General features: G+C 39.5%; 1 protein-coding gene and 1 long non-coding RNA gene across 2 annotated transcripts; both read left to right on the forward strand.

The window, feature by feature from the left end:
• The first annotated feature begins 668 nt into the window (after positions 1 to 668).
• Positions 669 to 14864, forward strand: LOC121356903. Its single transcript, XR_005955653.1, has 3 exons — positions 669 to 714; positions 4607 to 4719; positions 14739 to 14864. It is a non-coding gene; the product is annotated as an uncharacterized LOC121356903 (long non-coding RNA).
• A 13874-nt stretch (positions 14865 to 28738) lies between these two features.
• Positions 28739 to 33884, forward strand: SNAI2 (snail family transcriptional repressor 2). Its single transcript, XM_041473792.1, has 4 exons — positions 28739 to 28825; positions 29958 to 30498; positions 31066 to 31611; positions 32588 to 33884. Exons 1-4 carry the CDS (start codon positions 28820 to 28822, stop codon positions 32767 to 32769), a joined length of 1275 nt encoding a protein of 424 aa, XP_041329726.1. The 5' UTR covers positions 28739 to 28819; the 3' UTR covers positions 32770 to 33884.
• The last annotated feature ends 38205 nt before the right edge of the window (positions 33885 to 72089 follow it).

A 72089-nucleotide genomic window follows, 5' to 3' on the forward strand; every position in this document is an offset into this window, starting at 1 on the left:
ATTAGGAAAAATTTCTTCACCAAACATGTTGTCAAGCATTGGAACAGTTTGCCCAGGGAAGTGATTGAGTCACCAGCCCTGAAGGTATTTAAAAGACATGTGGACCTGGGCCTTAGGGACATGGTTTAGTGGCAGACCTGGAGGTGTTGGACCTGATCTGAAGGGTCTTTTGAAACATAAATTATTCTATAGTTCTGTACAGTTTCATTTGACAGAAAGATTTTTAACACCTCATTAACATAAACCGTGCCAAATGTTCCTGGTAATCTCAGAGAAAATAGATAATAATTTTATCATAAATATTAACTGATATCATTTATTATTTCTTGGGAGTATCCAACATTTTTGTGGTATGGAAATGTAATAGCACCTGTCCTGACAAAAGAGAAGTTATCCAAAAACAAATCTGATAATAATTTGGTAAGGAAATATATAGTGCTTTTGACATACTAATATCAAGTAATTCTTACAACATTAAAATTAAATGAAGTTAAATTAAATAAGAGAACAGGTTAATTAATCTTTGGTGTGCAATTGTGAAATTTCACAAAGCATCCAACCAGCCAAAAACATCGAGACTGAACTCTCATGTTACACAGATGCTCAGCTGAAGTCGAATGTATGTAATAGATTCAGCCTTAATTAGTAACTGCACAAATGATCACAGAAGGAGACAGAGCTTCAGACACCCAGATCTGCAGGAAGAAAATGAGGGTAAGGAAAATATCACCTGACTGTTTCCATCATGAAAATGTTATGTAATGCACTTTATTTCTTTATGCCACTGGTTATTTTCTAATTGAAAAGGTTTTTCTTCATTTTGAAGTACTTAAAATTCTTTTCTGGGGTCCTTTCTTTTGTAAAACTTGCCTTTGTAAAAATCTTCAAGCCTGTTCATAATATTCAGTGTTAATGCACATTTAAATTAGAAGCTTGTGTACTCCTTCTCTACTTTAATGTGACAAAAGTTCTTTGCTGCAATTCAAGTCCATCTCATCTCTGCAACAGATGTGGTTTATATAGGTTAGAAATCCAAAATGTAGTTAAGCACAAAAAGATGTAAAAGTGTTTATGGATGTAATGAAAACCCCATATTCCTGAAAGAAGTGACTTACTTTATTAGAAGAACTGTGGGCATATTGAGTATGAAGTGGTGTTTCCATGTTTTTTGTTTGTCTCCACCTTTTCCATATCATTCATGTCCCTCAGTGTATGGCTGCCTGTTAACACAGCACAGAATCTATGTTACCAACCTTAACTACAAAGGTATTGACAGAGTATGTAACTACACAGACAAAGGTGATGTTTTGTATTTGGAAAAAAAAAATTGCCAGAATTTCAATGGGGAGCTCCTTTACAAGCGTTTCCAAGACATAGGAGTTACACTAAGAGGATAGAAAAAGGAGCTCTGGTTCAAAGGAAATTATTATCTGAGCAAGAAAATAAAGCTATGGAAAGGCCTTCTGCAGCCAGATGCACAGGTACATTTGTGCTCAGCCTGCCAGGTTACTGCTGATCAAATTCTCACTGGAAGTTTTAGAAACTGAAAGAATTGAAGAAGGCCCAGTCTTGTGGTATTGCAACAGGTAGTACAAAAGCAAACTTTCAAAGGATGTTTCCAAGGAGGTCCCTAGCACAAATAGAATTAATGTGCTTCCTTCCATGCAAAAACAGAAGCTACTACAGACACCTGTATCCTGGGAACAGAACAGTGGCAAAAGGGAAAGAAGGCTCTGAAACACTAATTTACTTTTTTTTAAAAAAAAAAACAAAAAAAACAACAAAAACATGAGTTTACCTTTTAAACTCATCCCCACCGCCCAACTGCAATATCAAAATGTTGTCTTTCAGCTTAACTCTTGGAAGAAGATTTTTTGGAAGAAAGTCTCAAACAAACACAATCACAGCCTGGGCAAGGAGACTCACAGAGTAAAAGGCTGGATTTTTCTCACATTCAATGGCACAAAATTAGGAAAGGAGCAGCAACCAAAGTAACTGGCTCTTCCTCTGTCTTAATGGTTTTAATGAACAGCCAGGAAACATTTTTCTCACACACCAGCTCAAAGTGCTGTTTTGTGACACATAGATGTTAATTCTTACTTTGATGGGATAAGTACATAAAGCAGCTGTTTTAGAAAAATTTTTATTGCCTGATTTTTTACTCTTCATATTAATATTTTTTAAGAAATTTTTACTTCAACACTTATTTACTGTTCTATTTTCATCATAATTTTGTGAAGCACTAAAACATCACTAAACACACCAACCCTTTCTTGCATATCAACCAAAAATTAATAAAAACATGCCAAAGGCAACTGCTTTTTAACTTCCATCCAGTTTCTCATTACAATTCCCCTTCTCATCTCTCCCTTCATTTGGATGTTTGGATCAGAGAGAGACTTGCTCCAAGGCTTACTTCATAGGTAACAGGCACTTGTTCATTTTAATGACTGTCACTTTCTCAACATGAATACAACAAAGGTTTTACTCTTTAATTCAAATAATGGTCCAAGCATTATGAAAATAAGTTACATGTGAAGTATTTCATGCTGGGCATGTAATGGACTTGAGAACAGCAATTGTTTTCAGTCCTGCTCACAATTTCTTCTGGCTGTCTGTTGGAAGATGAGATAGTCAGGGAGCACATGGTCATCTAGTGAAAAGTGCAGATGAAAATGCAGAAGTGCTAGGCCTGGATACAGCTAAAACCAACATTTTTTGGCATTTCTCACAAAACTAGAACTTCTTGGGCCTGTGGCAAAACCAAAGCCTCAGTGAAATCAACATCCCTGTCAGTTCTACTTTGAGTAGTTTCTCCAGATTCTTAAGGCTCTGGGGACTTCCCAACTTTCATAGTCTTTCCTCTGTCACAGACCCTTCTGGCTCAGTTATCAAAACCCAGAGCTTCTGGTTTGCCTCATCAGATAGCATCTCATCAAAGATCAAATTTAGACTAACATTACATTCAAAGTTTGTTTGAATGGCATCTATTGCCCTCTCAGTGTTACCAGTGTAAGATAGCATCTCATCAAAGATCAAATTTAGACTAACATTACATTCAAAGTGCATCTATTGCCCTCTCAGTGTTTCCAGTGTGTATTTGTCATAGCCTGTATTTGTACTTGCATTAGGAGGTAGAATTAAGGGGGGAAAAGGCTTAGTTTTAACATTCACCACTGCATAATACCTGTAGTGTCACAAAATGCTAGCTTAACATCAGCAAACACATGTAAAATGCCACTGAATATTCTTGTTCTGCTATTATGGGATACTGTTATGCTAGCAATGACCTTTCACGGTTTAGTATCAAATTAGTGTGGTGTTCTGGGAGCTGAATCACTGCCTGAGATTTGGAACCTAATAGCAAAATTATGGAAGTCAAATAATCCTGAGCTTCCATCCTGGATTAACTGCAAGAAGCCAAATGTGCTCCCTGTTTTCATCCAAAAAACTGCTGTAGTTGGGACTGACAGTTTCACTCACCACTGTTACAGTCAGGGAGCTAGCCAGTTCCTTGGGAAGTAGTTTGGCATTTCTTGCAAAAAAAGCTGGATTTTGACGTATCCCTTAGCCCAGTCTTCCAGGATGAGATTGTCCCAAGGCTTCCACTATCAAAGTGCCAGTGCCAGTGGCCCATGCCAGGTTCTCACTGTCCAACCAAACATCACATTGGAACAGTACCCCAACCTGTCCTCAGCAGAGCGTAGAGACAGGGCTTACACCCTGCCCCTAGGGCTTAGCTTGCTAGCAACCCAGCATCAGTAGGGAAAAAAAATTGAACCAAAGATTCACAGCTGTGGTAAGGATTCTCCTCAAGGTCTCTTATTTCCCCCACTTTTTTTTTTTTCGCTTTGTCTTGAGAGCTACCAATTTTTTAATTCTCCCTCGCAAGACAGCAAGCAAGTTATATTTGAAAAAAATCATGGGGGAAGAAAACACCTAATCAAACATAATTCTTGGATAAAGAGTTGACCTGTGAATATGTTAAGAACAAGAGCAAAGAAAGTGGAATAGCTGTCTGTATTTTGCCCAGCTTTTAACCAAACAAGTTATCAAGCAAGGTTTTGACAGCATCTAAAAGAAGAGACATTTGAGGCACCACCAAATCTGAACAAATTATGATCATAAAAATGTAGCTTTGCATGCAGAGCAGGGCAGACAATCACCTGAGCAAGAATGTTGCAGCTTTATTAACAGAAATTCACTTTTTATCACCCATTGCACACCACCAAATTTCACTGTAAACAACTCTGAAAGGCACGTTTAATTTCATTACTAGTTTCATTTCATGTTCCTTATAAGTTCAGGTACAAAGATTATCAAGAAATGTAATGCACAACCTCATCTTTTTCATATCATTACAGTTGTTTTTCTCAGTTTCACCTTGAGTTCTACAGTTCTATGCATTCTATTTCTCCTTGTCAAGATATTTTCTAAGGGCTAAAGCCAGACAGCAGAGAGGAGACATAAAGCATGAAGAAAATTATAGGTTATTTTTATCTGGTCTCTCTGATGACTAAAATATGATCTCTACAGAAGTGACATAATTTTTTGATGTCACAGAACCATCCCTTTATTCCCACTGTGTTTCACTGTTTATTTTCAGTGAGTTGAGGAGGTTTGTACTCTGTGTATCTGGATAAAACTCTCAAGCTGCTTGTACACTCATATTTTACAAGAATCACTGCTGGAAGACCCTGCAGCTGGCATGTTTTGCAGGTATTTATTGAAATTTCTCTCTATTAACCCTTCTAAATAGACTTGATGAAACCAGCAGACATAATGCATAAAATTTTATAAATTTAAAATATTTTCCATTATTATTTCAACCCATTTGTTATGCCACCTTATCCCTGCCCAAATGGTTGATGCATCTCTGGCACAAATTCTGATCAGGGGTGCTTGTCCCACTGTGCTATTCTTCCATTTTCCCCCAGCAAGGCCATGCAGAACACTGTGTCCCAGAGAACAGCCCCATCCTGCAGATGGCCACACTTCCCCATGGCAGTGGGGAGCCTCAGGATTAGAGAGGGGGATTTCAAGGCAATGTAGAGATAGGATGTTGCTCTTTTATCAGTCTTAAACGAGAAATAACCCTATATCTGAAAGTGACACCCAAGGAAGCAGAGAAAATAAGGTGAGTCTTTCTATGCAGCCTCATCATGCAAAATTAGCAAGAATGTGTGAAGAGGATGGGACTTCCCAAGCCTAAACCAGGAAGAGCTGCTAGAGCTGACCCGGGCAGCTGTTCCAAATGGGTGGTTTGGTCACTTAAAGAACCACGGTGAAAAGATCATGGCAAAATCAAGCTTTAATATGAATTTGTGAAAATACCACTTTACAGATTTCAATGGCAAGGTTTTACTCTATTACTTACTACACAAGGTAAAGCATACAAAGGAAGATCAAATTAGAAGCAGTTTGGAATGATTTACATGGATGCCAGGAATGTAAAGTGGAGTAAGGATGCAAAGGATATGGATGTTCCACACCTGGGTTAGACATCCAATATTTCTGATTATTGCCACCTCTACCATGCAAGGTCTCCTGCTATGATCAGGGAGTGGGTGCCTCACAGCTCAGCTGGTAAGGTCCAAGAATGCTCCACTGCTCAAACAGTTTGGTCAAGGCTTAGCAGGAGCTTCTGTGATCAGACCCAAGGAGAATCCCATGCACAGGTGTGGAATGTGAGGTGTGGAATATGGTCATTGCTTGCTGGAGAAGCTTGGAGAGAAAGACGCATGCAGTGAGCAGTCATGTGCATGCCCAGAGGCTGTCAGAACCTACAGCTGGAAATCTGGTTTCTCATGTTGCCTTCTAGCTTTTCCTTTTATTATTTCTTGCCTAGAGCCTAATTTCTTCTTTTTCCTTCCTGATTTTCATTTTTCCTGCTTTTCTGGTCTTGACCCTTTGTTTACTAGGTTTCTACTCTTTCTTGAAACTGAAAAATCATACCCTGCAATTTCTCTCGGCCTTTCTTTTCAGCAATTCTCATCTTCCTTACAGATACAACAGACAAGACCTGAGCATCTCTTTTTCAATGTAGGGTCTGAAAATCATATTTTTCTATGAAAAATATTTTTCAAAACATTCAGTAGTGTAGAAATGTGAGCATTTCAAAGCTGGAAGGACATGTAAAGCAAATACATGAGCTCTGAAATTCTCAATCACTGCTTGCATTTTAATGTTTCATGATCTGCAGTATCATGCACAGTATTTTTAAAGTTGTGTGTAATGAAGGTGACCTTTTCACTTCTCAGAAGAAAACCCTAAATAATTAATTATCTGTCTGGTGCTAACATCAATAAACATAGTTATAATTTCTCGAGGTTTCTGACAGCAGTGGGGGAAAACATCACATTTGGGTCTCATGAACTTTGCTGAAGCTGGCGTTCTTTGGATTTACAGTGCTCTCTTCTGGCCAGATCAGGCCTCTACAAGACAATAATTTTATACCCCAAGATCTGTAGGATTTTTGGCCAATACAGTCATTCTCAAGCTGTCACAAAATATTACAAATGTCAAAATCTGCCAAAAAAGTTGTTTTAGAGAAGTGTTTTCCCTCTTCTCCACCACCGCCCCCCCACCCCCCGGGAAAATTACTTAAGTTGTTAATTTATCAAAAACAGCCTCTAATTACCTAATTACCTGAAAATCATGTAGAGGAAAGAAAAAGATTACTTCTGACACCGAAAGAATAATTTAATATTACCTTCTCTTTAACCAATATTAATTTTTATCATGTATTTTTTAAGTCTATCATTCACAGGTTTTCACAGTATTACAGCACAGTTTGAGATGGTCCAATTAAAGTCCAATCCAATTGGGCCTTGAACACTTTCAGGGATGGGGCATCCACAATGTCTCCAAGAAACCTGTTTCAGTGTCTCACCATCTTCACAGTAAAAAATTTCTTTCTTGTGTCCAGCCTAAGCCTACCTTCTTTTAGTTCAAAGCCATTATCCCGTATCCTGTCACTCAGTGTCCTTGTATAAAGTCCTTCTCCATCTTTCTTGTAGTACCTTTAGGGGCTGGAAGGCTGCTATAAGGTCTTCCTGGAACCTTCTCTACTTCAATCTAAATAATCCCAAGTTTCTTAGCCTGGTTTCACAGGAGAACTGCTCCAGCCCTCCAATCATTTTCATGGCTCTGAGTCCCCTCAGGATCCACAGATGTGTTTCATCGGATCCCATGGACTTCAGGCTCCTTACCTTGTCTCAAACCTGATGTCCTACAATGGAACCCAATACATTCTCCCAGTCTCTGCCTTTATCTTTTGTGATTTGTACAATGTGGCTGGAGCACTTGTTGGTGAAGACTGAGGCAAAGAAGTCTTGGAGTACCTCAGCCTTCTCCATATGCCAGGTAACCAAATCTCATATTTCCTTTTGGAGAGGGACCACATTTTTCCTAGTCTTCTGTTTTTCGCCAACATAGCTACAGAAGCTTTTCTTGTTGCACTCAATATTCCGGGCCAAATTTATCTCTAGCAGGGCTTTAACTTTCCTAACATGATTCTTGGCTGCTAGGACAATTCATTTTCATTCCTCCCAGGCTACCAGAACTTGCTTCTATCCCCTGTAGGCTTCTTTTTTTTTGCCTGAGTTTGTCCTGGAGCTCCTTTTTCATCTACACAGGACTCCTGGCATTTTTCCTGACTTCTTCATTAGGATGCATACTCATGAGCTCAAAGATGAACCTTGAATATCATCCAGCTTTCTTGAGTTCCTCTTCCAGCCAGGGCTTAATGCTATGATACTCTACCAGGCAGATCCCTGAAGAGGCCAAAGTATGCTTTCCTGAAGTCCAGGTTATATCACCTGGTCTCTCACTTTTCAGATATATCACTGTCTCCTTGGGAATTATTAAAATTATTACTATTAAAAAACCCCAAAACCTAGAACAGAGGAAAATCATTCATCCTGCCAGTGTGTGCTCAGCCCAGACTTACCCCCATGCTTCTCCATTTCAAGGAGGTTTCCAGACCTGCATTTCCTCGAGCAGTGAGGTGGGATACAAGAGTGCACGCGAGGCAGGCCCAGCAGGGCTGGAGGCAGATTGGTGCCACAGAACCACCCTCTGGTGACACTCATGTCCCCGTGGTGAGGCACAGCAGGGCTGGGCTCCACCCTGCAGTTGAGGCTGCTGTCATCCCCTTCACAGAACCATCCAGCTCTTCACAGTGCTCCCCTTTGGAGTTGTCTGACTAATTCAATTAATTAATTAATTAAAACGCTTTCATTAATTCACATGCAGAGAAAGGTGGGCAATAAACTGCCATTGTGCTTAAGAACACACCCAAATCAAATGAATTGGCGGGAAATACTTTCTCTTGTCCTCTGTCATGGGGCAATGCCTTTAGGAAGAAAATGCTTCAGCCTGCAAAAGAGTGGTATCTCACCTGGTCTTCACTTCTGCCTAACTAAATATACACCATAAAATCTTCCACTTGTACATAACACTAGCAAGGGTGCTTCAAGTTCTCAAATTCTTTTAAATTTGTTGACTCACAAACATTCACGGGGAAGAGACAAAATATTATTGGTGATATTCAATTATTCATTTGAATAGTGAAATTATTTAAATATAGAGTCATAACTCAAGAAGAATCTCTCAATTAGACTGTAACAATTTTGTATTTACCAAATTCAATATCATCCATAAGCTAGGAAAAAGTATACACAGGGAAATAATGAAGGAAACTCAGAATCAAGAGGAGAAAAAACTGAACTGAACACCTAGTTATTACTAAGTGGCATCTCTCACTGATTTGGTAATTCTGCTTTAAAAATATCTAATTTTATTTCACTGGTTTTATTACTGCTGTAAAGATAATTGCTCAAAGGAAACATAAAATGCAGTATTTCAAATGCAATATTTAAGCCTGCTTCAAATCCAGCTTTCAAAGAGAAAATTCAAGGACAAATTTTTTTGTGTTCCTCATGTTGTTCTCTTCATGCTAAATTTGGATTGTCCTCCAAATATTTCAGAGTTTGTATATAACCTTGATATTCTTCCTGTCTCTTACTGTATAGGTAATTTTTAGCATGACTGTTGAATAGTTGGTGAATAATTACCTTGGAAAAGAAAGAAACAGAAAACTAACCCATAAGAAGATTTTCATTTTTAAAGATACTAGTCAAATTTCTGAATATAAAACAGAAGATAAGAGTTAAAATTCTTCCTTGAGATGATTATGCCTTTGGAGTACCAAACTCCCACTTTTAAAGAGCAGATATACTTGCTTTAACCTTCTATCAGCTTGCATAATTAAAAAACATGCTACAGAATGTTAAGTGAAGAACATAAAACTATTTTGTTTAATAATTTATTGGTCAGCATTTCATAGCATCATTAAAATATTTCTTGCTATGTTACATGCTAAATATGTTCACATGTATTAGGTAACTTCAAACATCTTGAAATCTGAAGAAATAATTCTTAATTTAATGAGAATTATGCACATAAACACCAGAAAGTGGTTGGATGAAGCAGTTGGGTTTTTTCCTCTTAATCTCCTTATTTTTCAAGCTTCTGGAAAGCCATAATTCATTTTTATCACAAAGACACAAGAATTATGCAATCACTTTTTATGTATATATATCACATATGAGTTTGCATATCCTGTAATTTTTCTTATAGTATGCACAATTAAATTTGACAGACAGAACAAGTCGTAGTGTGGCCAGTTTCGCCAATTTACAGAGAAAATAAGTCATCCAGTTGGATGAGAATGGATTTCTTAGTTCCTTTACCATGAGAGACCATGCAGTTTGGTCGCTCAAAAACACATCCAGAAATCTACTGTCAAGAGGAACATCATGAAATTTCCAAACATGGAAATGCTGTATTTGGAACTCACTGCTTGTTTGACACAAGCAGGAGAAAAGGAAGTAATTCTAAAAACCAGACTTCACCATTTCTGCTTTCCATGATGCTGGTTGTTGTTCTCTGGATGTATCATATTTGTAAACTGTTGCCATGTCTGTGCCATTCATATGCCAATTCATGGAACAAAACAGTAGATCAATTAAGATTAGGAGGTATTTTTAAGGTAAGCCTCACCAAAACTTGTTTTACTGTGTAAGCATGTTGAAATGTCAATATTACACCAGATGAGCCACAGAAAAGGCTCTTCTGTGAACTTCTATGCTCAGATCTTTCACTACAGTGCTGTGTTTTGGTGAGGGTGAGCAGCTGCTCCTGTTACGTGCTGAAGCAGATGTGAGCTTTAATACAGTGAATCATCCTTTTGCCTCTGCTCTGCAGAGGGCCTGTTCAGGTTTCTTTTTCCACGTAGCTGACTTTAGAAATGCACCCATATTTCTACACTTCTTTTAGTTCCTCTTGGTTTTATTCTTTGGTGTTCGTTTAGCTCATTGTTAACAACAAAATTGGTGGGTAGCTTTCAAAGAACACTTTATGAAAGGCAGGAACATATCAACACTGGTATTAATATGAGACAGCAGTAAGGTGTCTCCTTAGCATTTCAAACAAGAAAAATTCAGAAATATGCAGTTTGGCTCTCTGAGCTAGAAGACCAATAAAATATATGGGGTTTTTTGCTTTAGTTTTGTGGTGAGGTTTTTTTGTTGGTTGGTTGGTTGTTTAGTTTTTGGTTTTGTTTCTTTTTAGTTTTGTTTGCTTGTTTTTTTGGTTTTTGTTTGTTTGGATTTTGGTTTCATTTTTGGGTTTTTTTTTGAAAGCAAGGCAACCAGAAAGAAATACATTAAATTGCAGTGCAAGAAATCCTAAGGTATTAGAGCCTGAGGGTTGATGCAGTGTGTTGAGTACACGGCTATGCTGATAGAATAGTGCACAGCTGTGATGCCACTACACACAACCTGAAGACTTCTTTGGAAAAACTCTATAAAATATTACAAAATTCATACAATACTCTAATGAACAAGGAAGGAAAGTCTTAAAACTCCACATCATGTGACCACAAGATGTGCTTTAAGCCAATCCAACTCACCCTAAGACCCTCTCTAGAGCTCCTGGCAGAAAGCATGAGTGGGAACAGACAGCAAGTGCTACTTCACTTCCACTATTACCAAAGTATTTGAGCGTCAAAAAGAAACTGCATCTATGCTCAAAAAGCACAAATGGGCAAGGCCTCTTCCTGTAAATTATACATACTTCTATCTTGTGGAAGAAGAGGATCACTCTTAAAACAGAAAAAACCTCTGAGAGTGATATGGCATTTCCTCAGTCTTACCCAGAGGTGTACTGATAGACCTCGCTAAAGGCCGGCAACAAACCTAAATTTCTGTTAATCACGATGGAAGTTTAGAACAAAATTTGGGGGAGTACAAAATAATAGTTAAGAAAATATATTGAGCTTTAAATTATAGTTTCTGGCAGCTTAAGGTAGAGAAGCTACAGTTTCACTACACTACAACTATAGCATACCTATCTACATTGTCAAACTTTTTCTCCTTCAGAATCTTGGATAATGTTGCACCAATAATATAAACCGATGAACATTTCCATTTTCATATGTGTTGGTCTTTTATATTAGTAGGATTTATACTTGTTTTTTTCTCAAAGCAGAAAGTCACATAGGCAGATAGTAAGCAAATCTAAGTTTTAGTAATCTCTCAGCATTGTAAACAGTGGAAGAACTTTATGAGTGAGTTATGGATTTAAATCATATAGGTATTGTGGAGTATCTCAAAAAGGTTTATTTTTTCATTTTTTTTTTACTGGTTTTATAGCAGAATATTTGTTCTAAATTTTGTGTGTAAATATGTGGCTGGTAAATGTGATTGATTTGTCTCTCTTACTGAAAGGAAGCTTAAAATATAAAAAAAGGATTTCTAAACAAAAAATTCAAGGTGGCCAATGGGATAGGCAGATATAAAAATACTACACTCTTAAAAATTAAAATTTGAACATTTGTTTTGGATCTCTTTGAGGTTTCACTCTAGAATTAGAGGCTTCCAAACAGAAAGTTACTTTTTTATAGTGAACACATGGAAATTATGACAGTGTGAATGAAGAAGCAAAATGCATCACTTCTGTATATCAATGCTAATGGATGAAGTATTTTATGAGTCATAAGCCTCTTCAGACATATCAAACTGTACTAAAGATTAACTGATTTTCCGAAGTTTAGGCAGAAATTGTTCTATATCAGAATCACAAGATAGTCATATGCTGGCAGATACAGTCATATCTTGCTTTCATAACATTAAATGCAGGATTCCAAACAGGGGAAAGATCAGTTGCAACAACACACTCTTTGTTTCATGGTCTTACTTCTTATGAGATACTGTTTTCAGGAAAAAGATATTCTTCTTTGGTTTTTTTGTCTTCTTAGACATAACAGAGAGACACAGAGAGATGAGTCTTTGTTGGAACTTTTAGGGAGCAATTTTGGTTTTTCTCTGAGCCTAGAATAAATAAATCCAAAAGAACTGCCAGTCACAGACACAGTGACTATATTTTACAAAATTCATCCAATATATCCATCTGCTACAGCAGTTTAGATATAGTCTCCTTCCCTTCTTTCATTACACTCCTAGGTTTAAAAAAGGGTGGATTTCCCAAGTGTGATGAGTTATCACAGTCCCACAGACATTACATGATTTGAAATTCATCCATTCCTGAGTACTCTGGGCCTGCAAAATTCATTTCAGGTAACGTAAAAGCTGGGAAGCAGTTTCTCTGAAGTCAAACTATTAACAATGTGATATGCATTCCCTTTTTTTTTCTTAGAGAATTTTACATATAAGGGCTGGTAAGAAAAGTCTTATTTCCAAAATAAACATAAGCTTATCTTAGTTTAGCTGCACTTGTGAAAGGGAAACTTCCAGATGTGCTTAATTTCTTTACCTTTGTCATTCTCTCTCTTTCTGAAGAGAAAAACTAGAAGGTAATCTTTCTGAACACAGTTATTTATTGCAACATTCATTTCCTACTTTTTTTCAGTACTGTATACCTATGGATTTTTTTAACATTGTAATTTAAATTATTCCTTTTAATGTCATGGGACATAAGACTCTTTAAATTTCTTTACCTCCTCCTTCCTTTTCACTGACAATTTGTCATTGTTCCCTTTTGCATCCTTCTACATTTCTACATTTTTGAATCATTATCTCCCCCCTGCCCCCATCTTGTTAATGGTTTTGTCTACTTTTTTCATTTGGCATTGTGTCCCCTATCTTGTTGCACCATCTTTTCTTTTAACTTCATTTGTATTCTCTCCAATGTGATTTTACCCATCTCAGTTTGTATTGTTGTATCACCCTATCTTTTTCAGAATCTGTTTTCACTTCCCTTCAGATTTTAATTTATTTCAGTTTCATTAGCTAACCATTTTGGTGAGGAGAGAGAATATCCATTTCAAAGTGTATTTTTTTGCCATTAAGCTAATCTTTTCCTTAGATTTTAAGACAAAATATCAACACTTTCATGCAAATTTCAAACCTGATACAATCTACAGCATACCATTGAAATTTCTGGGGTTAGTAGTAGTCTTAGCAAAAGGTACACTTTATAGGAATGGATAAAAACAGGTCACTACTTTTTAACAAAAGAGAGATGGGTAGCATATATCTGTATATGCAAAGAGAATTTATTATATAGCTGTTCATTTGACATGACGATAAAGCCCTTTTCTCTTCACAAACTGTGTATTAGCATCCTTAAGGAAAACAAAAAAAAAAAAAACAGCCCTTGAGGAGGAAGTTAAGCATAGGGATTTCTGCTGGCTTAGAGATGCTACATCCTTCTCCTTGCATTCTGCTTGTCAACTCTTGGCCTACATTATTTCTGTGCAGATTGATGCAAAGCTGGAGGTGTTACATCCTAATTACCATTAAATTGTTTCCTCTTTTCAAACATTGTTTACGTGGCAAGATTATAGGAACGATTTTTGAGATGTCTGTAAAACCTTTTCTTTTGGCATAGATGTGTTATTCTTTCTCACTCTTTAATGGCATAATAAGTAACATCTGATAGGATACATATGCTGCATACCAATGTAGGTGAAAGCCTCCCTCACGAAACCTTGAGACACAATAATGGATGAAGAATAAGAACCCACATAACACAAATATTTTTAAGGCAGACTTGAAAGGTAACAGTTCCAAAGATAATTCTACAAAAAATTATGAAGTGAACTATCTAACTGTAAAAGAAGTAAAATATGTTTTTCCCTTATGGTCTCCCTCCAAACCCCCTCTATACAATCTTCTTTGACTTTAGGCTCTCTGTTTTGCCAGTATTGTCCCCTGTGTGTGTATGTCACAGTCTATAAGAGACAGAAACAGTGTAATTTTGCCAGGCCATGCAGGGCTGGAGGTACTTTTCTCATCTTCTTCACTGAAGGAGTGGCCTTCAGGAGGAAATCCCAAACTCAGTATCAATAAACTGTAGGTTGAGAGAGTCCCCTGAATTCAAGGTCAGTTCTCTCTGATCACCCAGTTATATATCTACACATGAACACCTCTAAGAGGCAGTTTGCCACAACGTATTTGTATTTCAGCAGAGTGGGTGGCTGCTAGATTTTGCTGTGTCTGATTAAATTTGGTGATCAATTCCATAGACCTTCAGCTTAACTTTCAAGGAGCTCTGGAAAACATCAGTAATTTATTATCAGAGGTGGATGTGATTGGGTTGAGTGTTAGGTTCAGTGTTGCCTAGCAGACCATATTTTCATACTTTGACTACAACATTGTGCTTGTTAAGCAAGTCTGTATAACCTTTTCTTCTTCTGTACCCATGCTGTGCAGGCAGAAAGGACATCTAAGAAGTGTAATGACTTCTTTATTCCTGCATTTCTGTGCTGCTGCGGAATTAGACAGAGAAACTGAAGTTCTGTGACAAAGGAGATCACTTTTAAAGATGTCGCTTGATTCCATTAAAATTGTTTTAACTAAGCCTGTTTCAGTATGTGCTGACATTGTCAATATCTGATTCTTTAGTAAAGTACTGATTCTAGCCCCAATATTTGCATTTAGAGAGAACTGTAGGACCATAAATTTGCATCTGACACAGTGAATACTGATTATATGATTCACGCAAGTTACTTCATTTCTGGAAACCACACAATTGAAAGGAGGATGACAGGCTGCTTTCTGTCTTTCCTGCCATGATTCTGTCTTTGTGGACTCATTAATAATCTTAAAACTAATTCTCATCTATATGCAGCTAAAAAATGCACCTACACCAAAGTCATGCTTTTGATCAGGACTGCTGATGAGCTCTGAGGGAAGTAGTATCCAGATGAGAATGTTGAATGTAATGCCATATATTATATTTTCTGTAATGCCCTGAAACAAGAATATCTGACCAAGAGTAATTCATTTTCAAAGCCAGCATTGACCTATCAGAGAGATTCTTCTTTTCTTTTAAAAGTAATATTTTAAGCAATCAAAAAGAGTCTATCACTGTGACAGACACAGAAGGGCTGAAGTGATAAAGGAAATGCATTTGCCTACCAAGGCATGGAAAAAGACCAAAACCTAAGTTTCAGATTACTTGCCACATGTCATTCTACAAGAAAGCCCCTTTGTTAATACAAGGACACTAAATTATCCCATTCATTGTACCTAGCGTTTTTCTATGCATTTACCCTCATACATTATGAGAAGCTGAAAGCAAATAAGAAAAAGGCTTTAATTAAGTAAATCCCAGATGTTTCTCTCTAACAATGCACATGGTTGAGTGTCCACCTGTTGCTTTCTGACTGTCTTATCAACCTTCACATAGACCAGAAACATCTGTGGTGATTCTTCAGCTCTCATTGACCAGTGCCAATCCATTCCAAATCAAATGACAAGACTGGGATTTTTTATGAAGCATAGGAAAAAAAAAACCCAGAAATTAAATACTATCAATCACTGAATTATGGAACCATGGAATTGTAGAAAGGTTTGGGTTGGAAGGGACCTCAAATATCTTCTAATTCCAACTGCATTGCCATAAGTAAGAAACATTCCATTACTCCATTACTCAGAACCTCATCCAATCTGGTCTTGAGCACCTTCAGAGATAAGGAGTCTACAACCTTTCTGAGCAACATGCTCCGGTGCCTCAACACCCTTACAGTAAAGAAATTCTTCCAAATAACTAATCCTAAACCTACCCTACTTCACCTTAAGGCCATTCCTCCCTGCCCTATCACTACATCACCTTATGAAAAGTTCCCCTCCAGCTCTCTTCCAGGGCCCCTTTAGGTGCTGGACAGCTGCTGTAAGGTCTTCTGAAAGTCTTCTCTGCAGGCTGAACAGCCCCAACTGTCCCAGCTTGTCTTCACAGGAGAGCTGTTCCAGGCCTCTTCAAGGCTTGGACTTGCTTATCCTCTGGACTCCCTTCAGAATGTCAACATCTTGCTTGTGTTCAGGGCCTCAGAGCCGGACACAGAATTCCGGGTGGGATCTCACAAAGGCAAAGTAAAAGGGCAGGACCACCTCCCTTGTCCTACTGGTGACATTTCTTTTGATGCAGCCCAGGGCATGGTTGGCTTTCTGGGCTGTAAGCACATGTCAACATGTCATGTCCAGCCTCTCATCCATCAACACCACCCAGTCCTTCTCCTGTGGGCTGCTCTAAATCCATTCTCACTCACCCCGTATTTGTGCTTGGGATTGTCCTGACCAAGGTGCAGGACTTTGCACTTGGCTTTTTTGAACTTCATGAGGTTTGTACAGGCCCACTCTCAAGTCTGTCAATGGATGGCATCCCTTCCCTCCAGATTTATTACAAGATGGGTAGAAATAGTGCACATATCAGTGTCCTGATTCTGGCTGGGGTAGAGTTAATATTATGCTTGTTATCTGGTACAGTGCCGTGTTTTGGGTTTAATATGAGAATCATGTTGCTTTAGGGGTGCTGTTGCTAAGGAGTGCTTACCCTAAGCCAAGGACTTTTCAGTTTCCCATGTTCTTCCCAAGAAATTCTATGGTGCATCATTTGTGTCCCACGTGTTTTATTCCTCTCTTTCTTCTTTTCATTATTTTTATTAGTTTTCTATTTCACTTCATTTCAAGTGAAGTGAGTAAGCAGCTGTGTGGGACTCAGTTGCTGGCTGGGGTTAAACCACAGCAGTCCAAAAAGGCAGCCTCCCTCCTCACACCCCCTCCTCCACCACTCCCTGCCCCTCTCCACTGTGGGACAGGGAGGAGAATCAGAAAATGTTAAAACCTATGGGTTGAGATAAGAGCAGTTTGATACAATTGCTCACCACTCACTCAGCAATTCTCCTCCTGTCCACACGCAGAGATGAGCCACTCACTGCCAGCCCCCTCCCAGTTTATACACTGAGTATAACATTCTACAGCCCAGAATATCCCTTTGGTTCAGGTCAGCTGTTCTGGCTGTGTTCCCTCCTGACTTCTTGTGCACCTGCTCGCTGGCAGAGCATGAGAAAATGGGAAACTGAAAAGTCCTTGGCTTAGGGTAAGCACTACTTAGCAACAGCTAAAACATCAGTGTGTTATCAAGATAATTCTCATCCTGATTCCAAAGAACACTGTACCAGCTGCGAAGAAGAAATCAACTCTGTCCCAGCTGAAACCAGGACAATGAGAATATGGAATATATTTATCAGACACAGCAGGACACAGCAAGAAAATATCATGTTATTACAATTGATTACTCCAGCCCAGAGCCCTAGTCCCTAGTGCAGGAGCTGGGGCTGTAATAGAAAAGCTAGGAAGATGCAGTGGTGAGGGTCATGGAGCCACTCAGTCAATTCCTGAGGAGTCCATGTGCTAACATAACATTGTTAAAATTTTCCTTCCCTACTTAAAATGCCTTTTAATGTGATCCAATGAACTGGAACAGCTCTTTCCTCTGATGGATGCCCTAGTTTACCTCTGATGCAGCAGGCTCCAGGTACAGGCTATAACTACAAGTCTTGCAAGCTATCTGCACAGCTGCTTTCCCAGCAGGAGAGGATAAATTCTGTTCTTCTGCTCTCCACCAATGATTGGCAAGAAATGTCTGCAAGGAGGACACCAGAAGTCACTCTCTTCAGCTGCTTCTTTCCTACCCCCTCCACACACATACCTCAAAGTGAGTTTTTGTACAGGGAAGGTGTGATCAAGAGACCAAAAGGTAATAAGACACAGACTGAAAGTATTTTTTAGCTGAATCATGCCCTTAAACATTCAGCCTACACATTAATCATTGAGTGACATCAAGGATTCACTTCAAAATTGGATCTGACTAGTGCACTTAACTTGCCGACTGCACCAAACAGCTGTTCAGCTTCTGTTGAATTTGAAAGCAAATGTAATTAGTGCATGTTCACTGATGCTTCCTCATTACATTGCCAGCCCATATCATTGGAACAGTTAATTACTGCAGAGACAAAGGCTTGACTTACCTGATATAGTACATGATTATTCATCATTGACTCATTTTTTCTTCTTCACTGGTAATTTTGTTAACATCCCTGACAATGCTTGAGAGTGAATCCCCTTGATCTTTTGTGCTATTATGTCTTCTCAAATGCTACTCAAATTCTCCAGGCAGCTTAATTCTCTAGATTTTATTGAGACATGCGGTTGACACTGCATGTAACTGGAGAAATAACTTGATTACATGAATCATAGCAAAATGTGCTATTCAGTAACTGTCCATCACAGCTGTCTTTGCACTTGGGGACTTTCCCAAGCGCATGCAGACCAAAGGCCCGCTGATGGAACCACCATCTAAAGGATGGCTTTAAAATAATGCTGAGGAAAAGAAATGTTATTCCATAGTTACTCTTGTTTTTAATAGACCTGCTCCACTCCTACAGAGGTCTGTTTTTTTTTTTTTTGGTGGTTTCTTTTTTTGTTTGTTTTTTTTTGGGTTTTTTGCTGGCTTTGTGTTTATTTAATGGCCTCAGTACTCCATCACTACAATGGAGTTAGCTGACTTTCCATCCCTGCCTACCAGATGTCACAGGCTCCTCTCAGATGCAACCCCTTTTCTCAAAAGTCTGCATGAAATGCGAGGACTCTAAGGACTCTGCATTTATTGGTGACCTCCAGGCTGGTGAAGGACAAGTTGCTCAATACAGCTGCCAGTCCTGGGGACATCTGCAGTGCACGTGAAGATCAGCTTGGCTGTGCTGGCATGGTGATACACCATACCCATCAGAAAGGCCAGATTTAGTAATTTACTGCGCATGTTTGATACCATTGCCAGGCTATGCAAAATAGCCCTAGGGTGTCCTGCTGCATCCCTCTCCCATCACATTGCAGATATACCTGGCTACTCTGGCAAAGGAAGGTCACCTAAATTGTTAGGGCAGGTTTTAGTAATTTACGCAGCACTGCACATTCATTTTTCATCTTTTCATATGTGAAAATTTGTAACCATTCACAGAAGAACAAAATGTAAAGAACCAAGGAAATGTATAAAAGAAAGATACATGACCATTTAGGATAGAGAAGCTATGGAAAGTTCCTAACAGTGATGCTGAAAGAAAAAGGAATTTTTTAAAAAGTGAGATGTTCACTCAGGAACATCTGAGGAATCTGGAGGAACTGAAATACTGCTCCTAAAGCAAGTCAGGTGGCAAAAGGCCCGTCCACAGCATTATGCTGACACTTAGAGGTCAGTAAAGTAGAATTGACAGGACTTCTCTGCCACCTGAAAGAGACTTCATATTTTTCAAAGGCTTTGCATGATCTGAGAGATCAATAGCCTGACATTTATTTGGTTTGCTCATTCTTTCTTCTCATGGGTATGCTTCTCTTTTTTTTTTATCTGATTCTACTCCATGAAACTTTCTTATCATTGTACATTTCACAAAGAATCCCAACAAACATTCTGCAAGAGCAATACACAAACAATAAACTGTACAGCAATATCTGATCTGCACATTAAACTCATGTGGTAGCTGGGAGATGCCTAGAACAGCAGATATTGGCTCTTACATGCTATACCACTCAGTCTGACTTTCAATGGACTTTAAAGCTGTCTCAGTATTAGTTTATTTTATCAGGGTTTTGTTTTGGTTTTGATTTTTTTGGTTATTGTTTTTTAAGCTGCCTTAGACAATAAGGTTCTTTTTGGGTACATCATTTTATTCCATATGAAAAAATGATTGAGTGAGTAAAACCACCCTCTGGAATGTAGGTAATTTGACAGTCACTGCTGATGGGGGCACAGATCAAGTCAAATTTAAGGCAAATTTGCTTTTCACTTCCTCAAGGATCAGCCTCTACATACTGTTCAAATCACTAAAAAAGCCTAAACCTCCCTTCAAATCAATCTATTCTGCATGGGGATAAATAAATTGTGAATTAGGCAGTTTCAAAATAGGTATTTGTCTGAAATGAGCAATTTCTAGCAGCTGGTATAGCCAGTGTTATTACCCACATAATGATTGACTCATGCATTAAGAGTAATTAATGAGAAAACAAAACTGCAAGAAAGGAAAGAAAAATTGAAAAGCAATCTTCTTAGAGGCCCTGAAGGCCTCTCTTTTCAATATATTGTGTTTATCAATGGTTTAAACTGAATTCTGCAATGCACATTTTCTTTGTTGATCTGTAAAATTTCAGCAAAGCATTCCATAGTTATTTCAAGTCATGAATTATGCAATAGCACGTGACAGGAGCAATTTATTCATATCTCAAGAGGCAGAGGAACTAAGACCTCAGCTTTAGCTTGAGAGGTTTGGTTTCATTTTTTTTTTCCCAGTGCACAATCTCTTAAAATGGTACCTCAGAGACACAAGGAAGATGTTGACCTGTTGGAACAAGTCCAGAGGAGGAGCACGAAAAATCATTCATTGTGCACTTCGCATTTACTCTGCCAAGGGATAAGAACACGGGCACAAAAGGTACAGGAGCAGAATGGTGGAAGGGAGAAGCACAAAATAACACAGCACCACCTCTTGCTTCTGGGGGCAGGAGGGAATTGACACAGCCTTGAAGGAATTTCAGGCTGCACATTCAAGCTACATCTCTCTCCTCCTCTCTCTGTTCCCTCCTCATCCACATCTGAATTTTCCCTCCAGACTTCCTTCCACTCCAAGGCACTACTAATATCCTTATTAATGTTGTCTGTGCTTTAAAGCAGTAGTCCTGAGAACTTCGTAGAACAGAGGGGAATGTTATAAGCCCCATTTTAGAAATGAGAAACATCAGCTGATACACAAACAGCAGGAATCTGTTGCAGAACAAGAACCTGTTTCTCAGGTTGATCAAACATGAAACTTTTCTCAAGATGAAGTGAATCAAGCCTTAACTATAGAATTACCTTTCATCTTGAAAACCTGCTGCTTGGACTCCTGTTCTATGCTGAGTGAAAAAGATGTAAGCTAATCTTTAAAGTTTTAAAGATGTGACTCTTCTGAGGGTCAAACACCTCTCCACTTGAAATGCAGGCTATCACATATAGAGTGTTCCTACAAAATGTTTGCTTTCTTCAGTGAAGTATATCAGCCACAGAATGATTGCTAGTTGTAATTTTGCAACAGGCCACCTCCTCTTGCAAGTCTTTATTACTTCCACTTCAAAAGATGTAAGCTGGTCATACTGGTTACTCATTCTGCTGCCTGGTGATGCTTATAACATGGGACTCATCATTTTCCTCTTATCACCTGCCTCTATCACATCTGCCATGAAGAGCAGTGAGACATCTGGAATCAATAGTAGTTGTTCCCCAGATGTCATGAATATCTTTATCTTGTTTAAGTCATTTACCAAGTACCTAGAGGCTTCTCTGTAGCTGTGAGGATAAGAGGCTAGGAGGATAGCAATGGGTGAGAGGCTAGGACTAAACTGATACAAAATAAACTGAAACAGATGCTTCATAATAGTGGATGAAGCTGCAACAGTGTTTTAAAGTGAAGGAGTAGCAGTGGAAAAATCTATAACCTGAATTTTAGAAATTCAGCGGCTGATTTAGAAGTTTTGAAATTACATTTAAGAAAATTACAGCATAATTTGAGTAAAACACATCAATCCATCTTTTCCCTTATTTTTTTCCCCTGAACAGATATGTGTCAGGACATAATACACAGTACAATGCATATAACTTGTTAGGAAGAAAAGAAGTTATAAAGAAATGTGTGTACAAGACACTAGAGAGAAATTTGTCCTGTTTATCATACCTGCATTCAACTTCTTGGCAAATATGTCCTTCAGGGTAGAATCACCCTGCTTTCAGGAATATGAACTGTCTGGATTAGCAGATGAAACAGCGGCAAAGCACAGGATTGCAAATGTCTAAACAGTTTCATTTTTAGCATTTTCCTAGCATGGCTTTGGACAGCAAGCATTAGTATCCTCTCAGCTAAGGTCTAGACATCCTTCAGCATTTCATAAGACTGTTTCTAATAGACAGTTTAGCCGTAGCCACCCTACTTTAGGCCAGTTTACACATGAAAACATGAGTCAGCTGTGAGCCTAAGCCTCAAGGCAGTCTCCAATTTCTTCCATGTAGAAACATATATATCACTACCTGTACGTACACAATTCATCCACGGCAATGTGGTTTCTCGGTGTTCTGATCTATCTTACTCATAAACCCTACTGGCAGTTGTGAGTTCAGGAAAGATCTGAAAGATCTGTCTTTTATAGCAGTGAAGCTAGAAGATACAATTCACTAAGAACTAAAATAAGAAGAATTGGAGGGAAAGGCAATACCCATAGCACAGACACTCCACAAGTCAAAATGCAAATCCTCAGTAGCCTCTGTGGGGAAGGCTACTGAGATGCTGGTGGGACCTCACCGCCAACTCACAAATCTGGGGCAGGATGAGCAGTATTAAACTGACCAGGACTGCAGAGAAACACTGGTTTCATATCCCCAAAAAGAAAAAAAAATACTTTCTTCACAAAATTGAGATTGCTGCAATTTTCATGCAGTTTAGAGGTATAAAAATGATCTCCCCAGAGACAGTCATTCATTGTGCACTTCATACCTCCTTGCCAAGCTGAACACTGATGAAACACTAATCCAACATGTTTCTTAGCGGGAAGAACAGGAAGAGTACATGAGCACTGACCTGTTGCAGAAGAAATATTCAGGACCATGGAAAAATATGCTAGAGAGACATATCACCAGAAATTCAGCTGATGATTCAGCCATACCAGCACAGCTTTAATTGAACTTCGAGATCAATGGTATATCCAGTTCTAGGCAATGTGCAGAGACAGCTTCAGCTTACTCCCACCACAATCAAGAGGAAGCAAAACATGAGGGGGAAGAAGTGTGGCCAAGTGTTGGTAATATGCTATAAAACACTTTTGAAGCCAGTTGTTTACACAGAAATTAAACAAACAAACTAAGCTACTATTACTTGAAGTGTACAATAGTTGATGCAATGGCAGTACCATTGCCACAAAACATTAGTAAAGCAAACCAGCAGTTCAGCTGAAATGCTGTGTCTGACTGTCCACACCATGAAAGGTAAAGACAACAGTCCTTTGGTGTCCTCTCTAGCAGCCTAACAGAGATGTACTGTAAGGAGATCAATTCTTCCAGCACATACTGTAGTCAGATGAAGGCTTTCACAAGAGTTAGTAGGAAACTCAAACTACAGACATCCCTCAGGTCTGGTGGAGCTGCTGAGGAAGGAAGTGGGAAGAACAGAAAGCCCAGACACCCTCAAACTCATGGAAACCAGAGTTGGCAGCTGTGATTTTTCATTTTTGCAGTCTTTAGCATTTTTTTGACAGTGGAAAGCCCTCAAAAATGTCTTGGACATTTGGGAAACCTCCCATCAGGGAACACAGCCCTGTGAAGAAGTCACTGTGTGTTAATCCTTAAGATATACTGCTTGATTTGTCTGGAACTAAAAAAGACTCTGCTTGCAATGTTGAAAATAGGTTCTGGCATGCTGAACCACCCAGTCCCTTGCAATCTGCACTACATCTTTTGCCAGGTACTGCTGAAGGAAAAAAAAAAAAAAAAGGCTCCAGACATCAGCCTGCCCTCAAAGCTAGTGCAGCGATAACAGATAAAGACAAAACAGGACTTTCAGACACCAGGCCTGCAGCTGGCAACAATTATTGTCTAAGAAGATAGCAGAGGATGTCTTTATCGAGCTTAACAGAGCCAGGAGCAGAGCACTAGTCTAAATGCAAAGAAGCTGGTTCTCAGGAGAAGAGAGATCTGCACTGTCAGAAGTCTCTGGGGCCCTGGGAACTTCCAAATGGTCCTTGAGAAAGACAAAGTTCTTAAAGTCAATGTAAGAAGTTATAAGAATAGCCAAGTGCAGCATCTGCCTACAATCCAGTGTATAAGCAATAGATGAAGTTAGAGAGGGAATGAAGGATAGGCAATTCAGGTGGTGAACCAGCCTTGTGGCACTACTGCTGTTCTAAGCAGCAGGGATTGCAAAAGGTGCTTAGGCCCCAGGAAGAAGCAGAAGAGTGACACTGCAGCAAATCTAGCAGTTCTCATCTTCTGTTTACACAGCAAAAGGATGACTTTCTACTGAAACAGAAATACTAACTATGCTGCAGAGGACTGCCCCAAAAATCACATCATGTGCTTGAGGACATTGTCCAAACACTTCTTGAATTCTGTCAGGTTTGGTGCAGAGAGCATTATCTTAGGGAACCTGTTCCAGTGCCCAATCACCCTCCAAGTGAAGAACATTTTAGTAACATCTAACCTAAACCTCCCCTGCCATGACTTCAGGCCATTCAGACCCTCGGGTCCTGTCACTGGTCACCACAGAGAAGAGATCAGTGTCTGCCACTCCGCTTCCCCTGGTGGGATGCTGTAGACTGCAATGTGGTATGTATAATGTACAATACATGACAAATAAGCATTTAGAGAGGGCCCTGTGCAGCCTTGGAGCAGCCTTTCCGTGCCTAAAAGGAGACTGCAAGAAAGAGTGGGATTTTTAGAGAGTTTTATAGTGATAGGACAAGGGAGAAAATGGCCCCAAAATAAAAGAGACTAGGTTTAGATTAGCTATTAGGAAGAAATTTTTAATATAACCAGAAGAGGTTGCCTAAAGAGGCTGTGGATACCCCCTTCCTGGAAGTATTCAAGAGCAGGCTGGATGCGGATCTGAGCAGCCTGGTCTAGTGAAATGTGTTCATGACAAGAGGGCTGGAACTACATGATTTTTAAGATCCCTTCCAACACAAACCATCCTGTGATCTCTGTTGGGTGCTCACACACACGCACAGAGACATGCATTATCCAGAGCAGGCAGTCAATCTCATATGATGCCTTCGTGTCTCACTTTGCCGTAGGCAGCGAACAATAACGATGAAAAGCTACACGAGTCACAGACGGCAGTAGAAAAAGGTGGGGAAGGGATTTAGCCGTCTGGTTGCCGCTGCTGGCGGCCTGTCCTTCTGTTCGCAGAGCCCCCAGCAGCCAGCAGGGCGGTGATCCATCCCGCTGCCCGCAGCATCCCCGTTTCCCGGGCTGGCCACACGGTGGGGCGGCTGGCCCGCTCCTGGCTCCGCGGAGCATCCCTGTCCCTGCAGGGCTGTGCCCAGCAGGTGGCTCCTTCCAACCACATAACGCCGTGCGAGCCCTCGCCCGGCTCCCTGCATCCCGAGGGCAGCGCTCGCAAGCCTTTTGTTCCTCGCATGAATAACGCAGCGGCGTAGGGGAAGGTCGGCGTTGCTTTCCAGAGTGCGACGGCCTGGGCTGGGGTGTGACACAATTTTGGGTAAGCAATACTTGTTACAGCACTGCACACATAAACAGGGCTGTATTCATTGCACCAGAATCGCATCTCAGTTCTGCTTGAGTAAATCTGAGATAGGTCAGCTGCAGCCAGTGGAGATATTACAGATGGGAATGACAGGGGAATTTGGCCCATTGTAAAAATATCTTCATGGAGAAACAATGTAGGAAAATTGAACTATGACCATCTTCCGTCATTATGGGCTAATTTGACTCCAAAATGACCCCTCTTAAGTCGGTGAAGCTGCACAGGTGTGAAGGAGAGTGGCACGCAGAAGCCAGGACTGTTTGAACTGCTTGATCCAAAAGGAACCAGTTTGCATCCATTAATAAATGGAAGTTTGTATTTAAGGAAAATTATTTTCATATAGATATATATATAAAATATAGAGAGGCTTAGATCTTTAAGAGACACTTCAAAGGGCCTTGACTTATTGGAAATTTCTGACTGAATCAGACTTTTGCTGTTCAATCACCATCTCTTAAATATGTCTAAACTCTGGCACAGTTACTGATTTTAGAAAAAATATATTTACTGGTGCAAAACATTCAAAATGTCAAGATTTTTTATTTGACTGGAGAAAATCTTCTAAAATGCACAGATTTATTGTGACCTTATCGAACTTAGGACCTAAAAGACTGGCGCTTGACATCACTTCATAAAAATCCTTCATTAAATTTGCTGCCATTTCTGCTGATTGTTCAGGTCAGTATTTGGAAAAAAGATCAAAATGTGAAAGAAAAGGTGTGCTTAGCATTTGTTTCAAAATTTATTAAGGCATATATGTTGTGGTGATGGAAGAGAATACCCTTGCCTAATTGTTTTACCTCTACTCTGTTAACAAATTAACAAATTTTGGGTTTATTTCCCTCTGGCATCCAATCTAATCACATTTGAAGTACTTCTCAGTTTCTAGTGCTACTAAAGTTTTCCCGCTTCTGAAAGTCACACCATGTCTTTACTTTCCAGGACATATCAGCTGGCACCAAGAGGAAAATATGAAAGCATAGGGCAACACTGAAGCTGAGTTGATATGTTCCACATTCAACTGACTATTGAAAACCCACCTTTCTTTTTCCCATATTAACCATTTCACACTTTCCTTTGAAATGTAGGAGGCTTATGAATTACAAGAGCTATTCTGTAGGTGTGAGTTACTTGAGCTTCTACCTCTTCCAGGATGAAGTCGTCACCTGCATCAATAAACCTCCAGAGCTATTTTTGGTAAGCTCCGCTGGGCTCAGTGCCTCCTGGGGGTTCTTCCAAACCTCACCGTGCTGCCTTCCATGGACTCGGTGGCAGTCAAAATTATTAAGAGCACTGCCTGAGAAATATGGGAACAGTGATCCAACATAACTTATTTAATATTCTGAAACTGTTTTTCTTGATTCCGCTGTGGTTTATCCAGATATTTAACATTTTCGGATCCACACTCTTGCTAGTATTGATTCTTGGTAGGGACACTAACACTGTCATGAGAAGAACTAAGCTATTGATGGCTTAGTTTGGGCTCTTCTTCCCTCTTTGATAATAAACCTAATTCTGGCATCCTTCCATTTCCAGAAAACAAAGTAACAAAGTTACTGCCCTTTTCAGAAAGCCTGACTAGGAAAGGGATTTGATGGAGCTATACTGAAATGGGGAGACTAAAGTGAAGCTCCCAGTTTGTTATCTGTGCACAGGAACAAGTGTCCTGATGTTGAAAAAAAGAAAAAAAAAGGCCATTTCTGCTGTAAGGTTGAAGCTCTGGTCCTAATCATTTAGTTGCTGCAAAGCACATGCCAAGGTTTCAGGCAGCAGAATTGCTTGGATCATTTCCTACGCACTTTGCAGAGTGGCAATTAGCAGCACAGTGGCATTAACAAGACAGCTTTACATGAGCTTTCAAAGTAAAAACATAAAGAATCCCTAAAAGACCAGACTACTTGTAAAATGTGAGAGGGAAGCTGTAGGCCTGATTTTTCATAGGTGGGTGCAAGGCTTTGCCCGCAGGCAGTGTGACCATCAATCAGAGTCACCCGCCACCCTCCACACCTCCCTGGCTCCTCCAAGGAGGGGAAGCCTCCTGTATTCTGCACTCGACCTTTGTGTTGCCTTTCCTGCACGGGGATGGATGCCACACGTCTCCAAGTGCCCTCTCATCCACATTTGCCGTAAACACCCAGAACACCTGTTTGCTCTGACTCACCCACTCCTCACGCAGACTCTCCCTTTTTTTGACAGCAGACCTCACTCAGGTAGTATGTGCTGCTAATATCCTTTCAGGACCATGTAATAACATGCCTTCCATCCAATTCCTAACATCCTTCAATCAGCTCAGCCAGTGGGCTAACTGCTTACGCTCCTGTGATTTATATAAGTGCAATTAATTTAAACTGCATCACTCCGGTGCTATGCTGGTGAAAATGCCCTGAGAGGGAGAACCTCACTGGTGAATCAGACCCTTTGCTTTTAACAAACACACAAAAGAACAGATCCCGAGCCAGTGAAAATCTGCATGGCTCCATTCATTTCAACACACAAACTTAAACCAGCTCAAGGTCTGAATCACAGCTCATGTAACAGACTATTTAGATACAGACTAATGCCTCACATCCTGAAATGCAATGCTTTCCCAGAGCTGGCAGGGGACGGGGACTTGTCAGATGGAACAGAGCTGAGAGGGAAGCAAGACCACAAATGAAACCTTTAAAAATGCTTTGTGGATTTCTTCATTTCTGTGGAGATGAGGAAAGTAACAGATTGTGTCTCTGCAAGCACCACTCTCTCTTCTGGAAAAAACACCTCTGTTCCTTTTGCCCCAGCTGCAAAGCAAGTAAGCTGCAAAGTCCCTTTCTTTATCACTTTCCCTTTCCTCCCATAGCCTGGGTATGTTCCCTGCCACTTGGAAATTCATATGGCACCTTTCACTAACAGACACAAAAGTTAGAGTACGAAAAGATGAAATTTTTTAATCAGTTCTTGAAAATAGCTAACTTTCCCTGCACTTGTTTTGGTATTCCCCAAGATTAAGAAGTCATGCAGCTTGACAAAGCACTTTGCTCTTGCATGTCTTAACACACCCATTGAGCTTTTTTTTTTTTTTTCTTTTCCTTCAATCTATTCCAACACCTGCTGCAAAAACGGGCTGGGGTGGTCTCTGTAAAACACCCTCCACGCCTCCTCCCAAGAGGAGAGAGAGCTCCAGCGTCACACCAGCACGGCATGCCGGTATGTGCCCAGGCAGGTGGAGGTAATACACAGCGAGGGGGGGAAGGGGTGGGGAGGGCAGACCAAGAGTCAATCAGAGTGTAATTTGTGTTAGAAATTTACCAGCACTCAGCTGTCCATATTTCCAAAATGCAAATGTTTTAAAATTAAAAAACCTATCTGTGACTAAATATCTCCTCTAAATCAATCCAGATAACCAGAACACTCTGTGGCACATTTAAGAGACTTTCATCTTAAATGAAATGCATAACATAAATTATACCTTCATAGGAAATCAAGAGGTCCTAAAATATACTAATGGAGAAGGGCATTTAAGAGACATTTAGATTACCCAGTCTATAATTTTGGGGGGTTTGCTTATCTATGCATCTTTTAACTGCTTTGGATAATTAGGAAAATTTCCTTGGCAGTGTCCTAAGAGGATAGGCAAAAGAGTGACATAACTACTCCCAAGGAAGGAAAGGTCGAGGTTTTGCATTCTGCAGATTTTTAAAGTAAAAGAGAAAATATTCTTCATATGAGCAGTCTGAAGCAGTATGCATATTATATAAAGACTATCACCCTGCTCTGAAATATAATCCTCCCAAGGCTTCTCCCTCTCCTTGAACTCACTTGCAGTATCTGTCTGGTCCCTCTGCCTGAAAGGGTGCAGGTTAAGGAGGAAGGCTGCTCGTCTCCAGCCTCTCCTAAGCACAACTATTCAAAGGCAGCTCCCCAATGGAGCAGGCACACATTCAGTTCAAAGTCTTCCATTGAGTCTGCCGGCCAACTTGGTATCTTGTAGTGTCGTGTGTGTGTGTGTGTGTGTGTGTGTGTGTGTGTGTTTTTACCCCTTCTGCTCTTAGTGCACAGTTTGTCCCACTGTAATTCTCATATCAAACATCTGGAAACCAGATTCATTTAAAAAAAAAACAAAAAGAGAAAAAAGAATTAAAAAAAAAAAAAAGAGAGGAAAAAGAAAAGAGGGGGAAAGGGGGGGAAGGGGCAAAAAAGGGTAGGAAGAAGAATGAAAAGAAGTTTCAGTGCCTATGACTATCCAAGTCTCTGTCAGAAAGGAAAAATAATATATATTTCAGCTGAATCAGTAAACTGACCTTTATTTTCAAGAATTTTGAGCAATACATTTTTGTAGGCTGCAGTTCTACAGAGCCACATCCCCCCACTTCGGAGCAGGGTAACGCGCTCTGCTAGAGCTCTCTCCCCCGTTCACAGCTGTCTCCAGCGGGAGGAGCTGAAACCTGAACCAAACCCTCCGAGTGGGATTGGATCCCTGAGCCAGCAGCCCCAGAGCCCTCCCAGAAAAACAGCCTCATTGGAAAAGTGCTTGAGAACATCCCGAAGCGATTGGAGGAGCGGAAAACCCTTCCCCCCTGCACCTGACTCGTGGGTATTTACAGCACTTTTCAAGGCGCCTCGGCACTGCCACTGCACAAGCGGGAGTGGATGGGCTGCGCGGGGCCGGCAGCGCCGTAGGGAGCAGGAGCGGCACGGATGCGCCCGCAGTGACACCGCGAGTGCCCGCGCTGCGCCACCCGGGACCGCCACAGCCCCAAAGGACACAGAGTCTGCGAGGAGCACAAAGCCTGCGTCCAAAATGCCACGCTCCTTCCTGGTCAAGAAGCATTTCAATTCATCCAAGAAGCCGAATTACAGCGAGCTGGACACTCACACAGGTAACGAAAGGAAATCTGGGGCCACCGCGTCGCCTCTGGGGCCGCGGTCGTTGCGTGGCAGTACCGAGGAGGGGTGGGATTGCTCTGCAGGCTGCAGGGGACGGGTTAGATCATTGCTTGCTCTGTTTTCTCCCGCTTACAAGGAGGGAGTTTTGAGAAATATGTCAGTGCTGACCAGAATGAATCGTGAAAGTTTGCTCGTCCACTTGAACTCGAGTTACTTAGAAAGCGTTTGGAGTTTTCCTGTTCTCTATCTGTTGGTGGTGAAATTGAAACTTTTATTCAAATCCTTCAGGAAGTTTCACTGCTTCATTGTGTCAGGCTGCACAGATTGAGAAGCAGCATGCCGCCTTGAAGGGACTCTCCAGCTGCAACTTGCCTGTTCAAGGGCACTGTCTCTACCCGTCAGAATATATCTATGAAACAGTATTTCCTGAATGCCCCTTGTATTCAGATTACCCTGCTGAGTGTTTCATTTGTGCAGCTTTTAATCCTCAAAGCGCTAATTTTGCTGCTTTTTGAAAAGCGTTTTGGTTCTCTTATCTTAAAATGTTCTTCTCTCTCCAGTGATTATATCCCCATACCTGTATGAAAGCTATCCAGTCCCTATCATACCACAGCCAGAGATCCTGAGCTCAGTAGCTTACAATCCCATTACTGTGTGGACTACAACTGGGCTGCTACCGTCTCCATTACCCAATGACCTCTCTCCGCTTTCTGGATACCCCTCATCTTTGGGAAGAGTCAGCCCACCTCCACCTTCCGACACCTCCTCCAAAGATCACAGCGGTTCAGAAAGCCCCATTAGTGATGAAGAAGAGAGAATCCAGTCAAAGCTTTCAGACCCTCATGCGATCGAAGCCGAAAAGTTCCAGTGCAGTTTGTGCAACAAGACCTATTCGACTTTCTCTGGGTTGGCCAAACACAAGCAGCTGCACTGTGATGCCCAGTCTAGGAAATCCTTCAGCTGCAAGTACTGTGACAAGGAGTATGTCAGCCTGGGAGCGCTTAAGATGCACATCAGGACCCACACGCTACCTTGTGTCTGCAAGATCTGCGGCAAGGCTTTCTCTAGACCCTGGCTACTTCAAGGACACATCAGAACTCACACTGGTAAGAGCAAGCGTTACATTTGCAGTTTCTTGTTGCTACAACATCGGGATGCCTTTTTGCTATTTTTCTCCACAGGTGATAAAACCAGCAGAGTTTCTTAACTTACCTTGAAATGCATCCACAGAATTTTAAATGAGTCATTAAAAGGCTAAATTCTCCCTCTTGCAGGGAGAGGGGGAAGGTGGGTGTGGGGGGGGGTTTAGCATGGTCCCATAACTGCAGGCCAGATACTGGCATAAATCAGCATTGCTTCCTTGATAATTTTACAATGGTTTAGACCATTTCCACTAGCTGAAGCTTTTGCTTGAAGGATTTTATGTTAACTTTAAGGCTTTGGAAATTGTTAACTTTGAGAAGGCTCCAGCTGACTCTGAAATCAGGCAGCAAAAAACAGGCAATGCATGAGGGGCTGCTTTCTGACTCCTTAAGCAGCTGGCAAGTTTTGCATGCACTACCTCAAGTCCTTAAGAATTAGAAACCCATCAGCAGCAACGTGGTTGGGTTTTTTCTATTGTGGCAAAAATGGGTTTTGAGTATAACACCGGGTACAAGGCAATGTCTGTACAGCTGTTTGCTGCTTTTCTACAAAGCTCTTGTTCCCCAGTAATTCACACAGACTAAGCAGAAAATGTTCTATGAAAATATTTGAAAATTTTGCATTGAGCCCAGTTTAAAGGTACTGCATGCACCTGTAGATGCAGACAGTGTCAGCAGCTTGTTTTCAGAGACTGCGCTTTACAACATATTCTCAATAGACTGGGGCTCTGCGAAAGAGTCAGCAGTGCTGAAAGCAGCTGTATCTGTGGCCTGATTAACTTTTTATTAGACTTTTTTTTTCCTTATAACAAGTTATTTGTTCTTTTTCTCTTAGGATGAAAGCAGGTTTTACCTGTCCCAAAGATATATTTTTTCTTTTTTTCTTTTTTCTTTTTTTTTTTTATATTTATCCTATTTTCTCTTGATGTTTCCTTTGTAGGAGAGAAGCCATTTTCCTGTCCCCACTGCAACAGGGCTTTTGCAGACAGATCCAATCTGAGGGCTCATCTGCAGACCCACTCAGATGTGAAGAAATACCAGTGCAAAAATTGCTCCAAAACTTTCTCCAGAATGTCTCTTCTGCACAAACATGAGGAATCTGGCTGCTGTGTAGCACACTGAGTCATGCAGTCAATGTTTACCTGGACTTGATGCATTTCTCCACTTCTGTTCCAAATGATAAGTGGGAATCCAAAGGCGTTTTCTCGTCTACCTTTCAGCCAAAAATAAAAAAAAAAAAAAACAAAAAAAAACAACAACAAACCAAAAAACAAAGAAACCAAAACACCACCAAACAAGCAAACAAATAAACAAGTGGAAGAACTTAGAATGTCAGTAGAAATGAGCTTTAAGTAGTTTCTGTTCTGCCATACATTTACATTCTTAAGTGTGAATTCTGAAATAGGGGGAAAGACGCCATGCATGACATTTCAAGTAGATCTAAAGGAAGAAGCATTATCAGCTTTCTTTATAGATGAAGCCAAATGTAGGTCGTCTTTTCTTGCTTAGAAAAGGCTTCAAAGTTAACAATACATTCCTGCCAAGCCATTTCAACCAAAGAAACAGTATTTTAAGTGGAAATTTTAATGAAAATACTACCCAAGTGAATTTTGCTAGACACCATTTATCTCAGGTGCCTTAAAAAGTATTCCAAGTTTACCTTAGTAAATGTTTAATATTATTCATTGCTGTGTTTTTATTATTTTATTAGAAGCCAAGGCCTTCATTAATGACCTGAAATGCTTTAAAACTGCATAACTAAAAGAGGGAAAAAAGTATAAGAGAATGTACGAAAAAAATTAAAAGCCACAAATTAACTGCATGTGCCTTAAAAAAATGAATAAAGAAAGAAAGACAATACTGTAGCTTCAAACATTCCTGGTGCATGCTTGACCATACTTTAATATGGAATAGTTCCTCTAAACTTCATTTTTGTTTTAAAAAACGGGAATAAGTGCAAGAGAGGGGATCCACGGGAGTTTTACAATTATTTTTTTTAAATGCACAAAGGAAATGCAATATTTTCAGCATTACCCCTCCAAGTGCCTTTTTTATTGATGATTTTGTAAAATATGTTGACATAATGTAAATATTTTTATTTTTATATGATTGAATGTGTTTTGAATGAAAGCAAATTGTTGCCCATAGCAGCATCTATAGATAACTTGAACAAAGTGTGAAGTGAAATTGATGTTGTTTTCTAGCCACTTTTTTACAATAAACATTTTTAAGTAAGATTTCTGTTGTTTGTTCTAATTAAACAACTGTGTACACGCTTTGGACATAGAAAAATGTGAATGTCTCTACATGACCAAATGAAGATAAAAGTGACTTTCAGATGTGAAGCCTTACTCCACAAGTTCTAAACTTTAGAAAGCAATATATACATTGTATTTTAAAAGATTTTAAACCTTACAGTGCATTTTTCTAACCAATGCTCTAAAACACTTGCTTTTTCTCCTACTTACAACACCATGAAAACATTGTGAGATATATTTTATCAAAAACACTTAAGAGCAATGCATTTTTCTTGCATTTTAACAGATGAAAGGGTGCTATTAGAGAGGCCTTATAGCACTTTCCCTGAGACTTTCACATCAGGGAATATGGGCCTGATCCAAAATTCATTAAAGTCAGTGGAGCCTTGCAGGAGTTCAACAGTCTTTGCATGATGCTCTTCTAAAGTAGTAAAGTCACAGTATAATATACTTTATTTGGCAATTTCAAGATGATTAAAATATTTTATTAAAAGGTATTACATATCAGAACTGTCGAGCAAATGCATTACAACTGTATATCAGCTAATATATCACAGGAAAGAAATTATTCTGTAATAAGAAGTAGAAATCTTTTTCCTTCAGGTGATTTCACTAAGTACTCCAAGATCTGAACTACATGAAAGTATTGCAGCTTCAACAAACCATGTCTCATCATTACTGACTGGTGTGAAACAACACCATTTTCAACTTTTAGCAAAGTACAAAGCTAGAGAACAGACAAGCACCACCTGGCATCCAGTCTGAAGACCCCTGTGTCTACTTTAGGGTACCAACCAGAACAAGTAATAGCAAAAATAAAATTCCAACAATTTACCAAGAATGTTACTGATGTGTAAATGCAAGGTGAATATTTCTTGAAAAAAAAAAAAAAAAAAGTATGTTTCAGCAAAATAATGCAATAGATCGTATATGACTTCTGTCTCCACCAGCCCAGTTCTGGAGGAGGGATTCAGCAGGACTGCACTGGAATAATGCAGGCAATAGGGGGAAGTTTTGCACCTTTTCTCCACAAAGCATGATACTGAAAAATGAAGCTCAAGTGACGCTTTCATATTCCCCAAGCACTAAAACGATGATTCCCTAGGAGCTGCTAGGTTGTTTTTTTTTTTTTCAGGAAATAGCTGGTGAGTTCAAGAAAGATAGGGTTAGTGGGAATTTGTAAGGTAACATTTCAAAATGAACACATGAAGGCATCAAATACCCTTGAAAAGTTTCATGTGGTTTCTCTATTGATTTGCACTTCCATGTCATTTGCTTTGAAGTTTGTAGGCTCCAGCAGCTCTTTGTGCAGCTCCTTCTTCCCAGAGCAAAGTTTACTGGAGTATGAGTAAAGGTCTGGCAGTCAACAGCTATTTGTACTGTTCTAGATTTGCTCTTCTGTGCTGTGCCACAAAGATGTTTCCATTGTTTTAATTCACACTTTAAATTCTCTACACCCATAGTAAATTAAACAGTATAAGAGCTTGACTTCTTGGGTGAGTGGAAATGCTACTTCTGTCCTCAAGGGAAATCAGATGAAAACTTCATCAAAATACAGTATGCTAAACCAAACACAAGTGGAACTGGTCTGATTTGGAGATGACAATTAAGATATGCTACTTTGCATGCCTGTAACACCTGTACTCATAAAACACAAAGATGGGAAAGGCTAGAAGCTCTTTTGGCTCATCTTTGTAATTGAAACAGAACACTCTATCACAGATCCCAGCTCTTTGTCCAGTTGCAGCATAAACTTCCCAAGCAGCTAAATTTCTCTGCTTTTCCTGTGTGACTGCTTTTTATTCCCTGTCAAGACTTTCTCCAAAACATATTCCATTAATAATTTTAGCTCATTACCTTAGAAATGCCCTTCTGCACCTGCACAAGCTATTTATCAATGTAAATTGAATTCTGTTCTGAGCTTCTGGTTGATGACTCCTTTGACTTTCTCAACACAATGGAGAAGCTCCCTCCAAGGTCAATCTGCCCATTGAATCTCTTTGGCCATTGCAACAATTTTCACAACAAATCTCTTATTCTATATCCAAATAATCTTCTAAATTTTTAAAATATGTCTTAGGAAAACATGGTCCCTGTACTCAGAATATCTTGACTGCTTCTTTTCTGCAATTTGCCGCTCTTTAACTTTTTGAACAATATGTGCGCCAGGTCCCTCCTTTATGATGTTCTGTCAATCTGCTTTCAATGTTCTTTCAGTATTCAGAGAAAAGTGAAATCACCTCAGCACTTGTAAAGGTACAAGTTAAATATATTAATTTCTCAAGGCTGAAGGCAATAATTGATTCACTTTGGTTTCCATGTCTTTCTTCCCTTGCTTTTGTTTGGGCATGCTTTTCACTTCAGAGGCTGCAGAATGAAGGGAGATGTGCATGAAATGAAGAACAAAGTACACTTTTAGGCTCAAAGCACTGCAATTATCCTACCATGTAATGCAGAGTTAGGAAAAGCATGTTATACACTCACCAAAGGGTTAAAAGTAGTGCCTCTCAGATTAAGGCACCATGAAATCTTTCTTCTGTAATTCGCTCTATTATTTGGATTATTATAGTGCCTGTTGTCATTAAGCAAACTCAGGGCCTATTACTCTAAGACCCATAAAATTATATAAAAATGAAACACCGTAAAGATCCCATAATTTCAATTAAGAAGAAAACAATGGGAAACCTGGTAATTTAATTCTGACATCTTCTGCTACAGCTGATTTCCCCTGACACAAAATAAATAAATATTTAATTTAAAAACTTATTTTTATTTTTGAATAAGACATTTTTAGTTATGAGTATTGTTACTTTGGAAATAATGGGTTTTACTAGCTGTCAAGTGTTGGGTTTTGTCTCTTTAAAGTAGGTGTTCTAAAAGTTTGATTATATGAATTATAACTCTGGTTCACAGAAATGTGAGGAGTAGAAGGTGAGAAGTGCACTCCAACCTGAATATATTGTAGTACCAAGTGATAACTGCAAGAAATAAGAACAGATTATTCAAGTGAATCACGGATCATGGAATGATTGAGGTGGAAAATCACATTTGCATATTGACTAGTCCCACCCCCGTGCTCAAAGCAGGGTCAGGAGATTACCCAGGACTGTGTTCAGACGGGATTTTGATATCTCAAAGAATGGAGACTCCATGACCTCTCTGGGCAGCCTGTGTCAGTGTTCAGTCACATTTACAGTACCAAAGGGGTTTTCCTTTCATTTAAATGGAATTTTCTGTACTACAGATGGTGTGCACTGCCTCTTGTCCTCTCACCGGGCAGCATGAAGAGTCTGACTGTATTCTTCACTCCCTCACATGAGGAATTTATACACATTAATAATATCTTACTTGAGCTTTTTTCTTTTCAAGCTGTCTCAGTGACTCCAATATGAGAGGTGCTCCAATCTCTCAATTCCCTCTGTTGTCCTTCACTGGACTCTGGTATTCTCATGTCAGCCTTGTACTGGTGAGCCCAGAACTGGACCTAGTGCTGCAGATGGGCTGCACCAGTGCTGAGCAGAGGTGGAAATACCATTCAGTTTCTCATGGAAGGCTGACAGGATGCATAAAATTTGTGGGAACAGACAAAGCAGTAGAAAAGAAACAAAAACGGTGTTTGCATGCTCTGTTGCTCTTCACCAAAAGTTTTCATTCATTTTAAATACATGAAAAGTCCTCAGGAACCTTGAAGGTTGTGGAGTGTGGGACTATGTTTTCCAGGGACAGCAAGAATTGCAGACCACAGCATAAGGGTGCCTCAGCCAAACCAGACTAGACATTAAAAAAATAATAATAATTAACAAGTGCATAATGGTGCTGTTTTTACAGGTTTGGCAGTTTGGTCACCTTGTTCCTCTTCACTTACCTTTCCAATACTTCAAGAATGCCATCCAAAGCAATGGTTTTTTTCTTCTTCTGATGCATTCATCATTTTAGGTACAAAAACATAAGTGCTCATTCATGGCCCTCCTTCTTTTGTTCTCCCCACATCTCTGCAAGACAAAAGTTATGCAACAGTTGGCTTCTGTTACATCTGTCACCTCTATCCCTTTTACCTGGGTATTGAATATTCCCATCTCTTGTTTGTGTACCCCTTTCTTCTACTGTCCAGTGCATACACTAAGTAGCTGCAAGGATAAAGGTCACAGGCAGCCCTTGCTAAGAAGGAATAAAAGACCTTTTATGTCTTTCAGTTATACAATCAAATTTTTAAATTTTTTTTCAAAAGATATGGAAAACAGGAATCACATGATTACCAGCTCAAATTCACATGTTTCCAATACTTTTAGTAGCCTTCACTCTGTAAACTTGGAAAAGCAATGGAGGTACATGCTAATATTCACACCTTTTTTCACACAAATAGACATAGAGCTCCACATTCAAACACACAAATCCTTTCACTTCAGCCCTGGCTTAGGGGATGTACTTCAGAAAATCCCTCAGAGAGGTACCTCATTTTGTTGCTAGAGCACCCCTCAATTGAAAAAGTGGATTTAAATGCAAACACAAGGGTGCTGTCTAGCAGGGCAAAGTCAAAAGAGGGTGTTCTTCAAGCTATTTGTCCCTCCACTCAGCATAGGAATGACTGAGAATGCCACAGATTCTGAAAAAGAATAGTTTCCTAGAAGCTTATCTTTCTTTTACTTATCCTATAAAACAGAGCCTTTTGCCAAACCAAAGGGGACTACAGAAAGCCAGTCTACACTTTGCAAAACCCCTACATCTTCCTTACCTCTCATGTTTTAGCCCGTTCCATTGCTGCTTTCTCTGCCTTGCATAGGAATCATCTCCTTCCCAGATGTGTCAAACAGGGAGTCAGAGTCAGGGGATCATGGATCTTTTAATGCTAGGGAGATGTGGGCATTGCTGTGGCTTCTGCACAGCCCTAGACATGGCTATGAGCAGCAAATGTTCCCTGCTGGGCCATCAAATAGCAGCAGCCCCTGTCACCTCCCCACACCTTTCCAAAGGCATGCAGGAACTTGGGAATGCAGGAGCTTGGTGTCACAGATCCCTCTCAGAGAAGTGGACACATCTCACTGAGTCCAGCGGGCTCCCAGTACAAGCTCTGAACATCTGAGTACCATCAGACATCTGCTAGGTCGCTAATAAGAAGCAGTTAAAGTATAAAGTTGCACTGCAATTAGCTCAAATTTTGCACATGTCCCTAAACCAAAGAAAATTCTTTTGAATGTAACCTGCCCTCTCATGTGGGCTGGCAGATCATCCACAGCTGACAATGAATAAAGAGCTAGAAGAATGAAAAGTGACAGTTATTAAGTAACTTCAGTAAAAATTGAATGAACAACAATCAGCAACTCAAAGTAATAATATTATGCATAAAAGACTAATAAAAATCCCCCCATCTCAGTTAAAGCTTCATTGTATTTGGCATTAAGTCATTAATTTTTTACATTTTTAAGCATTATAAAAAGATATTTTGCAAGACAGTTCCCCAAGATTTGTAGCAAAGTGTTCACCATTCATCTGTAATACATGAAACCAGGCCAGGTTGCTATGTCCTAAGGAAATTGAAAAAAGAATCTTGCAACTTGTGATGGACATTTCATGGTGTTTGTAAAACAGCTTGGCATCTCAGCCCAGATCCTAACTAGTTCTGACTGGACAAAGCCAACACTCAAAAACAGTCAGGATTTTTTGACAGCTCTCACTTAATGACAGAAAAATAATTTTTTATTTGGAAAATGGCTTTCTGCTCCTAGATAGTTTCAAGAAATCGCTCCACCCATCTTCTCTCTCCCTACTTTTCCAGCTATTGGCAGAAAAAAAAAATAGTTGCAATTGCCGATAATTTCATTTCGCAGGGACCTTTTCTCAGAGGTTTGAAAGTCATGGCTGTAGTCTGGTGGTCACAGCAGATGACTGAGAGCTTCTCCTGAATATTTGAACCCAAATGCTTTGTTATTCCACAGACAAATACGCCAGCTTGTCACACTGGCAGGACAACAGGGGTTCTGGGAACAAAGATAAGACAAAAAAGGTCCCAGGGACTGTTGAAATGTCAACCTTCAATTATAGGAGGACATGGTAGTTAGTAGATATTTACAAGCAGTAAATATCAATTACAAATAACCTTCCAAGTCAGTATTCTGTACCAGGAAAAACTCAAAAATTCAGCGCAGCTTAGCTTTGAGAAGAAATTTTGACTCAAGTTAAGACTCATCTGATAAATCAGGTATGCCCCATCACTGCTCTTATTGCCACAAAATATCATCAGAACTAAGGCTGTAGTAGATTTATTTTTTTTTTAATTTCACACGTGGAAATTACTGAGAACAGGAACAACCAAAATCATGATAAATTATGTGTATTTTTGTATCTATATAAAAACAAGTAAAATTAAATATACAGAATTAAAGTTGGAAAAATATTTTAGGAAACAGTCCTGCTACAATGCTGGTTAAGTTTTTAAGTTTGCCTAAAACTTTGGGCATTGGTCAGCAGGTGGTGAACAATTTTATCATGAGTCACTTATTTCTCTTGGGTTTCATTCCTCTCTCTATCTTTCTCTCTTTACTTTTTACCATGTTATTAAGTCTGTTTGAATTATCAAACTGTTCTTGGCCCACCAAGAGTGATACCTTTTTCTGATTCTGCTCCCCATCCCACCAGGCATGCAGGGAAATGAGAAAACAGTTGGTGAGGTGCTAAGCTGCTGCCTGGGGTTAGATCATGACACTTTGGTAAATGCCTTTCCACCTTGTTTCTATCTCCCTGTTTAAAATTAAAAGTAAAAATTTCCCAAGAGACCTCTGGAATACAGCCTGAAATTATGGCTCTTTTCTTTGCACTTTAAGCTGATATGTTTAAGAGGGGAACTGCTGCATGTACAATGTTTGCTGCTTTGACACTGTGAGAAGGACTGTTATAGTTCTTAAATTAAAAAATGCCTTCTTGCTTCTTAGGTCACAAATGGAGAGGAAGGATCTGCGCTGCAGCATTTGTAAAAACACAAATATGTTGCCATCATATAAGTGATTTTTGTCTCCACCTTTAAGCAGGAAACCATTTTAAGGACTTCCAATCCAGATAATCTTCTCTTACTCACATTGCTTTGTTCCTAAACATAAGAGAGTTCATGTCTGAGAAAGATCTTAGAATCTGGAACTGTACTTTTTTTAGGAGCCCATAACTAAAATTGCAGTTTATATACACAGATGAACACTGTAGTACAGTATCCATGCAGTCCCTCATTTTGAAACAAGGAAGACATATTTTGAAGGGGTGCCATGTAAAGTCAAACCATGCATTTCTATTGCTCCTTCACTGACAGGTTAAGACCAAGTCAAACTCTCTTAGGAGCAGGACTCTCTCCTCTCTTGAAACAGAGCCACTCTTGCGAATGACTTGTCCTTTAGCCTTATTCTCATGCTCTTTAAATCTCTGGTAGTGGTGCCTAACATATTGCCAGCAGCCATCACGGTCTGATCTGGTGCAGCTGGGAAAAAAAGCAGGCCAGTATTTCAGTGAAGTGTCCAAAAACAATCCCTGCCTCCAGGAGATTTTGCTGATGTAACTGTGCAGCAAACTCCACCAGCATATACACAAGTCATAATGACAAAGTGCTCAGCAGTGCTTCTCCTGGTTGCCCAAGCACAAGAGCAACTTGCAAGCTAATATCACACCACTAGACTTCAGCTTTTGTCAGTACAGAAGTGTTGGAGAAAAAAAGAAAAGAGAGAGAGAAATAAAGCATGAAAACATCAGTGCTACAGTCTTAGAAAAGGTTGCTGACACAGATCTGATCTGAGCCTAAGGACAGTACACCTCACACACCTTGCTTTAGGCCAGGATTTGGCCTAAAGTATAGCCCAGACATTAATGCTTAAGTGGTAGGATTTTGATGTGGCTTGTGATGGGAATTAGGGTCAGAAAATGTTCATTTATTGGCAGAAGAAGGGCTGGAAACAGATCGACTCATGGTAATATTACAGCAAATATACAAGAGTTAATCCTTTTGCTTTCATTTAATTTATTCCTTGCCTGGTTTTAGTGAGGATGAATAATGTCCATGTCTTGTAACACCTCAGTAATAGTTCAGCAGAATTGCTGTGACCTTTCCAGGTTGGACCAGTACTGATTAGCTGCAGATTTCAATGTATGATCAGGTGACAAGCCAGTCTTGCAGAGTCTAAACTGTTGCAGTTGCTGTTGAGGAATGCAAAATGACAATTTCTTCTGCTCTTTGAAGGGAAGATGAATAAGTTTTTGGAAATGTAGAGTTGAAGTGAAATGCATTTCTTTAATTACTCCTGATTTAGATTTTGCATGTCAGTACATATGCATGGACTATGCTGAGCTAGGAATGCTGCATTTTGGTTTTAGCTATTTGAACTTCCCAGTAACTTATGCCAAAGATGAACCTTTCAAGGTAATCTAAAATGTAGACTTCTTAACTGATGTGAATGGCAGCCTTCCTGTTTTAAATTACAAGTTGTAAAAAGAGAGTTACATTGTCATTTTTTTTAATTTCACACGTGGAAATTACTGAGAACAGGAACAACCAAAATCATGATAAATTATGTGTATTTTTGTATCTATATAAAAACAAGTAAAATTAAATATACAGAATTAAAGTTGGAAAAATATTTTAGGAAACAGTCCTGCTACAATGCTGGTTAAGTTTTTAAGTTTGCCTAAAACTTTTAACCAAAAAAAAAAAGAAATCAATAAGCTTTTAAAAGCAGGTATCTCAAATATATGATTCTTTTCCAGTTTAAAAAGAAATTAGTATATTTCCTTTTTATCAAAATGGCATAGCTCCCTGAAGGAAACTGAATTATTTTGACAATCACGATAGAAAGCTCCTACAATTTTTATATCTATGTGTGCCATTCTGGTGGAAGCAATTCTATGCACAAGGCATTCTGGGATTGTCCCATGCAGTGGTTTTTTCACTTGAACTTTGCATTTGCCCTTGTCAAAAGGTTTTGCATCTACGTGGACATTTGCTGACAGAAATGGAATAATCCCTTGCTGCAGTGTGATCCCATGTACTGCATCACATGTATTTGTTTTGTTATATAGTGTTAAGAAGGGAGCATAGCCAGAAGTCTGCAAGCCTAGGTATCTTGTTCTTTCTAAAAAACTGACCTATTTAGAGCTGCATGGATCCTTTCTTCTAGTAAACCCCTTTTTTCTTCCTCTACAGTTACCCAGGCTAAAGAAGAATCAGAATTTTCTGTGATGCGTTCTTGCCTTTTCCTGCAATGCTACAGTTTTTATGTCACTGTGCTAACAATGATGAGGTTGAAATTCTGAGCTTCTGTGGTAAGTTTACAGCCTTTTTAACATCTTTCTCCTCGGTCTTTGTGTTACATACTAATAGAAAGAATGCACAATATGGACTTATTATTTAGGGCAAGTACAAGTGATTTTTGAAAGTATAATTCCTCACCATTTTTCAGATAACTTGCAGACATGATATTAACTCTGAGCTCCTGTATGTCTGAGAAACTTTTTCTGCTCATCTTTGTGTCCTGGTTTCAGCTGGGAGATAATTAATTTCCTTCTTAGTAGTTGTTAAAGTGCTCTGTTTTGTATCTGTTATGAGAATAATGTTGATAACACACTGTTGTTGTTGCTAAGTAGTGCTTACTTTATATCAAGGATTTTTCAGCCTCCCATGCTCTGCCAGCAAGCAGCTGCACAAAAAGACAGGAGGGAGCACAGCCAGGACGACTTACCTGAACTGGCCAAAGGGATGATCCTTACCACAGAACAGCATGCCCAGTATATAAATGGGGCATTGGCTGGGAAGTGCCAGTCATAGCTCAGGATGGGCATTGGTCAGCAGGTGGTGAACAATTTTATCATGAGTCACTTATTTCTCTTGGGTTTCATTCCTCTCTCTATCTTTCTCTCTTTACTTTTTACCATGTTATTAAGTCTGTTTGAATTATCAAACTGTTCTTGGCCCACCAAGAGTGATACCTTTTTCTGATTCTGCTCCCCATCCCACCAGGCATGCAGGGAAATGAGAAAACAGTTGGTGAGGTGCTAAGCTGCTGCCTGGGGTTAGATCATGACACTTTGGTAAATGCCTTTCCACCTTGTTTCTATCTCCCTGTTTAAAATTAAAAGTAAAAATTTCCCAAGAGACCTCTGGAATACCTGAAATTATGGCTCTTCTCTTTGCACTTTAAGCTGATATGTTTAAGAGGGGAACTGCTGCGTGTACAATGTTTGCTGCTTTGACACTGTGAGAAGGACTGTTATAGTTCTTAAATTAAAAAATGCCTTCTTGCTTCTTAGGTCACAAATGGAGAGGAAGGATCTGCGCTGCAGCATTTGTAAAAACACAAATATGTTGCCATCATATAAGTGATTTTTGTCTCCACCTTTAAGCAGGAAACCATTTTAAGGACTTCCAATCCAGATAATCTTCTCTTACTCACATTGCTTTGTTCCTAAACATAAGAGAGTTCATGTCTGAGAAAGATCTTAGAATCTGGAACTGTACTTTTTTTAGGAGCCCATAACTAAAATTGCAGTTTATATACACAGATGAACACTGTAGTACAGTATCCATGCAGTCCCTCATTTTGAAACAAGGAAGACATATTTTGAAGGGGTGCCATGTAAAGTCAAACCATGCATTTCTATTGCTCCTTCACTGACAGGTTAAGACCAAGTCAAACTCTCTTAGGAGCAGGACTCTCTCCTCTCTTGAAACAGAGCCACTCTTGCGAATGACTTGTCCTTTAGCCTTATTCTCATGCTCTTTAAATCTCTGGTAGTGGTGCCTAACATATTGCCAGCAGCCATCACGGTCTGATCTGGTGCAGCTGGGAAAAAAAGCAGGCCAGTATTTCAGTGAAGTGTCCAAAAACAATCCCTGCCTCCAGGAGATTTTGCTGATGTAACTGTGCAGCAAACTCCACCAGCATATACACAAGTCATAATGACAAAGTGCTCAGCAGTGCTTCTCCTGGTTGCCCAAGCACAAGAGCAACTTGCAAGCTAATATCACACCACTAGACTTCAGCTTTTGTCAGTACAGAAGTGTTGGAGAAAAAAAGAAAAGAGAGAGAGAAATAAAGCATGAAAACATCAGTGCTACAGTCTTAGAAAAGGTTGCTGACACAGATCTGATCTGAGCCTAAGGACAGTACACCTCACACACCTTGCTTTAGGCCAGGATTTGGCCTAAAGTATAGCCCAGACATTAATGCTTAAGTGGTAGGATTTTGATGTGGCTTGTGATGGGAATTAGGGTCAGAAAATGTTCATTTATTGGCAGAAGAAGGGCTGGAAACAGATCGACTCATGGTAATATTACAGCAAATATACAAGAGTTAATCCTTTTGCTTTCATTTAATTTATTCCTTGCCTGGTTTTAGTGAGGATGAATAATGTCCATGTCTTGTAACACCTCAGTAATAGTTCAGCAGAATTGCTGTGACCTTTCCAGGTTGGACCAGTACTGATTAGCTGCAGATTTCAATGTATGATCAGGTGACAAGCCAGTCTTGCAGAGTCTAAACTGTTGCAGTTGCTGTTGAGGAATGCAAAATGACAATTTCTTCTGCTCTTTGAAGGGAAGATGAATAAGTTTTTGGAAATGTAGAGTTGAAGTGAAATGCATTTCTTTAATTACTCCTGATTTAGATTTTGCATGTCAGTACATATGCATGGACTCTGCTGAGCTAGGAATGCTGCATTTTGGTTTTAGCTATTTGAACTTCCCAGTAACTTATGCCAAAGATGAACCTTTCAAGGTAATCTAAAATGTAGACTTCTTAACTGATGTGAATGGCAGCCTTCCTGTTTTAAATTACAAGTTGTAAAAAGAGAGTTACATTGTCAATCAGACAGCAAATGGTGCTGCACTGCCCTTTCTAGAAAAACAAGCGATGGGTAATAAATTACTTTATGGTGGATTGAATTAAAAACAAAAAATTCTTATCAGTGCAATATGTTTTCTGGTCCACCTAGACTCATCTGTTTTAATCTTTTCCAGCTATGTTACATTTCCCATTTCTTTTAAGTTAAATGAGTCCTTTTAGACAGATATGTGTATGCATACATAAAAATGTGAGTACCTATATACAGACCTATACATGGAAACATTTTCTACATAAGCAGAGGTAGAATTAAAATGACACTTTAAATGATACTTTATTTTTTGAGCAGTATTATTAATATGAGGCACATTTCTATACTCTCTATTCCAAAATCTTATTTTTCATTAAAAACCCTACAGAGCATCTCTTTTTCCTGCAGTTACCCAGAAAAAAAAAGACTTCTGACAGCAATCAAGTGTAACCAGTAGACTTGTAGTCACCTTCAAGCAGATGAAAAACAGACTGCAATGGCAGACAATTCTCAAAGAGAAATATTGGCACTGCTTCCTTCAGAAAGGCTTCAATGGGAACAGTCCCCAAGGACATGACAAATATTACCAGAGGAACCTGTTCTCTGGCTGACCAAAGCAAGGAATAAAAGCATGGGAAAACACCATAGTGAAGATCTTCACCATTTAATGTGATCTTTTATCTTAGTGTTGCAGGCAACAGCCTACTGGATTACATTTGTAAAAAGAGAAAATTTTCACTGGGAGTAGCATCTCCTTGGAAGGTTTCTGAGATTCTCAACACTGAAAAAAAAATGTTGTTTCCACTTCCCCCTTCCATTCAGTTCCTGCTTCTGAGCCACATAAAATGCATGGTTCAATGAACCAGCCTGTGGACTGGTTTCCAGAACCAGTATGTTGGCACATAGTTGCCATATTAGTCAAGAAATCTTCCTTATGCTTATGGAATACATGCAGTTTCTGGTTTTTACTCAGACTTTTCCCTGACTCTTTAATGGCAACACATGACTACAATGTCCCTGTGTAGATTTACCATGCACCTGCATTATCCTCTTTCTCTAGATGAAATTAAGTTGGGACACAGCTGAGGTTTTGGGGTTGGATTTCTCCTATATGTTTAGCAAGCCTCAGCTGAGCAAAGTAAAGAGCCAGGTATCTTCCTGTGTACATTAATATATCACGTGTGCTCAGGAAATCTGATGCATTCAGGAAACACTGGTCTTACCAGGTGTGAGCAATACAGCTGTGCAGAGTACTCACAGCATCTCATCAGACCTATTCCCAATCTGCACTGAAGCAAGAATTCACGTGAAACTATGAAGGTGAACATTTTCTAAACACTCTGAAACCCTCTGGAAAATCAAGATCGATATAAAAATCCTACCTCTATACAGATGCTCTGAAATGGGGGAATCTGAGCCATGCAGCTCTGCAGTCCACCTTTTAAGAGAGATAACTCTGAGATAAGGCTCTTCTTACACATACAAAGGATAATCATCACAAATTCATTCCTCCTTCATCCACACCTCAGCCCAGAAGCTGTGAATTATAACCTCTCACCCCATAAGGCACACAATCAGTATTCAGCTGCCAAGTGCAGAGCTAGTTTTGTGCTGGAGTTTTCAAAGCACCAGGTTCCAGTGAATAGGCACAGTCTTCTCTTTTCTGGCTCCCCACTAAGCAGTGCCTGCAGAACATGCCAGACAAATGCTGGAAAGGTCAGGGGGTAACGGCTAACAGGAAAGCTGATTCTCATGGCTCTAGCCACAGGACAGGGTGGATGCATTTCCCTGTGTACTCCACTGTCCCAGTCTCTAGGTGCACATCTGGTTACACTTGCACTGTGTGTCAGGGCAAAACACTAGTGAGCCATCTCACTTTGCTCCAGAGGAAATCTTGGGCGTATAAAGAAGGTGCATTTCGGTAGGTTTCCTCTCCTACAGTAGGGGACATCAACCACTCTAACATGGGAATTTGCTTCAGAATCTAGTTAGAGCCATTTATCCCAAATTTTATTTTATATCTACTTTCTGTAGGCCAAAGGTCAAAAATGTTTCTGTCAAGAAAGCATTTTCCAAAGGCAGCGTGGAAACTGTGGTTTGCAACATGTTACATGTGTTTCAGAGAAAGGACAGTAGGGGATTTGCATCTGTCCCTGTGGCTTGTCCTTCACGCTGCTCCATTCCACAGGTAGCTGTCATTCTGAAAATTTTATGTGAAAAACTCACAAGAGAGCAGACCTGAAGAGAATTGCAGGCAGTGACTTAACAGCAAAACCTTCTCACCTCTCTACTGCTATTTTTAAAAGAGTTTCAGAAGCTTTCAGGAAGAAAACCAAGCTTAAATGCTGGGTCCATGTAAAACTTAGCCTTGTGCATACTGGCTTGAATAGCAAATTTGGAAGGTGCCATCAAGGAGGTCAATCTGTAAACTCAAATTTAAACCCTTCTATCATGCATAATACAGGCTTAAATCCATCTCCCTGGACTGTGCCTGGTTTTATGCATATGAGTCAGAGTCCAACCGTCTTCTTTTTCCTTTTTGCACCTGGATAACTTGCAGAAGTTGGACCACTTGAAGGGGAAAAACTGATTCTGATTTGACCAGATAGGGGATGTTTAATCCAGGAAGTTCCCAGGACTAACCAGATACAAATGCTCACAGCAGGGCATGAATTGGTGCAAGAGGATGACTTCTTTCTAAACACCTGTGAATATTGTGTTATACCTCCTGACCTTTTACTGCAGGCAGCTTCAAAGATATAATTTGAATCCAAAACTGGCACTGGAAAAGGTTGCTCAGAGAGGCTGTGGAGTGTTCATCCTTGGAGACATTAAAAACTTGGCTGGAAAGAATTCTGGGAAACCTTGTCTAGCTGACCATGCTTAAACAGAGGGCCTCAGTGAAACAATGTCCAGATATGCCTTCCAACACCAAGAAGTCTGCAATTCTGTGGTTTAAAAAAAGTAATAAAAAGGAAAGTTGGGGGGGCATTATACTTTCATGTGAACAAAAAAGCCCTAGAGAAAAATTAAATTCCTTTGGATCAGATTTACGAAATGTATTTTTTGTTACAGCCATGGAATTTCAAATTCAGTTATGGTCTTAATTCAAGTTACTGAACCCTTCTAAATTCTAGCTTTGTTTTCACTCTACTGAGGTACAACAGAATTGATGGGTGTGTGTGGCAGCAGTGTGACTGGATGTGAAATCATGTGCTTTCCCCTCACATGAAGAGGCATTTCAGCAATGACTAATCATGTATTTTCTCCTTTGCCAGCTATTCACAGAGGTTTTAATTTGCAAGGCAAGGCTTCTTATTCTTTTTATTGTCATAGTGGTGAAGTTCCTGATAAGTGACATTTACTGAGGGGACTAGGTGCAGATTTGTCTGAGATGGGCTATTCCATATATTATCAACCTGACTTCAAGAAGTCTCACAAATAAGTCTTCCAAGTGAAATTTATTGAAGTCCTGAATTGTTTTCCCCTGAAGCATTTAGTTCAGTAGATCTTTATCAATCTATACCTGTACATACATGAAAATCCATACACAAGGACACATGTTTACAACAAATTGCTGAGACTCTCCACATCTAAGGTTGTTTCTGCATATTCATTAATACACCTAAGGGCTGAAATATTTTTTCTGTGTGACATATTTTACCCCAATAATTTGTACAGTATATAATTTTAAAAAAATTACTTTTGTACAGACATTTATTCCATGGCTGCCTGAAAGGTTCTTGATGTATTTAATTACAACAGATGCTATTTTATTTTGGTGTTGTAAATGATAAAATCTTACAGAATCTTTCAGGAGAAGTGTATGAGAAGATTGGAAATCCCACAAACTGCTGCATTTTTTTCTTCCTACTGCTCATTGACATGTTTCTTATCCCATCCTCCAGGTCCCAGAAAAAATCATAGTATTAGGCAAGATTACTAAATAAGCATTGGAAACAGACAGCAATCTGGATGCTGAAATACAGATTCCTATCATTAAAAATATATTCTCAGGTCTTATTTCTGATTATGATTTATTTATGGTAAAAATCATTAAAAGAGATTAATTAAGTTTCTTATCCTGATTTGGGTAAATTAGGCAAATTCACTACTCATCTTTTATTTTAATTTGGTACACAATCTACTTAAGCCTGTTTCAGTAGAGCAGCAAGACATCCCCGTTCCTTCTTTTATTGATTTACAAACTTACTGCATATATCAGTTATTCTTCAGGTCTTTCATCTCATAAAGAGAGCTTCCTCAACCAAGGTGGAAAATATTGGCCATTAAAATGAACTTGAGTATTTACAATTAATTATACCTTATTTTTCCCAAAGCACAACAAGCTCTATACCATCACTGACAATCATCTCTAAAACATGATATTCCAACCATACACATTTAATAAAACAGTGTATTCAATTAAACCAAAGAAATTATACTGTTCTTAGCAATATCACTTGTTCCACTAGTGTAAAGAATAAAAAGCATGTATCCTGTTTGGTATTTTATTAATGGCAGTGGTAAGAGAAACTATATATTTCCTATAGCTTCCCTCCTCCCAGAACTCTTTCTTCAGGCCAATTTGTTCTTTGTCTAACATCTTCCCTGGTTTGGAATCCAAGGTTTTAAAATAGACAGGAGCAACAGCTGGAAGATGAAGGAGTGTTTTAGAAGCAGCTCAGAGTAAGACTTCCTCTGAACTGTACAGACTCTGCCCCTGTGTGTGTCATGCAGGGGTTAATTGACAACTCTTTAGGCAGGAGAAGTGAATGTGTAGCTCAAGCAGCTCAACACAACTGGAAAAGACTGATTCTGATATTTTTCATAGGTTCTGTTTCACATTCTGAACTTGCAAATGAAAAGATTCCCAGGCTGCTAAATAGATCATTATTAAGATGTTAAAGTTATTATCTTAATTTTTTTTAATGAAGTCTCACGTGCCCTTTGTTCAATAGACATCCGTAACAATGACTGAACACTCAGAGCCACCAGAGCTTAGAAAGCAGCTCAAGCAAGTATGTGTTTAACTTTCTGCCGCTGTTGAAATCACTGCGGTGTAAAAGGTACCTGATTTACAAGAGTTTGAGCTGGGCTTCGCTTCACTTTTGATGCCCAGATACATGGCTTTCTACAGCCACAGTGTGAGGACTTTCCATTGTGAGACTTTTCTAGTGTTTGTGTCTTATAAAGTGGTGCTAGAGGAATAAAGAGGGTTAGAAAAACTTCCTGCATTAGATTTCTCCTTTGACTGGGAAATCTCTTCCCAAAAAAAAGCAACTCACCAGCATTTTACACATCAAAATACATTTTGATCTGAAAGTTAGTTGCAGGATTTGTCATAATCAAAGTCTTCTCATAACCTCTTATTGCTGAAGAAGGAAAAATTACTCCTAATAATAAAATGATTAAAAATTAAAATCCTGATAATATACCTTTGGTCTCATTCCACTACATGGCAATGTTTTCTGCAAATTCAAATCACCTGACGTTTTATTAAGCTTAAAAAAATCATCGATCCAGTTCTGCAGAGCAAGACATTGGAGTCCCACTGATCATTTTTGTCTTTCAAGAGCAGGCTCCGGATGAATTAGCACTACTATTAATCATAATAATACATCTATGTCTTGGTTCTGAGATTCTTGAGATGTTTTCCAGAAACTGCAAACTGGCATGATGTTAGCCAAAAAAACACTAAAGCATGGATCTTAACTCTCCAGTGAATCCTTCATTAACTGAATAGCTCTCACAGCACAATATTTCTGACAGGAAATATACACTTGAGATGTTTTAAGCCTGAAATGTCACATACACAACAGAGCTTAAGCCTGAGAAGCCTCCCCTGTTTCTGAGATCATAACTGTAGTATTATCATTAAGAGGATAAAATGCCACTTCCTTGCTTCCCATACCCCAATCCAAATGAAATGTGAGTCACTTAATGAATTTCATCTAAGCCTAATGGAACGATTTCAGCCTGTCCTGGACAACTCTCCTGCCCAATCCCCTCGCACACATTATTTCTGCTCTCTTGGTTTTCATATCCGCCTCTGCCCAATCACTTGTGGCAGGTTCTACTGGTAAAGCAAATGCTTTGCTGCTGTTTTTCCCCTTAGAATTACAGATCACTGAAGAAGTAGCTTGAAACATTTCCACTGGAGAAAAATGTGATGAAATTGTTAAAGGTTCAGCAGCCTTGAAACACTAGCAGACTATTGGCATGAGGATTATTCCCAGACATGATCTTTCCTTTGGAACCTGGTGTCAAAGTTTGCAATATTTGTTCGCCTCATGCCTCCTCAGCATAGCCCGTCTCTCTGGCTGATTTTCTTCCTTTCTTTATCTGAAGCTGGCATTTTTTCCACTCTTAATAATTAAGCTGTCTCGATGCTAGAGACATGCCTATTTTATCACATGTATGTCTCGCACACAGTTGAAAAAGGAGAACTCCAAGGGAGAAGGCGGCTGGCGTCTCTGCTGTTGAAACGGTTTCAATCTGGCCTGAATACTTTGCCTGCAGAGCTGCAACCCACAAGGGGGTCTTAACCTCTGAAACCTGCTGACTCAAGAGTAATTGGCCAGCATGATGCCACTGTGACCATCAAGTGGAACAAATAAAATTACCCACCATTTCAGTGCCATGATTGTCCTCTCCCACTGCGTGATTCCATGAATCCCCCCGAGGACTGACCTGCTTATAATAAACAAATTGTTTTCTGGGCTCCTTTTCCATTGCCTGTAGGGGAGTAACAAGAAGACAGAGCCAAGCTGTGTTAACTATATTTAATGGTCTTTTTTCTTTTTCTTAAATTGCATCAGATGGTGAAGATGACTAGATACAGTATGATCTTTTAAAATTATATCCTCAAGAAGCAAACAATCAGAGAACAGCATCTCTACAAGGCAAGTCAAGTTTACACAGCGATAGAAAGCTGTAAATTTGAAGAATTCAAGAGGATTACACATATCCAAGCTGGATGACTTAATTCCTCTTCCTGAGAACGACAGCTTAAAAGCAGGGATTCTCTCACTCTATACACAATTTTGTAATTTGTTTGCATGAAAGCAAGCTGTTTACACTGTGCTACATAAAGGTTGTTGCCAAAACTTACTATCTCCTACAACAGTGTAAAACCAGAATATCTCTCATGATGGCAGTGGGTTTAATCAAATACACACCAGCGTAACTGAGGACTAAATTTGGTTTTACACCCCTCTCTAAAAGAAACTCACTAAAGATCAGAGGGGGAGAGCTAGGGGGAGGGCAGAATAGTGGGGAAGGAGGTAGTTCTTGTTCTCTTGGTTTTCCTTCTTTATGACCATGTAACAGCATCCCCAATATCTGGATTCATGCAGAGGAGATAATATGGCCTGGTAAACACATCAGCAGAGCAAGTAGTGTGAAACTTGATTTTAGTGTGTTCAGTAACTGCCTGAGCTGATAATGGCCCTAATGTGGCCACAACTGACTGCAGAAGTGCAGATTTAGTCCCAGTACCATAAAGTTTTGTACTAACACTCTGTGAAATTGTAGGTTTTTTGTGTTTTCAGCCTTCCATTGAACAAGACCAAAACTTGGAACATGAAGACATATGTGAACTGCTTCTTTAGGCAAATAGGTAGAGGAGCCCAATGACTTTTGCAGAATCAAATCATGATACAGAATAAACTGAGGAGACTGAGAAGTACAGTGAGCTACCCTGCTGTGACTAACAATAACCATCTTAAACACTGTTGATGTATTTCTGAAAACACAGTTTGCTGTTTGTTGCCAGCTATTTCATTTAGACCCAATTTACTTAAATTACGTGCATAAATGTAGGCAGACTATTATGCACATTGTTAAAACAAGGTCTTGAAAAACCAAGAAAAACTAATACTCTCTCTTTCTAGCAGATTTTTTAATTGCTATTTTTGATCACTTTATATCACTGCTAAATTCACCTCATTTAGCTTGTTAAGGTATTTTGAGGGGTATTTTACACACAGTTTCAGTTTTCTTTCCGAGTTTTGAAACCAATGCAATAAGAGTATTTTAAAAAATATCAAGAGTGCTTATCTAGTTCTTTCCATCCAAAGTAGTCTCCAAGTCTGAACAGACCATTTAATGTGGAAAGTTCTTTTAAATTGGAAGGAGTCTGAACCCTGTTCCAAATTTAGCATGCATCCTCCTGTTCATTTTATTTCCCAGCAGATAAGGAGTAGGTCAAGTCTGCAATATTTCTATCATAGAGAGGTCTTCTCCTCATCTACATACAGTTTCTTTCTCCCTAGCTCCACTTTTACTGCTGCAAACCTTTGTATGTCAAGCAAGGGAGAGAATAAAACCAAAGAAACTTGTATTTGGGACCCTAAAACTGCCAAGATGGGAAGGACATATTGGTTGTGCTTTTCATCATTCTTCTCTCATTTATATTCTGTTACATTACTCCTCCTGGCTGTTTCAAATCCTACTTTCAAGTGGTTTATAGTCACAATTATGAAGCACATTTGTCTACATCTCTGCTGTAAGGGAATAATAAGCATTGACTGGTGGATCTACTTGTCTTATACATGAAGCATCATTCTCAGTCAGACTGTATAACAGATAGATAAAACATGTGATACAAGAATTCCTTTCTATAAATAAACCCATGGAAAAATAGTCCTCATCACTGTGAGGTATTTGATTCACAGTGGAGAGCTCTTTGGGATTGGAGGAATGCATCACCTCATGGAAAGGATTTGAGACCTCAGGGCTAATGTGCACCTGAGTATCACAATCAAAATTGTTCAGTGCCCAGACATGTGTAACTTATCATGTTATGGTGCAATCATATGCTTAAGCCCCCATATGTGAAAAATTTTCCAAGTATTTTCATAGCCAGTAGGCAGCTCATGCATTTGCTATATCACACACACAATATGTAGATCATATGCTACTCACAGAGGTCTTTTGTTATTCACAGAGGTCTTTTGTTATTCACAGAGCTCTTTGGCTCTCTACTCCAGAGGGTTTGGAGGATTGTCACCTGTCTTAGAAGCCACACAATCTTCTGATTACATAGCATAAAATTGCATACACAAACGTATTGAATACTAATGCACTAATACCTCCTCCCTATCTAGAACTAGGTGAAATTGGAAGTTTATCATTAAATCAGGGCAGTGAAGATTCATTTCCTTTGCTCAGAGGTCGTTGGTGGTGGCATTGTTTGTGGAATGGTGTCTTGTCAAGTATCCTTGAACAGAGGGCATTTTTCCTTTTTTTCCCTATAGTTTTCTCTCGAAATTGGTTGTATTAGTTCAGACTTTCAGTGATCTTTGCTGACACCCAGACCATTTGGGCAGACTTAAGCAAGCTGCCCAGCAAGGAGCTGCTTGAATGCCAGCATCAGAAGGATGCTGGCTCCTGACATACCAAGCTTCCTGAGCAGTCTGCCAGAACATTCAGCTTGGGCAGAGACAGATATGTTGAAATCTGGAAGAGGAGACATTTGCACACTTGGTTTTAATGCCCTAGGAACTATGGAAGACTATAGACTTTACTAGGAAAGAGAGAAAACAGATACAAACATGAAGAGCAATCTCTGGCAGATAGCTCTGCTTCTCTGTGAAATGTAATCCCCAAATACTCTGGCAAGAAGATAGATCATTATACCATAACGACAAGCATTAGTCGCAGGTCTCGGTTTTTCAAAGAAACTAAGTTTAAAAATAGACTTCCGAAACCTTAAGGCCTGGAACCTTGTGCAGACATTAAGATTTGTCTGCAACTCCTCGTCTTAACTCCTACATTTTCCCATCTGCAAACCACTGAATAAGACAGACCTGCACTTTATAGCTCTCAGTGAAGCAATATGTCACCTCTATTTATACTACTGTGATCTTATGAAAGAAGGAAATCCTGTCAGTAGTAATCTCAGATTCCTTCAGTTATCATAAATTAAAACTGCCCACTTCTGTCTTGTAACATGAAAATTTTACTGTGTTGTACATACTTGTGCCTATTTGTATATGCTTTTAATAGTCTTTGTTGTATTTTTCAGTAAAATCCTAATGGCAAATTACCATAGTAATTCTCTAAATGTCAGTTAGCATCTACTGAGACATAAACTCACAAAAACCTTGACTAATTCTTGCTGATAAACATATCCTTGATGTAATTATTGGCTTAAATCATAGGAAGTGTAGCTCTGTGCCTGCAGTAGTCAAATAGCATCTGGAAGCTCTGAGAACCTTTTGGAGGCAGTGGTACAGGAGTCTTTGCAAATTTGGCAAATGTAAATGTAAGCTTTCTGAGCCTACGTATCCCCTTCTGTGACACAATTGCATGTACTGTACCCACAGTTTCTAAAGAGGACTGCTCAGCCTCCAGTCACAAAGACGAGCAGAGTTTATTTGCAGCTCCAGCTAGAGCACATTAGGAGCCCACAGTTAATATCATACAGCAGGGACAAGATTCTAAAGGCATTTTACCTCGCAAAACATGACAAAATATTTTCTGGTTTTCATCATTTTCTGTATCTCATGCTGAAGTCCTGTTGTCTTTGTTAAGGTCAGTGGTGTTTATTATATTTTTGTAAGACAGCCAAAGCAATAGTAATAACAAATACATTAATTCTGCCTTGACTAGTCCAGATTCTCAGAGATTTTTTTTTTGTTTTTCAAACACAGTTAAGCCACCTTTATTAAAAATAGAACAGTTTTATACTTTCTATTAGGATACCATGAATCAGATTCTAGGAGTTATGTTGCGTAATTATAGGATTTCTTGTACAGATTTTGTGGTGTCAAAACATGATATGGTGTCAGAAACTGAAGGCAAACAAAAGGCCTTTCTGTATTTTGATCCACTCTGAATAGTCCTTATAACACTGCAGCAAACTTAGGGCTAATAGAAACAGGCTAAGAGTCATGAAGATTAATGTGACAAGAAAATGAAGAGGTCAACTAAAGGCATTGCCATCATCCATAGTCTTTGTTACGACAGGTGATTTGTGGGGTTAAATACACTGCAGAGGGAAGCAAAATGTAAACATTGGAAAATCTCTGCCAGTGCAATGTCAGGAAAGAGGGAAATGGATTTTGATGCCAAAATGGGATGTGGGTTTGATGCTGTGTGAGGACCACAAGCCATGCAAGCACCTGGAACCTGCTATTAGTGCATCCATTCACCTGTCTCTAGCCATGGCCAGTGACTAAATGCTTCAAAGGAATGAATATAAATAAACAATGCAGAGGCCAAGATATACATCAAGGGAGAAAAGGAAATGGGAATTCCTTCCCAGCCAATGTAAATATGGTATAAAACAATCATACAACAAATAGAAATCACACATCCCCTTGGGAATACCACTTACAAACTTCCACTTTTAAATCCCGAATTGTCTTTTCTGTAAACATGAAAAACTCTTCTTTTAGCAATGTTGTAGTCTTTTCTGTTCATTACCTGTTTGAAAGGTCATTCCAGGGTATTGACCCCAAAATACTTAGAAACCTCTGAAATCCACTCCCCAAGCCCTGGCTGTGGCGTTGGGCAGCAATGCAGATTTATAGCTAGGATAAGACCTGCAGATAATTCACACTGTTTGTTCAGCGTGATAAAAATAGAAGATGTAGGTAAGTTAAGAGTTTACAGACCTTCCCATGGCCTTTGTCTCTTTTGCAGCATTCATGTCCAGAACTGCCCTGAGTCCATGGGAAAGGTGCTACCAGGGGAACACAAAAACCTTGATTGAAGTGGTTACAGCCTTTTCGACCTGGATGGATTTCAACTCCTATCTTGGATAGGTTCAGAAAATAGTCGAGACATTACTTAGTTCAGCTGCAGTGCACTCTGGGGAGATATGCAGGGGAGACTGTTTTACATCTTCCACTCTGGGCAGTTGTGAAGTCACACGAGGTGATAGGCACAAGTGTTATGTCATCGTGATGAAGGTCAGTCTCAGTTCCATCTTGCAGCTATGCAATTTTTCTTGCAGGATCTTCATTCCTCATGTATTTGGGTGTTTGTTTGGCTTTTGGGGTAGATTTTTGTATTTTGGAGGGAGAGGGAGAGTTTCGTTGGTTTGTTGTTGGTTTTTGTTTGGTATTTTTTTTGCCCAGTGTTTAATCTTTGATTTGTAAATGCTTCAATATAAAATTAGTGATGCTGTAAGAGAGTTTCATTTATCACAGGGCTTTGGTGATATCAGCATTTTGTGACTAATAACACTTAAGTGAGGCTGATAGTACAGCTGCTGTGACTGCAAACCTAGGATAATAGAAGTGCTATCATTTTAAAAATTAATATTGCAGAAATAATGGTAGAATTGAGAGGCAGTTAAAGGGACAGTCTCATCACAGTTTAATCACAAGGAGATTCTTGAAAGTATTTTTATAGAATTATAGAATCATTGAATGGTTTGTGTTGGAAGGGGTCCTAAAGATCACCTATTTTGAACCCTCCCGTCACTGGCAGGGACATCTCCCACTAGACCAGGTTGCTCAAATCTCCATCCAACTTGTCCTTGAGCAATGCCAGAAATGTGGTGTCCACAACCTCTCTAGACAACCTCTTCCAGTGCCTCACCACTCCCACAATAAGAATTTCTTCTGTGTACCTAATCTAAAAATTGCCCCTCTTTCACTTTGAACCCGTTATTCTTTGTCCTGTCACTACAGTTTGAATTACTAAAAAACCAAAATATTTAATGAAAATAATTGTATTGAATAGACATTGCAAGATATTAAATGGAAAACAAACATTCTGTCTCTATATGCAGGGTGAAATTAAGTGTTTTCTTCACAGTGTAATTTTTTAACAAGACTAGGGCAAAACCAGTTTGACTGGAGGCTACATTTTGGGGTTTTGGGAGCTCCAGGTCTAGAACTTGGAGTATATTATCTCAGAAAACATTAGGTAAGCAACATAAAAAGATATTAAATATGAATTGAACACATCTCTGATCTGCTAGTGAGTGCTGGTGCTTTTCTTTAAGACTACTGAGGAACTGGGAGCTACAAATTAATAATCCCTGATAACGGAGTACAAATCTTGCTGGGCATATAAAGAGATGGGCCCAGTTACTGGGATTTTTAAAACATCATTTTATACATGAAACAAAGAGATTCTGAGAAAGAAGGAGATGGTGAGAAGTATAACAACTTACCCATCTGTGGCACCTGCACATCTTGCTAATTCATCTGTGGTGGTTTGCATGATTGGGATTGTTCAGAATGGTTAATTTACCACTATGAATTCCCATCTTTTCAGTCAGCTGTACAGGGGGCCTCTCAAAATTCAAACCCAGGGATGACCTTTTGCCTAATGTATGAGGCCAAACAAACACAATGATTTTAAAGGCTCACTCTGCTTATTTTAAGTGCTGTAAAACATGCTTTACAGAATATAAAGTGCCTTCAGTAACTGAAATTAAAGGTTTCTTCAGATTTTGATCCATTCCTTCTGGTGCACTTGTTTCCACAGATACATTTCCACTTTCCTCTACAAGAAATACAGCCTAATTTCTTTCACATACTCCAGGCAATAAAGGAATAAACCAAAATAAAGCCTGATACTGCAATGCAATGAGAACCTTCCGGGAGTGGATGTGGCATCCACCTCCTTTGTTTCACACAGCTGCGTACTTCATATATAGGCAAGATGGATGGAGGCAGTGTCACTGGAGGCAATTCACACCTTTTGTCAGAGAAGGCGAAAAGAGACCATTTACATCATTTTCACAAGGATGGTTTGGAAAATGCTTTCCCATAAGCTGGAAGGACCTTCAAAGCCTTGCTTTCAGGCACCGATGTTCCTTACTGTGAAGGATATCTTGCAATTCACTAATCGCAATATTCTTAGTTGGTCATTTCCAGATGCTTGACTGTGGTGGAAGTCTCAGGGCAGATGTGCATTTGAGATTAATTTATTCCTTTTTGTTGCCTTAGAGGACACAGTGGTAACATATTACTTCACTACAATAAAATAGCACAGATATGGGAAAGTCATCTAGTCCCTCTCGCTGACAGTGCAGGCTTGCCCTCTGCAGCGTGCTCCCTAGTGCTTTGTCCAGTCTATTTTTAAATGGCCTAAGTGATGAGAACTTCTGCAGAGGAAAGTTCACAGGCAAGCCTCTTTTCTCTAACAAAGCTTTGGATAGATAAAGAATAATAGTAGTAGTTCTATTTATTAAGCTTTCTCTCTTTCACCCAGCAAAGTCCTTGGGGTGCTAAGCAGACACCTCAAAACTATTTATTGTCCCAACCAAGCTCAACAAAGTTTTGAAGAGATCAGTAAACAAAAAACAACACTAAAGCAAAAGAGCCCTTTCAGACATGCCAGTAAAAGAATCTTATAGTAAGGATTGTTGCAGAAAACCCTCTCAGCAGAATCCCAAACTGTCCAAGCTCTATGGCCCAATTCATGGAGCTTTGTCAGTGCTTAGGGGAAGATTCAAGGCTCTTGAGGCTTCTCAGTATCTCACAAATCTAAACCTGCACTAAAGGAAACCTAAAAAGACCATATTTCTGAGCAAGACTATAGAGGGAAAAGAAAAACAATATAGACTTGGCATTTTGCTTTCCTCATTTGCATTAAATTCATAAAGTCAGTGTTACAATTTCAATTATATTGAAAATCTTCCTTTTGTATCTGCTAAATCCTGATTTACTAGTAGCTACAGCCATTTGCCTTGCAATATTAAATGTGAGGAATTGAACCAAAAGCTTCACTACATCAAATTCAAACAAATGTCTTCAGGAAAAAGCATTAACCAAAAGCTAAGTCAAGTGCCTGTCTTTTCCATCCGTGTTTATCAATGCTAAAACCCTACTGGTTGCTACTTGCACCAGAAGACTATTGCAACTTCTGTAGGGGAAAAAAAAAGGTTATATTTCTTTTTGACAGAACCATTAAGGAACTCTGTAATGTTTCAATCTGTGGTCGCTGCTCTGTTTTGCTTGGCTCACTAAACTCTCAGCCTCAGCTGGCATTTCCTAAATTAACAGCACATTCACTCCCCACATTAAGACAGTCAGACAAATGGTTCAGCCTAAACTAAGCAGTTTGACACTCATGTGCTTCAGCAAAGCTGAACAGCATCTCATGACGCTTACATGATTAGATGATATCATAATCATATGATAAAAAGCCATTAGGCCAGGACCAAAATCTAAAACATAGGTCATTATGTTAGATGTAAAAAAGCATACCCATTTAACAGAAAAAAAAAAAAAAAGAAAAAAAAAAGAAACAAAAAAGAGTTCTGACACCAGGGAACATCTGGCTAATATTTACATCTCCTGTTTAATTTGGATGCTTCAGTTTAGTTTTCAAGATGGCAGTGTATAGAAACAAATTAAGCCAATCACTCTATCCGCAGTTTAGAAAACCAAGATTTGTTTATAGTTTCTCATATTAATACCTCATCCACTTGGCCAAAATGCCTCGTGAAAAATATACCTCAAACACACAATTCCCCTTTAGTAACAAAGACGTAATTCAGCATAATTCTTTGTTGATGGGATGAAAAAGGGAGTCATGTAAACTTGGGGTATTGAGATGAACAGATAAAGTTGAGCCTTAGGAAATGAAACAGTCTTCAGTGCTGTAGGGTTAAACTGAAGTCCAACAAGAAAGTCAACAGAATTAGCATTTTGGGCTCCATCCTACTTTCCTTTAAACCAGTGGAATTTTGTCACTGACACCCCTTAAAGTACCATCACAGACATGTTCAGTGTTAAAAGAACATGAGCTGGATACAAGCTTGCTGGATGAGCCCTGTGCCTGAGAATCTGCAAGTTTAATTCTGTGATGAGTTTGATAAAATGATTATTTCCAAGAGCAGTTAAAAACAAGAAGCAATTCAGCAATGCATATGTAGAATTTCATAAAATATTATCTCTTAGAGGAAAACTGGCCAAGTGACAATATTCTTATGTCATAGCTAATTAGGTAAGCTTCAGAACATTCAAGTTAATAAAAGGAGATACTGATTTCAAAATACGAGAGAGAATCCAAGGCCCGAAGTCAAAACTTTTTGTTACAAACCCAGGACCAGCAAAGAAATAATTTCATCAGGCTTCCCTATTTTTGGATATACAAGGAACCTACCAGGCCAAAATCTATTGAACATTATCGAGTATTCTTGAAGTTTGGAGGGTATAAATAATAATGTTACTGTGGGTCACTCATGTTAGCATGAGTGACCCACAGTATCGAAACCCCAAGTCTAGATAAACAGTCCCAGTGGTTTGAGCTGTTTCTAGTCTGCTCTTTCTAGAGACAGAAGAAAAGCCCAAGCAATCTTGCTGAATTTTTCTCATGTCTGTTTAGACTGCCATGACAAAAACGCAGCACACACACTCAAAAATCAGTGCTAAATTATCTAGCTTTATTCTACACCCACAACTGCAAGGAGCTTAGGGCTGGAAGCAAACCCAGCTGTTACTCAAGAGTGCCAACAACATAACCCTGATGTCAGGTTTGTATTGCCCAGCAAGCCCATGGCCTGAGCTTGCACAACAGAGAGCTGAGGGGAGCCCTGTGTGTCTGGAGTGTGTCTGTGTGTCTGCTGCTGCCTGGCTCACTGGAGGGGGTGGCAGAGGCAGGGCAGGGCTGGCAGATGCAACATCAGAAAAAGCAACGAGAACAGCAGATTGGTGCAGCAAAAGGTGTCAGCACGTGGTAGTGAACGTGCTGGAAGAAGTAATGGGTTAGTTCCCCCCAGGGACCACTTCCAAAGGGCATTGTGGTTAAGATGGTATCACATTTGTCTCCCTCCATCTTCTGCTATCCCAGAAGACACTGCTCTTCAAATGCTTCTCATGTCCTCCTGGCACACCTCTGTGTATGCAGCACACACATTCAATCTGTGCTATAAAAACACTTCTTGCAACATAGCCCTCAGCTATTTCTAATACTTTGAACTGAATAACCAAGGCTGACATGGTAATTATGTCTTGGGGTCACAGGGATACCCCATGGCCCAGAGGAAACCCAAGGTTTCTCTCTGAGCTGCAGGGGTGCAAAGTCCAGCTACTCATACTGGTAATTAAGCATGCCTGGGACTGGCCTCTGGCTCTGAGGCCAACTGGCAAGGAAGAGCACCCCTGTCCCACTAGAAGAGGGGGGCTGTGCCCAGCTGGCCAACTGGGAATGGTGTCAAGACCATGATGACCTCTGGATCATCTCTGGCAAATGTCTGACAGTGCTGGTGGGCACTGCTCAGAGGCAGGGACCAGCCTCATAATGTAGCAGTGCCGCCAATCCACTATTTTTAATCCAAACATCTCATTTAGTAGTAAAGCCATAGTTCACCAGACCCTCCTGCCCTGAGGACAGCTGACCCTGAGCAGGCTGGGGCCAGAGGACAATCCATGGCCATCTTTTGTTTTTAGAGGGATAAATATAGCCACAAGGGCTATATGCTGTGTGGGTATGGGCATGTGCTGCCTTAAGCCCTGCTTTTCCAAGGAGGCAGAGACATGTGCCTCCCAGCAGTACTGACAGGGAACCTATTTCTTCATTCATAAAAAGTGACAGTTCAGATTTATTTGAAAAGGGGGTCACCTGTGTGTCACCTCTGTCACTTTGGTGAGCATGCACTGCATTTTGCCCTTCTAAAGGTGGTGGAATGTCACAGCCAGGTGCAGCAGGAAGTGGGCATAGAAGGTGGTAGGGAGGGAGAAGTGCTGTGCCCAGATTAATGGTGATCCTCTGCATCTCTGCAGGGAAAAAAAAACTCATGTAGCAGTGAGTGTGGGCACTAGAAATATTTCTTCCTCAGTGAGCCATGAGACAGAGGTACAAGAGCAGGTAAACATGCTTTCTTACACTCAGTCAGACTTGACATTTCTTACACACTGATTTATACTTTCTACAGAACCAATGCAGGAGAGCAAGAGATGAAAAGAGTGTGCCAGTTTATAGTTGTGAGGAACCATTCCTCCTAACCCAACCCTCAAAAACCCCCTTTCATGAGGTAAAAAAATATCTTCCATTTCCTAGAGCAGCTGGTTTAGTAATGCTTTGCTGATTTGCTGTTTGATATTCTCCTTTGTTAAGGTATTTAGCATGCTTTTGCAAATTTGAGTGGCCAAAAGTTTGTCTTCCATATAAAAATGTTTCCTTCTTTTCCTTCATTTTTTCCCTCCTCTGACTTACTAGATAACAGAAATGGAATGACAGGAATAGGAAGTTCAGGTCTATCCTTTCCAAATTGCTCAGTCTGTGCTTCCAAAAATGCTCAGGGAAAATGAATGGGAGCTTGCAGTCAGGATATAAAGCTTTCAGAGTGTTGCAGAAGCGATGCAGTCATTTAAAAGCCTAGCTTAGAAAACAGCGTGTTTCTTCCTTTGACATCCTCCCAAGAATGTCTGCATCAGCCAGCTTGCCTAAAGTGGCAAAAGTCATTACAGATAAACACAGTGGATTGTTTATTTTGGAAAGGGACTGGGGCATAACTCCTGTGAAGTAAAGCACAGGGCGGTTCTTTCTTTACCTGCTGCGGGATCCAGCAGAGAGGCAAGGTGCTGCATGCTTTGTGCTCAAATGACTAACAAGATCTTTGTCTAGGCTTGAACTCTCATACCTGTTTTCAGTTCCTGACATACCTCGGATCCCCCCTGCCGCCCGCTGAGCCCACGCTGGTGCACTCCGATGGTGAGCCTCTGGATACAGAATGCCACTGGCATCCACGGGGAAGACAAAGCCCCTCAGAAAGGAAAGCAGCCTCGGGCCACTCTAATTACAAGTCCCTGCACTGCTTGAAGGTACTCAGCTGACATGCCTGAACTGTGCAAAGACCTTCAAGTGAACTATTATACAAAGCTCAATGTATCACATGGTTGCGAAGCAGCTGCTAAGTCTCACTGTAAATGAGGCACAGAGATGATAAGTCACATACTCTCATATACAATGTGCTTAAGGAAACCCCCACCCTACGGATTTTACTGCCTTAGGCTAGGATGAAACTTGGGAGGTGAAGGGGAGGGAGTGGGATGTGGGAAAGAGTTTTATGTGAAGACGTCTTAGTCTACGTTAAGGATGTGTTTACTCCTAGTAGCTTTGGCAAGTTAATCATAACATGCATTTAAGTTCTTTCAATAACATCCCCCAAAGTGGATTTTTTCTAAATGTCACTTCCCTGTTTAAACCAGCATACAACTGTATATCCAGATAAATCTTCCACAGCAGACACAGAAAGCAATAGTTGCTAACATTTGGGTTCTCCTTTGCTCACTTTGCCTGGATACGTACAAGCCTGAAATGTGTGCTCTCGGTTCAGACCGCAGCACTGTAAAGGACAGGCATCTGGTTGCACAGATATGAAACACAGCAAGAGTGGCATGATTAAGAACAAAACTCTGGCAAAACAGAGGAGACAGATGATATAACCCACAGCAATATATACATTGGCTGTGATCATCTTAAAAACTACAGAATACAGTAGTGAAGGCTAAATGGCTGCAGAGTGGTGCTTTTAACACACCCAGGAAGGAGTTTCCCATAATCCTGGGACTGTAGTCATTTCTGAAATCCCAGATCAATAGAAATGCAGGGTTGGGAGGGACCTGGGTAAACCATCCAGCTTGTTGTGCTGAGATGGGTGATGCAGAGTCAGTGTGATGGTGAAATGGGAACTCAAATGCCTCGGAGCTACTATTTCAGGCTCTCTACACTGTCAGTAGGTGGCTCATCTTTTCAAGATTTTCCATCCATCCATAATAAAAAGTAAATATATGGCTACCAAAGTAAAACCAAAAAAAAAAAAAAAAAAAAAAAAAAAAAAAAACCAAAAACCTTCTGCATATCATGGAAATACTGCAAACCAATAATGCAAAAGCAAATTTAATTCTCTTTTGAAGACTTCTGGGAAAAAATCATGAAGCTTATCTAACTGGCATGTGTATGTTTCTGGACAAGCATACCCATGCTAGCCTTCCACACATTCTTCAACTAATCTTGAAGCAGCAGTTTTGAAGCAAAGTTTCCCCTATGTAAAAGATGAGCTCTTAAAAGTTATTTTGCAATGAAAAAGTGATAGCAAATCACCAAATATATATGGTTCTTTAGATTGTGTTACAAAACCCTTTGAAACAATGCAAAAAAACTCATAAAGAGGTGACTGTATGAAAGTATAGCAAGGAGCAGGTGATCAGAGATTACAGGAGCAGGCTACAAGAACTAGACAGCCCCAATTGCACTTGCAAATCTCACTGCTCTCTTCAGATTTATTAGAGAAGAAAGATCCATAAGACTAAAAGCAAATCTGGAGGCATGAGAACGAGAGCAGGAGATTCACACTCTAGCCATTATGAAGGAAAAGACTTCACCATGCAAACTGAAGCCAGAGCTTTGTTTCCTTTAAAGAAGGTCTCAAACCATATTTGGCTTCCTTAGCACTATCTGATTAATCAACCATTTGCTTAGGTGATTTGATCCTGTTCTCATTCAAGGCAGATGTGTCTCCCTTCAACTTCAAAGAGAGCATGATGACACCTTCATGAACTGTGTTTCAATCTGGCTAACAGAGGGCTGCACTTAAAACATTTTCTAATAGAGATACTACAGAAAGCAGAATTAGGTCCAAACTATGTTAAAAATTCACTTTCAACAAATAAAAAAAAAAGGTTACAACATCTCAAAGTTGGACAAACAGGTTTAAAACTACCACAGATGGCCCAACGTGCCTTTTATCCCTTATCACAGACATTTATATTACATGTCAAAATACTGCAGAATACAGTGATAGTCAATGTTGGAACGCTCTGTCTGGGTCATGCAGATTCATCACCAGTTGAAACAAAGTGTATTTTCTCCTGGAGTGGGTCACTGTTCTCCTCAATCATCTCACGCTTTTGTTGTGTTTATTTTCAGCACAGAGTTTAATCTTAAAGATGCCATTTAAAAAAAGAATTTTTCCTGATACTAGCAACATATGGAAGCAGCTGTTTGCTGTTCTTGTTCATAAAATGAGTTACATCTTCCTTTAAACAAGACAGCTTTTTATTTTGCTGTTAAACCTGCATTTGAGTCGGAACAAAATGATAATAAACATGTCTAGAAAGGTCTCCAGCTCAAAAAAACTTACTGTCCATGAACTTTGCCACCCTTTGCTCCTTATTTCCTAGCACAGGATATTTGTCTGATTTGGAGAATAGCTATAACATGCAAAACATGAGCTACATTTTGGCACTCATTTCTTAATTATTGCTATTATTGTCATAAAAAAATCTTGTGGTTGAAAATATCCTAAAAAACGTTAGTGGTTAGTGTCTGATATGTTACACATTGCCTTAGTACATAACAGCAAAAATAAAACAGATAATGGTCTGTACAGCATGTTCAAAACATAGACTATATCTATATCACTAAATAAATCAAGGCCAGGGAGTGAACTTGATCACTGAGCTGCCTGTGCCAACTACCACTTTTCAGTAATAATGTCCAGACATGACGGACGGGACACCACATATGGTAGGGAGAACTCCCCAGCAAGTAATGTGGGTGAGACTACAACAGTTTAGAGCCTGTGCTGTCCTCTGATACTACCTGCACAGGCTTTCTGCATTCAAAGATCTCTTCACGACTCTGCACCAAGGCGTGCAACATAACCCCACAGTTTACCCTACAAAATATTGGTTCTGACTGGTAAAAAGAGAGTCCTCACCTTACTGAGCATACCTGAAGAAAATCACTTAAAGTAACAGTTATACCTTAGATCCACCCAGAAACCTTATGCTCGGAGGAGACCCAGCACCACGTGCTCTGTGACAGGGACAAGAGAACAGTCTCTGTCCATGACAGGTTTATCAGCATAAACACAGCTATAATATCTTGGATTCTTGAAGACCTTTTGCGCATGCCTGCTTGGAGAGAAGGGCATTATGTCAAACAGTATGTGAAAGGAAAATGTGATTAATAACCCTGATGCCTAAACACAAATGCTATGTTGTTTAATGAGCTCTAGCAGATCCTGCTGTGGGATGTGCTGTCTGATTACAAAAGAAAGTAGTTTGCAGTCCATGTGGAGGGAAGGAATAGCCAGCTAAACTGGGAGTGAGGTACACTCTAGGAACATCAAAAACAAAAAAAGATGGATAAAGACATGTAGAGAAAGGTGGCCCTAAGACAGTGACCAAGAAAAAGACAATGAAAGGAGTTGAAATATGTGAGTCAATGAGGAGTTTCAAGCAGGGTCATCTGAAAGCTGAAAGACCACCTGGGCATGGACTCCAGTGAGGTATCAGGAATGCTTTCAGGACCATGGTGGGTATGTGCAATGATTTAGGTATCACTGAAAAGACAAGTCTCCAGCAGTGTTGTGTCTAGCATTTTTGCAATACTTGCTAATAAACTAGGTTAGAAAAAGAGCTTTTGTGGAGCTTGCAGGTTAAAAAAGGCAAAGTTTAAGGCTGAATTGAGGATGCAATATTTTCATGCTTCTTTGCTCTGGATAAACTGTAACTCTGTCCAGCTTACCATTTGTAAATGGCTGATTTCTCATAGACAGGAAAAAACTAGACCATTAGGAGGACATGGAAAGGAGGGAGGCCTTATGCTAGTTCAGACTTGGAAGCCCCTTTTGATTACTGACTCCTTTGTCAGTGATACGCTATATAGTGCTATATTTCCTGAGGGCTCCATAATGCTCAGGGGGAAAGGAAGTGGTCATACAACATTTTTAGTAGGTAAAATGTGAAAGAAGGTAAATAACTGAGGAGTCTATCTAGATCAGATGAAAAGTTAATACAAGCATATTTGAAAAGAATTTTTAACAAAAATTTTACCTGGTCTTAACTGCAATTTCATCCACAAACATGTAATTAAACATATAAATGGATTGATACCAAATGATGACAGCCAACTCTTAGCTTTAAACAAAAATTTTCTCCTCATACAGAAGTATGTTTGTTTTTTATTGAAATGTTTTCCTAACCCCTTTAACTTGCCTCCTTCCAATAGATTAATCAGTTTAATGCAACCTAGAAATGAGAAAAACTCATGTACCAATTCCTTCCCTGCTTTTGACCTGCAGTCCCAGCTGGGAAATGCTAGACATGCACTTGGCTGAGCTTCTTGCTGCTGTTCATGGTTAGTTTTAGGACAGATGGACTGAAAACTGGCAGTAACGGGGCTGGGTTCTGTGACCCAGGAAGTCCCTTTGGGTTCTATCTGTAGGTATTACTTGCAACAAGTAATTATATCTCCTTTCCCTAAGCTGTGTTGAAAATAAATCACAAATAACTGCACTGGATGGCAAAAAACCAGCAAGAGAAGATAATTAGACACCTTGTTTTTATGCCTCCTGAACACAGGGCAAGCGCTTGGCCATAGACCTTTGGCGCTTGGCTCTGGCAGATCTTCCTCTGGTGGCTTCAGATGCTGTCTTTTCTCACCTGTCCTCTTATTTCTTTGCTGGAACTTAGCACTCTCAAAGCAGATTCAGCAGAAGGGAATGTCTGCCTATCAGTCTCTGCAATACACTAGGTTTACCTCACCTTCCCTGATATCTTCCTTGCTAATGTGCTGGGAAGGTCAGATGGTGATAATGGTGTTTTCATATTTCCAGTTCTATAGGGAAAATTCCATAGTTACAAGTATATCAGAAACACAAAAATAAGTTAATGCTGTCTGGGAAATAAATACACCCACTATGTCACTGATGGCCTTTCTGCTGTAAGAGATAAACTTAAAACTTTAAATGCCTCATTTGCTTAGCTTTACAAAAACTTAAGATAAAAATGGCACTAATGGCTTGCTACACACAGAGTTGATTTTTTATGTTTTGTTGGATTTTTAAAGTAACTAATTAAAATTCTTTTGAACAACTGTACCCCTGTTTTTCAGAAACAAAACCAGAAGACAAATTCAGACATGCAAATAAAGTAAATTACCCTAGCATAAATTAGGAAACTCATTAGTTCTTGCATTGCTGAAGCTTAGGTAACTTTTACAGAGCAGATTATTTTTTTAGAAATCAGAGAATACAGGATATAAAAGGAACACTAGTACTTTACCTAGTGGATCTCTGCACTGAAAATACCTGCATTTTGTCTGGCCCTTACTAATTTTATTAATGAATTCATTTGAAACACTTGAAACTTCCTTGGTACTTTGTTCAAATGCTTATTTATAATCAGTGTGGTAAGAGGATTTTTATTTTTGTATGATTTTTCCAATATCTAACCTAAACCTCCTTCATTTCAAACTAATAATTTTTTTCTGTCACTGGACTTGGAGTATAATTGATCACTGTCTACTTTACAACAACCTTCTACATACTTGAAGACTGTTATCATGTCCCTCTCAGGCTCTTCTGTTGTAGACTAAACAAATCCAATTCCTTCAATCTTTCCTCACAGGTCATGTTTTCTAAGCTGCTTATCATTCCCGTTCCTCTCCTCTGGACATTCGCCAATTTGTCTGCAACTCCCTGAAAAAGTGATGCCCAAAGCTGGGTCGAGTTCCTAGCTCAGAACCCAAAGCACCAAGTAGGATAGCTCAGAACCCAAAGCACCAAGTAGCACCAACCTCTGCCTGACACTCAGCTTTTCTTTTAATTCACCACAAAATGAAGTGGCTGCTCAAAAAAAGATACTGTGCATTCTTGGTCTGCTGTCCATAATCACCCTCACCCCCTTCTCTGCAGCTCTGCTGTGTAGCCAGTTACTCCCTGCTCTTTATTTGTGTGTGATTGTCCCTCCGTGGAAACAGTGCTTCACACTAATATTATTGACACTCCTTTCAGGCCATTCTTCCAGTTTTTCACAATAACTTTCAATATCTGTTACGCCTTAGAAAGCAGCACCTACAATCTCCCTCATTCTCAGAATATCGGAGATTTTGTTGTGACAGTCTGTACACTCATCCAAAACACTGACCATAATGGATTTACCAACTACCCATTTTAATAGTAACTATTCACACCAGTTTCCAAACACTGATTTTCAGCTTCTTTGTAATACTTTCATTTACAAGGCCATTTTCCTTTACTTTGCTTGTGAGAAAACTGTATGAGGACGAGTGAAAATGCAAGATTAACCTATATATTGTATGCACTCCATCCCTATATTTACAAGGAGAGCTACCTTGTCAAAGAAAATAATTAGAATGCCTTGATATTCTTCTTCCTGATAAATTCTTATTGGTTTTTTTCTTATCATCCCTAAGTAATTATAAATTGACTGCTTAGTAAATTGTTCCAGTATCTTTCCCAGCATTGATATGAGGCCAGCCAGACTTAATTTTTCAAGTCTTCTTCCTCTCTCTGTTTAAAAGGCAGACACTATATTTCTTTCTCCTCTGCTTCTTCAGAGCATCATTTGTTTATTAGTATGCCAAAAAGGTACTCAGTAATGTTATAGTGGCTGCTTTACTTGTTCTGTTACCTGTTGCTTCTTAGTGAGAAAAAAAGGAACAGATATTACATGAAGGTGTTTTGAATTATGCTTTCAGCCAATAAAATGTAGGTACTTTATGCCTTTTATGGACAATAATACCAAGTGAAACAAGGAAAAAAATGTTTCTTTAAGATATGACAACAGATCTTTCTCAGAACTGTGAGCAAAAGTCTCCATAGGCAGCATTTTTCATAAGAAAACGACTATTCATTGACCTAAATCACTCCTAAAATTTTTTCATGTTCTCCAGACTAACAACTGGACTATGAGGTCTAAACATCCAGCCTCTAGGCTTCCCTAGAAGTGCCTTAATCAGTGGTCTATTAACTGTATTAGTATTCTAGTTAATGAAGCAATACAGCTGGTTTAGTTCCAACAATTAAATTTTGTAGGCGACAAGGAGACAGTAGAAACTTTCTGAACTCTTCAGCATCCTATACCAAATCTGATTCAATTTAATCACATTTATTAATCTTCACTACTTGCACTCTGTAAGTGCCAGAAGCTTTTGCTAAGGACCTCAGGCTTATTATTTTATGTACTTCAAGTTCTTCTTGTATACCTCTTTTCTTTGCCCTCGAGTATCAGCGTAGCCCCTGAGTGAACCTAGTCTTGTTTTAATTTTGCCATTTTCTCCCTCAGTTACATTGGTAAACTGTCAAATTATGTTTATCCTGGCAAACACAAACCCTCTGAAATGGCAGAGAAGATGAATACTTCTGCCAGTCTCTTAAACTCTGCAAAAAGATAATTGGAAAGTGAATGAGACGATAAAAGATGCTCATTCATCTATCCATTTATTCTCCACATGCAAAAGTTTAAATTCAACTAGACAGAGGTGCCTCAGCTCTGAGAACTGTCCCCTTGGTCTGTGAGCACACAAAACTCTGGTCAAAGCCATTGAGTTGGGCAGGGACATTTGAGACCTGAGCAACATGTGTCTTCATCAGTGATCCTACATATTGCCTTTCAC

This window comes from Pyrgilauda ruficollis, unplaced genomic scaffold, assembly GCF_017590135.1.
Source record: "Pyrgilauda ruficollis isolate IOZ18807 unplaced genomic scaffold, ASM1759013v1 scaffold30, whole genome shotgun sequence".
NCBI lineage: Eukaryota > Metazoa > Chordata > Aves > Passeriformes > Passeridae > Pyrgilauda > Pyrgilauda ruficollis.

What these genes read in the sequence shown, in the direction of transcription:
- SNAI2 (XM_041473792.1), top strand. An exon ending in CGAGCTGGACACTCACACAG is followed by an intron (nt 30,499 to 31,065) that starts GTAACGAAAGGA and finishes TTCTCTCTCCAG; the next exon opens with TGATTATATCCCCATACCTG. An exon ending in ACACATCAGAACTCACACTG is followed by an intron (nt 31,612 to 32,587) that starts GTAAGAGCAAGC and finishes TTTCCTTTGTAG; the next exon opens with GAGAGAAGCCATTTTCCTGT.